We start from the raw sequence: 66,110 nt of genomic DNA, 5'->3' as shown, positions 1-66,110 counted from the left end.
AGGCCTGTATGCTTTGTTTTTAAAAGGCCAAGGGCACCAAGGCATTATACTTCTTGGTAAAGGGCACCCTATGAGGAAATTGAAAATATCTACTGCAGAGCATTTTAAGGGCACCAAGGCAATGACCATGGACATGGAGGCAATTGCCTTCGTTTGCCTCTGTGAAGTATCAGGCCTGCTATTAATTCACAAAAAATTTCAGTCGATTGCCTATGTTGCCACGGGTCGTTGCCTTGGAGCCCCTTGAAATGTTACCACAGATATGGGAGGCACAGAAGGCAATTGCCTCGGGTCTCTGATTCCCTTTGAAATGCAGACCTGTCTGATACTCTACAAAGGCAATTGCCTATGTTGCCACGGGTTGTTGCCTTTGTGCCCCTTGACACACAAATTATTTTTTGGAGACATTGTTATACTCGTTTCTCAAAAACTACAGCACCTCAATAGGTAATATTCTAAAGAGAAGATTTAAACCATCATTATCTTTAAACAGTGTAAGTGCAAAATGAGTATGTGGACATTGTGTTTTGTGTGAATCAAACCCTTTAAATGCAGCAATGTTCTTTGACCCACTGACAAACTTTACATCTGATACAAACAAAAAGAGCGGTACCTGCAAGTAAACATCACCAACAACCTGCAACTAAATTCGCTTCCCCCAAAATGAAATAAATAATCCATTAAAGTATCTAAGGTGTCAATCGATACAAATTGATAACAGACTTAAATACCCGCCCTTAAAAATGAATTTTATGTGGAGCAAAGTAGTGCTGACCCAGTTCTGCGATTTGTGCCGAAGCATGCAGCGCCCCCCAGCATGAAAATTGAACAAACGGTGCATGAAGATGTGTGTAACAGAATGCAAGGATGTATACAGCTGTTGGCAAGACCAGCATGTTCTCCAATGCTACACTGTAGGGAGATTCAATGATATATAAATCCAGTGCACGTCAGGCGTGCCTGTACATCCTTAAGACGTCTCCAGCATCTGGTGTATGAGACAGGTGAGATGGGTCGCCTCCAGGGCTGAACATGGTGTGGTGAAAGAGAGAGAGAGATTGGAAGAGGACATAAAAAAAAGATGTGGTACGAGAAGAAGAAAATTGACATGAAGGAGGAGTGCAAGTGGCTAGGGCCGGGAGACGAGGCAACCCTGATCGGCTCTCGTTTCTCAAGAAGGTCAGGATATGCGCCGACACGGTCAAGGGTGTTGGGATGTTGGAGATCTGGAGCAAGTGGCTACCGGGGTCCTGGGGTAGGATGGAGTTAATTGAGGTGCGCGTGGATACCGATCTAGGCAGGGAAGGTTGGGACGGCGGCGCCTCGGAGAGGTTCCGCTTCCTAGGCCAGGGCTACTTGTCATGTTTTGGATAATGATTAACGTCTTGAGAGACATAATGACCGGGTAAAGTCAATTTATGAGATGGGGTTGTAAACTGTCAGTTCATTATAAGGTGTCGGAACACTGTGATTTACAGCTTTATGGGGCGCATGTGAGTTTGTCGGGAGCAAGGAGGGGGGGGGGGGGGGGGGAGAACCATTCTCATGTTTCTGTGGGTTTGGTAAGACACCTTCCAGTGGATGGGAACAAAATGATGATGCTTAAACTAGATGTTCATGTAGCTGTAAGAAATTTAACCTTAGAGCGTTTACAATCAGTAAGGTACGTTAGCTTTTCGGAGGTAATGCTGTAATCCTTATGGGATGTTTCTATGGGATGAAGGTCGCTTGTTCAATGAACTTTTCTTATAACTCCCTGGTAGTGGTATGGTACAGTTAGTCTACTTAACTACTGCCATGATTAGGTTTACACTTGGTGACATTAGTCATACATTTAGTGTTCGTTCTTGTTGAAGATTGTGTATTATTATTTTTTTACAGCCATCACCTGTTTCAGCCACACCCATGCGAGATTCCAAAATAAAATTTGTTTTAGTAGATAATCACTGTATATAAATTATGTCAATCTTTTGGAACCATTTCAGAATAATAAAGCGTTTAACAATTTCGTTCCTTGTTTGCCAGTTTGCACTGAAGAAACTATTTTAAGTCCTTCTGTATTTTAACCCCCTCCCCTCCCCTAAGGCGTAAATATGTATACTGCTGATGATCTTTCTGGTATAGTATTCTGCAGGTATTTTGGGAGAAGGGTTGACTCCTGACGAAGACCTTTGAATTTGGCAGCAAACAAGACTGATGCAATGCCGAACGGCAGAGGAAGTGGGGGAAATTACTCAATGACTCCATGATGCCACAAGGTGTGCCTAGCACACATTAAAAACACATGCTTTGACGTACGTGTGGAAGAAGGGGAGGGAGGGGGGGGTGAGGGGTATATCTTTAGGGTGCCCTGTCAGTCTGCGTCTCCGTGATTGGTTGACGTTGGGACTTGTAGGTGGCACGTCTGGATAGCCCCTGCTTCAGGCACTGACTCATGTCACGCCATGTTGAAGAAAACAGGAAATCAGCACCGAACGTAAATTGGCCCTATTTGCCGATCTGAGAGAGTGTGGCTGGTGCTGATAACGACAAGTCTGCCCTCGCTTGGCAGCAGACAGGGCCATGTGGGAGGGGTGCGCGGGGAACTGCACTTTTGCACCCAGGGGTTCAACCAGAGTCCTTGGAGGGAATCGGGTATTGATTAATAACATCACATTTCATTACTGATGAAATTCACTTGGCTTCTGTATCCTTTACTTCTCAGTGGCATCTATCTTTTGTTGGTGACAAAATTTCGTATGAAAAAGTCTGTCTCCGAAACATTTGACACAGATGACAGCAGATGACACAGCCGAAAAGAGAAATACACCATTAATTATAATAATGTAAAAAAATCCAAGTTGACATTAATTACAATGATTTATTGCATTTCTTTTGTGCCATCTCCTTCTGAGGATGTTCAAGGGCACATATTACATAACAATTTCATAAAAATTACAGCAAATTACCAAAAAAAAACCAAAAAAAAAACAACCAACTAATTGAAGAGTTGCGGGTTGACTCACCTCGTCTCATTAAATATATTCTCAAACCCCCAAAAAGGAACTTTAAATAGATGTTCAACATAAGGCGGGCCTACAGGGTCAACCAGTGAGTGACGCACATTTTATGTCATTAATGTTTGGTTAACGTCATCTTCACCCTCAAACAGGTGGTCTCTAATAAGGCAATTATGTTTATTCAGCAAAAGTGTGCAACATATCACGTTCTTGACGGTTATCCTCATCCGCTAAGCTAAATTCTGCTGCTCTAAACAAAATTTACACCCTTAACATAAAACTGACTGAAAGATGGAAACAGAATTTTGATCCTGAATAAATTTTCTAATTGTGGCAAAGAGTCGTATAGTATTACACTCCCAAGTCTACACAGCAGGTGTGTGAGAGAGAGAGAGAGGGGGGGGGGAGAAAATCAAATATATCACAGAGTTACCACGGCAACTGCATCGAAGATTACATCTCTACTGCACTCCATCCAGTGGTTTTTGTCAACCAGGTTAACCTATATCCATAGCTGTGTGTAATCGCATTAGCTTCACAAAGTATGAGCCGATCGTTTTATCCCATGATACCATACGTACACAAAATAAGTGTATTGTGTGGGTGAACAAGAAAAAAAAAAAAAAGAAGGAGAAGAAAAAAAAGAAGATAAAAAAAAAATTCAAAAAGCCTTGAGGTTTTTATGGGTATAACTTCATTGCGTCTATGCAACAGGGTATTGTAATGTGCTTTGCTCCTCTGTGAAATCACTGTTTTTTATTACAGCTTTCCTAAAAAATCCTGAGGGTACCACACACAAATTTGATACCTTTTTCCCACTAAACCAATCTGTCTTATAAATCCATCCCCGTAAAGGTCTCTTTTTACGGGGTCTCAGATAACCTGCATTCCTCCCAATTGGCTGTATTTTTGAACACATGAGGGCGCTTCCAACGGTGAATTTCCTTGCATCACAATTACAGTTTTATCTGATTTTGACTGCCTGTATGGTGTTTCTGCAACCAATTTCAAGGAGCTGCTTAATGGCTGATTTTGTGCTTACTGCTTGATTTCCATTTGATAGTGCTGCTTACCGTATACACACAAAAATGGCATGCTAACCTTCTGGTACTTACTGCACGAAGAAGAATGATGTACGTAACAATACCAATCCATGGTGAACGCACAAGATGGCCGCCTAATTTTCTTGCTAGCCTGAGAAATACACCTTAGCACATTTGTCTTCACGAAAATTTGATTACCACTAAGTAGCTCTATAAAACTGGGCCCTGGTATCAATGGCCAAATAAATTATATATTAAAAAAAAAATTATATAAAAAAAAACAGTCTGTTTTACTTGGTTTTAATCACCAGGGATGACAGCCATTGCTGACAAAAAAAGTCCGAAACTAGGATCCAGATCGTAGGAGGTAGGCCTACACTACATTGAAATCATGACATTTCCACCTTTTGATCACCCCTGAAAATATAGTGTTTTAAAAACAGCTTCTATGAATAGTATTCTCAGAGCAACATTGTTACAAAGAAGATAAAAGAGCATCAGACTTCAGAGAAACTGACAGCATTTTTTTGTTCAACAGGCAGACATTAACAATTCTGAATTCAGAACAAAATCTGTCATTTCTCATACCTGAAATTACGTCAATTTGGTTCACACACGCCCTCACACGATTACAAAAAAAACTACCAATGAGACGACACACCTCAGCGCACTACCCAATGGACAGACATCAGCTGTCATGCGTGAAACATTCCGTTCTTGCCCTAACTTTGGAACCCTCCGGAAGTGAGCTTAATCTGATATGCCTTGAACTTCGCTCTTGAAGGGGCAAAGTACTAATTTACCTCTGATCAAAAGGTCAGGGGCACTTCTATGAGGAAAATGTAAATTTGTCTTGGAATCTTGCAGAGGGCACTGCTGCAAAAAGCATAGGGCACCATCGCAATTGCTCTGGGTAACGTGGTGGGCTATTTTGACCAGTATTGACATCTTGTTACAGGCCTGTATGCTTCATTTTCAAAAGGGCAAGGGCACCAAGGCATTTTCCCTTTGGTAAAGGGCACCCTATGAGGAAATTGTAAATTTCTACAAGAGCATTTGAAGGGCACCAAGGCAAGGACCAGGGGGTGTTGCCTGCGTGAGATATCAGGCCTGTTTATACTTCTCCCAACCAAAGTAAGGCAGGAAGGCTGGTGCATTTTTTGTATAGATTTGAAACGGCATGCAATATTAATAATTAACACAAGGGGACTCAGTCAGACTTTATGTCCCGGTCAGACTTCAAAATGAAACTTTCAAAAATTGGATCAGGCGGGGATAACACATCCCGATGAAATAGTAATCCAAGTATTTTTTTTTTAAATTCATGTCCTAATTACACTTCAGTACTTTTTAGATTCACCACAACTTATTGATAGATTTCACATACCGGTACATGGCGTTACTTGACGACTATCCAATGCAAATTGTTGTCATTATTTTAAAACTTATTTATTTCAGATCTGACACCGTTTCTCTAACCTTCTCTTGGTTAGTTCCTTTAACTGTGGTTGTCCTTGTGTGCTGTGAACAAAGTTCAGTCTTAAGGGTTCTACTAAAGAGTGCGTGTCACAGCAGGGAGAACCGTGCCGCCCTGGTGTTTGATGTAATCAGGATCTCATTCCACTTTCAAGCCGCCGTCGTTGAATTAATTTGCCTTCAAGGCATCATACATGATTTGAAAGGATTTTTCTTTTTTTAAATGAGCTGTAAAAAAAAAAATTGAGATTACTTTCAATCTGAAATCTTACTGTTATAAAATTTATCCCAGTTGTGGTGATATTCCACATGAAATACAATCTTAATGATTTTCATTTTAATATTTCTTTTTATTACCACATTTCACTGGAGTGAGAGTGAAGGAAGTTGTTCTTGCATTTTAAACAAACTGAAACTCTTTCCTTGAATACAATTACCTCAAACCTGGGCCCCATTAAAGCCATTATACACTTTCGGTACAGATTTAGAGAAGAAAAAAAGTTCACAGATTTACAAATAATTCACAGGGTTTACAGAAGGTAATGGTGAAAGACTTCTCTTGAAATAATATTGTTCCATGACATGCTTTACTTTTTGAGAAAACATTAAAACAATATCAATTCTTGTTAGCGAGAATTACAGATTTATTTGAAACACATGTCATGGCACGGCGAAACGCGCGGAAACAAGAGTGGGTTTTCCCGTTATTTTCTCCCGACTCCGATGACCGATTGAGCCTAAATTTTCACAGGTTTGTTATTTTTATGTATAAGTTGTTATACACAAAGTGTGGGACTTGGACAATACTGTTTACCGAAAGTGTATAATGGCTTTAAAGCTGGTTAAGAGCAGAAAATATAGCTGAACAATTATTTTCTGTTAATAAAAAACTAAGTAGGATCCATACCAGTAAGATGTAGTACCAGTACGATAGACTGTACGTTATTTTGGCTTGCAACATTATTCTGCATAGAAAAGTTGTTTTGTGCTTTGAAATCGGGCCCATAGACCTTACCGCAAATACTCAGTACCTCGCTTTAAGCGTGGAATGAGGTGCATGCTGGTCTAGCTAGAGTCCAAATTTGATGCTAGACCAGCATGCACCTCATCCAACAGTAAGCATTTGCGCAATAGGAATTTGCGAAAGGGTCTAGAGATGCTCAGGTACAGACATTTTCTCAGCACTAACAAATTGTGGTTAGCAGATACGGGTTATCAGCTAATACAGCGGATGTGTGTATCACACTATACATACATGCATGTACTGGTGCCCTGCAAGGCTTTTGATATAAAACTGCCATTGCTACATGTGTACATATGCATAATTTTCTGAAATTGGATTCTACATTTGTAGCTTGAACATGTCCTGTAGTTTCATAGATGTTGAATTTGCATCGGGATAGGGGGACTATTAACTTGAATTTACCCATTAACTTGGTTTTACCCTTACACCGATGATATACTCATTACTTTTTTTCCCTCATAACTCAGGAAGAATACAGTGGTTAATCCAGCAGCAGAATACGACTTCTCACATATATTCATAGTTCATCTTTCCATTCAGGTTGGAAAGGTCATTCTTGCCGATCCGAGAATCGGACATCAATGGCTTCTAATTCCCCTTAGACTCAGCTCTGCCTTTGCTTCTGAAGTTTACTGTCCCCCCCCCCCATGCTTCATCCTTTGAGCTAGAAATGCTTCATTTCTGACAGTATGGTTAAAGGCGCTGGTGTGAATTTCACAAAAAGTTGGTCTAATCTTGAGTTAGGATAGCCTTTAGTTTTTAATATTTCCTCAGACTACATGTTCTTTGTGAAATCGCCCCTGAACCAATAATAGGGACTTTTCGTTTTCGATGGCGGATGGTTCTGCGGCGGTAAAGATGACATTTGGCGTCATCTGCGCATGCGTCGGCTTTGAGGACGGTCGTCCCTCAATTTCTACGACAGTACTTGGGATGAATCTTCGATGTGCTGAAAACGACAACATGTAGCTGAACAACCGTCGCAGAACCATCCGTCGTCGAAAACGAAAAGTCCCTATTGTTTATTGTCAAAAACCAGTGTTCTCGCTTGGATTATTCCCAACATAATGCATAAAAAAGTGTGAAAAATTTGGGCCCAATTCGTCATCAAAGTTATTAGAAAATAATGAAACAAAAAACACCCTTGTTGCACACATTTCCTCATAGGGTGCCCTTTGCTCAAGTAGAATATGCCTTGGTGCCCTTGCCCTTTTAAAAATGAAGCATACAGACCTGAATATATCTGTTGTAATTACCCAACGTGTTCAGTGCCTTTAAAATTATGTCTCTTTGGCATTTACTCAGAGCAGAGACCTGATAAAGTTTGCAGACATTGTCATGGCTGAATTTCTAATCATCCCCCAGTCATATTAGCTGATAATCAGGATGCTACCAAAGCCCACTGAATAGTGAGAAGGGACAAGTGTTCTTTTGAGAGAACGAAACACCCACGCAAGGAGAGAGAACCGATGTAAAATCTGTCTTAGTTTCTCGTCCTGTGGTCATCAAAGTTTAGGATTTAAACAATCAGATGGAGGCAATGGGAATGGAATCCCATGTCTGATTCCCTTCCACAAGTAATGGTTAATCAATTGGGGGAGTGTTAGGGGCCATAGTCTCTGCCGTATTTTGTTCACATACTGGTATATATATGAATGAAGGGGAAAGAAGTAAAATAATTTTCGAACAAAAACTCTCGCCCAGGCTTTTTGTAAAAAGGCAAGGAAGAAACATGTTCTTTAAAAATCAAAGATTGAGGATTCCAACCCCCCCCCCCCCCGACTGGAATAGTTGAAACTGCCTCCAACTAAACCACTCGCTACAGACAACATACAAAGGCTATCAACAAGAAAGACTTAAACAATGTCTTCCGCAGTACTTCACCAAATTCGATATATATGGATGTGCGATATTTCTCATTTTGAATACTGTACATAACAGAAGTTAATAAAAAAAAAAATATGAAAACACTTTAGCCAGTCGTGAAAAAGAAAGCTATGGGGAACAACAAACTAGTTATTTTTAATTTGGCCTAATTGAGGCCTACATAATACGGAGTGCTTGCATGTGTAAGTTACATCAGAAAAATGCAAAAATTATTCACTGTTTAAACAGAATTTTTTTTAAAGCCTGAAAATCACAGCGTGACTCGTCACAAGTCTTTGACAAACAACTTGAATTACAGTCATTATATCACTCCTCTACCCTCACCCCCACTCAAAACGCACCATTAAACACATTACAACGCTATCATTTTAATCAATTGTCATAAATGGCCATCACAATCAAGTGTTTTGTGGGTTTGACTTGTAGCACACACTAGACTTTTTTTACTACACCACGCAGCAGAGTTGAGTGTTAAGATTTTCAAGGGCACACTGAACGCCCACGAGTGGTCAAAGGTCAAATGCAGATTATTTTTAACATAATCTATGCACCCAGTGGAATAAGCTCATAGATTAGTGATGGAAAAGTTTTAGATCCGCAGGCTCGCTCAATGCAATAATCAGGCACGGCTGCTTCTTAAAGGCACTGGGGTGAACACTATTGGAAACTACTCAAAATAATTGTTAGCATGGAAACTTACTTGGTATAATGAGCAAGGGAGAGCTGTTGATTGTATAAAACATTATTAGAAGTGGCTCCGAAGTAACATAGTAATTGAAAAGAAAAAAAAGGTATTTTCTCACTCAGAAATTTCTGGAGTGAACACTATTGGAAACTACTCAAAATAATTGTTAGCATAGAAACTTGCTTGGTATAATGGGCAATGGAGAGCTGTTGATTAAAACATTGTGAGAAATGGCTCCCTCTGAACATAGAGAAAGGTCTAAGCTCTGAAGTAACATAGTTATTTATAAATAAATAAAAATAAAAAAAATAAAAAAATTCTCACTCAGAAATTTCTTTCCTTATTTTATTGCAACTTCGATGACCAAGTGAACCCAAATTTTCACAGGTTTGCTATTTTTGGATACACCAAGTGAGAACACTGGTCTTTGACACTTACCAAAGGTGTCCAGTGCCTGTGAAGGTTTCTGTAGACCTTTGGTAATGACTCGGGCAATACAAACTTTTACTTATGTCGTAGGAAGTACAGAAACTTTGGATAGTATAATGCATTTTGAGATACATTTCACTTTGAAGTATGGTGGTTTAAAGGGTCTATGTACTTTTTCCTAACACAAAACACAATGTCCACAGATAAACTTACACAGTTTGAAGATCATGATAGTAGGCAGCTTCCCTTGAAATTTTACCTACTGAGGTGCTGCAGTTTTTGAGAAATGAGTAAAACAAATAATTTTCGTCTCAGTTTTAGCATGTAAAAACGTATTAACCATTTATGCTATGGTTTTGGTATAATATCATAACTGGTTAATGGGATTATACATGCTAAAATAATTTTCGTCTTCCTGAGACGAAAATTATTTGTTACTTGTTTTACTCATTTCTCAAAAACTACACAACCTCAGTTAGTAATATTTGAAGGGAAGCTTTCCACTATCATTATCTTCAAACCCTGTAAGTTTAATGTAAATCTATGGACATTTTGAAAAAGTACCCGAATCCTTTAATAAATGGAATTATACATCACTTTTTATTACTAGGTTGTGTTTTCCTACCTGAAAATTTGAATCTGAGAAGCGTTACAGATTGTGTAATGAATTTCAATTCGGGATATTCTTCCTACGTGAACATATTCGCTCCGGATTTTCTTTGAAATTCAATTTTCATGGGTTTTTAGTTTTGTTTAATGTATATCTTCATTTACAGCATTGAAACATTTTATTGTTTCCAAAAATCAAAGGTTTAATTTGCCTTTAACTTGTGACAGAGTTGGGTGGTTTTCTTGTCAGAAGTTTGGGGTATTTTCCCCTTTTAAAATTGATAATTGACAATTGAAAAAATTAATTTTATGAAGAAAAAAATAATTTGTAAATAGTTTACGCATCAATGAGAACTACTAAAAAAAAAAAGGTTGAATAGTTCACTCACTACTTTCAAATACTAGGTTTTTTTTTCTTTCTTTCGATTTCTATTTTACGCATTTGTCTGACTATGTACAAAGTAAACCAGGGCCACATTTCATAGAGCTGCTCAAGCAGAAATAATTGAATTCAGGATACCAATTACCAGTCACAGATTGTGCTAAGTTTTTTACTATTTTTTCCTGACTCGCATACGGATTAAGCCCAATTGTTCACAGGTTTGTTATTCCATTAATGGTTGATCACACAAAAACGTGAACATTGTCTGTGACTATTGCATCAGCTCTACCAGTCTGTATAATAAGTTTAAACAAAAATTACATTGTGCACTCACAGTTAGTTCATTCAGGTTGATAACTTCAAAAATAATCTCAAGTAATTCTGAACTTTAAAAAGTACAACTGAACTGTTCAAACAGTATTGTACGTATATAATTCCCCCCACCAACCCAAAAGAAAATTTCTGCTTACAAAGTCTTTCATAGCAGCCCCACCCCCTCTGAACCCTTGCCATTTTCCCCCTGATATTATATAAATATAATATCAGGGAAAAAATGCATAAAAGACTAGTTACATGTACATACAGCATCATAAGTAACCCACCCAATTATATCTCGATCCATCCCCCCTCCCCCCCCATGAACATGTCTGGTAACGCCTATTGCACTACCACACTACTACCAACCAAACCCACTGATGTTGTTTACTACATTACATGTACTTGTACATCAGCCCAGACTTGTTTGTTACATTCCCTGCAGGCATTTCTTTCCCCTCTTTTTTTCCCTCTCTCCCTGTCCCATAGATGGAGGGGTTCAGTGGTCAACTACAGTTGCTTGATTCTATTCAACTCCTGCCACGTCATTGTGATTGCCCTGGTTGACTCAGCCCTGTTTTTGAATGGGGGGGTATTAGCTATTGTTACCAGTGGTGGGGGTATTGTACGCAAACCGAAACTGCACTCTGCGCAAACCCAAACCGAACTGCACTCTGTTGATCACACCACTGAGACTGGAATAATACATGGCAATGGGCTAACTATGCCCTCATTAGTACACATAATTATTCCTACTCTCCATTTTTCTGATGAAAACTTGAAAATGTCAAGTAAACACTCACAAACATACTCCGAACCCCCCACCCCACCCCCAGAAAAAAAAGAGAGGGGGGGGGGGGACAAAGTGGTTGTTTGCCAAGAAAGGGAATGTCGCCAAGATTGTATTCCTTCACAACCTTCTTGGAGAAGAACAAATTGACATAATCAACAACTTTCCAGATTAAAAACTTATTATTTGTGTAAAAAAAAACAAGAAGAAAAAAACAACAAGTAGGATTAGAAACTTAGGATTGCAGTAACGCAATGTAATCATAATCTCCTAATGAGTTGGGGTGGTTCTGAAAAATTAAAAAACGTTGGTTTCAACTCGACGTTTCGATCAGTTTGCTCTGATTGTCTTCTGGAGAACAGTTCTTTTCAGAACCCCCCCCCCCCCACTCATCTAGAGATTATCATTACATGGTGTTACCACAAATGTTACTACCGGTTTATCAAATCGTACCAATGGTGCGCACAAACACTTCAACTGGCCCAGCAGTAACCCCATTGTCAACGCTATCAGCGAACGGTGCTCACAAATACCTCCGTTGTGTTTACGACTATTTCACCAGACAGGTTCGCCGAATGTTCTTTTGTTCAGGGCAAGTTCGATAAAAATCTTGAGTGCGTTGGTGTGCTTCTATACGGCGTCCAAAAGGACAACAACTTCAGTTCATCGGGTTTTGAACTTGATTACATCATCATCGCACACAACTCTCAAAATTAATCTCCAGTGATGTTAAGTGGTTGAAGAAAATACACTATACTATCTTTTTTTGTTTTACATCAAATAAAAACTGTTCTCAGAATTCGACCACACATAAAGCTAACACTTTACTAGCTTTAGAATGTTAGATAGTGGTTTTGATAAAATGGAATTTTCAACAACAAAAAAAGACTGTGATATTGATTGATAATTCTAGAATCTGTTTTCGGTAAACACCAATGTACTTTTAAACCCTCTCTCAATTCACTTCTGTATGGACTCCCCGATAAAGATCTTGCTAAAATTCAACATGTACAGAACACTGCTGCTCGCCTCGTTTCTTGTCTGCCTCGTTCTCACCATATTACACCTGTACTAATGCAATTGCATTGGCTCCCAGTTAAGTTTCGAACAGTTTACAAAATTCTTCTGTTAACTTTCAAGGCTCAAACATGTCAATCTCCTGCTTATTTATCTGAACTTGTTCATCATTATTCCCCTACTCGGACTTTACGATCATCTCAACAGTCATTGCTTTCTGCTACTAGAGCTTCTTCCATTTTTTATGGCCACAGATCTTTTTCTTACGCCGCACCGTTTCTTTGGAATAGTCTTCCTGTGCATATTCGCCAAGCTAATACTTTACAATGTTTTAAGTCCTTGTTGAAAACTCATTTGTTTAAAGCTTCTTTTTTGTAATTTGCCTATTTGTATCTTGTATCTTTCTCTAATTGTTTATTTTATTGTTTCTTTAATGCGCTTAGAGGCTTTTGCATTAGGCGCTTTACAAATGTCTTATTGTTATTAATATTTGTGGTGGTTCTGAAAAGGACTGGTGGCATAACAACAAAACATTTCTATTTATTTTGTTTTCCACAACATTTATTAAGCCATTTAATACCCAAAGTTAGTGACAAAAACAAAAGCTACATTTGTGTAAAACTTGTGTACAATTTCCAGACAGCCCCCATATTTACTTAAAGGCCCATACCACCATACAACAGTCATATTTGAATTGCTAACACACACACCTGGGTGTTCAAGATAAAGGAAGCCTTTCCACGAATTTGCTGTATACTTGTGAATAATAAGCACGCAACAGCCCCCCCCCCTCTCCAAAAAAAAAGGGCAACAAAAGACAAGAGGGTACACATTCACCAGGCTGAAACCACAAGGTCAGGCTAGGGTTGCTCCATTTTGGAGTGTCTTTGTGGGGCGACTCCTGGGGACCTCAAAGACAGAGAAGTAAAAATGGGATGATGAGCGACAAAAGTGAGGAGAGTCTTTTATTTTGAAGCGACCTTGAGTTTGGGGAATTTCTCTTTCATTTGGTTTTGTTTGTACCTTGGGTGAAACTGTTTGTTAGGTGCTGAAGATAAATCTTATCTCTATTTTATAAATGTAACCTGGTTCATCTCTCCATAAGGTTTATCGCAAGTAGCAAAATATCAAAAGAGGGCGCTGTTGAACCCACACAAATATATAGGCGATGCATGCGCGAGTCATGCATGACAACATACATCGCATAGCAAACTGCCCCATATGCCTTCCCACAAAGCAATGCGATTCAAATATATCTTAGTGAGAAATTACTTCTTTCTCAAAAAGACTACTTTACTTCGGAGGGAGTTATTTCTCACAATGTGTTATAGTATCAACAGCTCTACGTTGCTCATTTACTAGTAAGTTTTTATGCTACGTTATGTTTTGAGTAATTACCAATAGTATCTTTAAAAGGGATCTGAGTGGCATGACAGACTGAAGACTTTTTCCTTTTGTCATCACGTGCGAATCAAATGGTGGGAGGTGGGGGGGGGGGCACACACAACAAAACTCCATACATAAAAATATCCTTGATTTACCAGGTTGACAAATTTTAACACACAAGTAGTCCTTCACATCAGAACACAGTCTTCTCTACAGGTATTTTTTGCTACGGCCAAGTCGACTGATTTGTGCTGTGATATTCCGCACAGCAATAAAACAAATATTATTTTGTCAGAAAATCTCACTCACACACTCGAAAAAAAAGAAGAAAGAAATGACTTAATACAAATATTGACTTAAGGGGTTTCGGAATCACTTCTTTTCATCCGGGTGAATAAACAAACACAATAACCAGGCAATTTTGTATTGCCGTTTTTTTTTCTTTCTCGGAGCCACTACCTTACCACCTGTCTATATCTGTACTCAGTCTCATAATTAGGGACTTCCCCCTGTTAAGTCATCAGCTGTCATGCTAGCTTTAGTTATCGGTTAGCGACAATCCACAGGAAGCGTATTCAGATTGGACTTTCCAGTCAGTCTATTTCCGAAAAAAGGAAACCGAACAGAAGAGATTTCATTTTGTATTGGATGCATTCCTTTAGACTTTAATCATGCTGCCCCCATTTTGGTCATGTTCCATGTATCCCATTATGGCGATGGATGCTGTACAAAAATGGAACCAGACTATTTCTTCTTCGTACAGCCTCGGTTTGGTGATATTCATTTGAATGGGAGAAAAATCAAGATGGCCACTCCATGATAAAGGTCTTATATACACATCAGATGGGACATAAAGGCGTTGGTCCTGGGTGCTGTGTAATGCGCGTATAAGATCCCAGTAACACTTATCACTAAAAAATAAGGTGTTCGCCCCAGTGTTTCCTGGCAGTGGCTGCTGAATGCGTCGTAGCACCTTGTTAACCCTTATAAAGTACTACATATGGGTCTCAGAATTCATAACTTCAATAATCTATCTTTCTAGAGAAATGCATACTAAGCACCTTGAGTACCTTGTTGTGAGTTACAGGCGCTATACAAAACTTCGACAATATTATTTATTATTTTTAAACCCATGACTCAACAGTGCAGTGCCAAGTCCATTGATAATGATCGCAAATTTGTACCCATTTCTCCCCAGACACGAAGTACATGTATTTCCACATCAAGATAAAACTGAAACCAAAATAAAGTTGGCGTCTATGTAAAGCTTGTCCGGATTAGTCTTGGTTTTCATTTCCGGCAGAGTAGATTATTTCACTTCAAACTGTCTAGTCTAAAATACAATTACAGACATCCCCCCAAAAAGTGGGGGTAGGGGGGTCAGGATGCAAAAAACTAGATTTTTTTTGAAGAGAAAAGGTTAGGCCAGAATGTCTAAGAAAATTGAATTTGAAACTAATCTGTGAAAATTTGAAATGTGTATCAATGATTTGTTTAGAGTTAGTGGAACCTTTTGGAGTAAATGTAATGATGAGCCCGATTTACAGCCAAGATTCTCAAGAACTACTATTGTAAAATTATGTAAAATGTCCTTCAATATTAAATTTTATGCCCTTTAAATGTATTCTTCGTGGCTTATTTAACATGGCAAGTATAAAGTTTTGTTCAGAATATCTGGCAGTCTGTCTCTAAATGATTGTTTCACAAAATAACTCAAAAACAGACCTTATTTGAAGACATCAGGATTCATTAGCAATTTGTCCAGAAATTGTTAGGAAATTTATTATAATTTGAGAGCTCACTGATTATAAAAAAATAATACCCACTCCATTCCCCCCAAGAAAATATTTCTGTCTGAAATTCTTTAAAAGTCAAAGAAATAAACATTTAAAGACCTGTCAATGATCATCGCTTGTTTTGATTTGCCACTAAAGAAATAAACCTGATTATAAATGATGACAAAAATCACCATCAAAATAAATTTCACTTTGACTTGACAACTGAGTTTAATGGAATTTTTGCAGGATGAATGCATGATGTTAATTGAAGGATAACAATCAATTCATTAAAAAAAACTAAAATAAATAAATAATTTAATTCCACATTAAACAACCAAGGATGTACATTTTAAAACATTAAATTTTCACGATTCAAAGATAATGACGGTAGAAAGCTTCCCTAAAAACATTACTTGCTGAGATGCTAGTTTTTGAGAAAATGAGTAAACCAATTTCAGAAAAATAATTTTCATCCCAGTGAGATGAAAATTATCTTAGCATGTACATCATATTTACCCGACTCTCATTGCTCTGTGATTTTCACCATTTTTTTCTTCTCAAAGACTTGACGACTAATGAAGCTGAAACTTCTACAGGTAAAATATACTACATACATCTTCATTCACAGTGAAAACGGATTCATGTCATGGTCAAAAACTTGATGTACAAAAGGTTTAAAAACCCTTTAACTGAGCCTCATATCATACCGTCACATTTCCTTCAAACTTGTCTCAGTGTCACCTTTATCTTGAAGAGAGAAAAAAAAAGAGAAGAAAAAAAAGGTCGTTGGCTGACGGTTGAGCGTTAGTGGATACCTGTATCTCGCTGTCATAGCGATGATGCGATTATGCTCCCCACTTGAAGGAGCACTCCGACTGACGTATTAAGTTTGATCATAGCCTTGGGTCTGGGGGCCGCCACTGACGGAGATCGAGCCACAATTCATGCCGCATAATTTCACACTCGCCCGCACAGACGGGGGCATGACAACACAGCGCTTTCAAACTATCAAGGAGACGGTTGCTATGGGATATTCCTTCGATCAGCTGATGGCTGACGCAATGTTTATCGCTCCATACGGTGTGTCCCCCCCCCCCCCCCCCCTTCAGTAATTACTTCTAACCATGGCTGCACAATGATCAAAGTGAACCCTGGTATTTTAACATGACTCTGTTTCAATAATAATGAGGAAGAGAAATATTATTGAACACTGTGTCTATTATTGCCACGCATAGTAATAGTATGCAGCAACGGTGGCCATGACCTCTGTTGCCCCTGGTCTTGGCCTTGGTGCCCCTTCAAAAGTTTCCCATTGACTTTAAGATTTTACAATCATAAAGCAAGGATAATTTTAATAGCAACCATAAATGGGTTGGATTCATTATAAACCACATCAAAAACACAAAAATACTTTAACTACAAACCATGAACTTAATGAGGGGCCCTTTTAAAAATGAAAATGGCCAAGTTGCCCTCTCAATGATGAAAATCTTGGCATGCTTTTCCCATGAAACATGTCAATTACACAAACTTGTGGGCACTAACATTACTTGTTGGCAAAATTGCGGATACATCAGACCTTTTTGTACAGGACTAATGATGGTGGCGCGAGGTGTATGTGTTTGTGCGGTTCCCTAGTGCACAACTCTTCCTCTATGGTGTTTGCTAACCAATAATGTCTGTAAGTAGGCATGAATGTAATTAGCATATATTTCACATGAAGGGCTAATTGTTCTAGGAAAGGCACTGAGTGTAACCATGGGTCCTTGCTCTATGGTGTACCGTACATTACCTTTAATCAAATTTGTAACACATCATCGGTTTTTGAAAGAGTGGTCCATCCTTCTGCGTTTAATCATGGTTTAATAAACCCAACCACGCATGTACACTATCCAAACTGAATGTTTGTGATCATCACATTTGAGTCAAAGCAACTCCTTCCATTTTCAGGACATTGTTTTTGAGCACGTTCCTACAGTGTATAGCCTAAGTGCTTTAAAACAAGCATGATGTTTGTTTTGCAAAAATGTAGGACTATACATAATGAGTTCAAGGGCTGACCTACATTACGCATGACGTTGGCTTTAATATGCATTTCAGGAGCAATTTTTTCCCCTGATTTTTCCCAAGGGCAAACAAATCGTAAATCAGACTTATATGTAGGAAGAATACTCACATGAACAAAACATCCACGTACCAAAATACATTCAGGCCAGATACTTTCCGGAGGCAACAAAGGCAATTAATTGCCTTCGAGCCCTTGGTGCCCTTAAAATGCTTATAGTAGAAATTACAAATTCCTCATCTTTATAGGGTGCCTTTCACAAAGGAAAAATGCCTTGTTGCCCCTGGCCTTTCCAAAACGAAGCGTACAAGTCTGCATGTGCATGAGAATTCCAGGCCTGATACGTCACAGCGGCAACAGAGGCAGTTGCCTCCCTGCCACCTTGGTGCCCTTGCCGTTTCAAACACGAAGCATAGGCCCCTACAGGCCAACATGTGCATGAGAGTTCATCATGTTGGTTTATAACACACGCTAGCTGCATACCGGTTTAACTATCAGGCATGATACGTCACAGAGGAGGCAACGAGGGCGATTGCCTCCATGCGCCCTAAGCAATGCCTTGGTGCACTTGCCATTTTAAAAGCAAGGCATACATGTACAGGCCTGAAACATACAGACCCTGAAACATGTGCATGTACATGAGAATTCATCATGTAGGGTTTAGGGGCCTATAACACATGCATACGGGTTTAGCGATTCACCAGCTCAATCAGTATGCTCCGATGATTGCCTTGAGGGGTTCAGGAACGAAAACCAAGCAGACTCAGACTGAAATGTCATGCTACTAAGAATTACTAAACCAACTCCTGACAATAAACAATTCTAAAAATCTGATAGGTCTGTATGGTGTAACTGCTCACATGTAAATGCTCGGCAAGCGTTGTTCCTATTCGTAATTAATAATATAATAATAATATTGGCTTCAAGCACTCATCCGTCCCTTAGTGATGCTCAAGGCGCTCCAACATTCAAATACAGTTCTACGCACATCAGTGTACAAAGGGGGAAATTAATATTCTTTCAAATCTTTCATAAAAAAAAAAGTAACTTCTTAAAATAACAAGTACTACACAAATATCACAAACTATCGTCATGAACTTGATATAATATGCCCTACAGATAATAGGAGTTTAAGTGAGCGAGTGTTTTTCCCCCGCACACACACACACACACACCGTTGATGTTAAGATTGAATAGGCCATAGAGATCTGATCGAGGTTGCCTACGTCATACGGCTTTCATCAGAACATGAGCGTGAGAGAAGAAAAGAAGACTCAGAGAGAGAGTGAGAGAGCGGACGGAGAGTTGAGCAGACGGCTTCAAGCCCGCTGACGTCATCGTTTTACACACGCTATGATGGTTCTCTAGATCGTAGAGAATTAGTCTATTCAACGCAGGAAATATCCTGCCTATTGTGCATGGGGCTGGGAGGATCCATCGCGAAATCACCCCATCTCGCTCAAGCCGGTAGGGTCGACGTGTTCGTACACTCCATCCTCGTACGTTTGTGGATCACTAACGTTCCTAGGGGCTATGAGGGCCGTGTTTTTTCTTTCGTTTGAGGAGAGATAGGAAAGAATTCTAAACAAGCTCTGACGTGAAAAAAATAAAAATTCGACTTCAAAACAAGTGCCACCCTAAGATTTGGGGTGGGGGGGGGGGAGTTGATGTCAGGTGATAAACACCTAGGGGGGATATGATTTTTAGTGACGATGCTGATATCATTGTATGGTGTTTTTGTTGTTTCAAACTGGGATGGAATATGACAGACCTTTCCAATGTGTGTAACCAGAGACGACAAGGTTGTTGAAAAAGAGCATAAAATGTCAAAGGGAATCAAAGAGTATCTTGGCAAAAAGGGGGAAAACAAACCAGCCTGGTACCCATAAAACTGTGGTTAACGTAGTATACACCCGCCCGGTAACCGACAAACTGTGGTTAGTTCACATGGAGGGAATCTTGGAAACCACAAAATTTAAGCATAACTTTATATACATTTATTTTTTTACAATAAATAATGACTGAATGCAGGGCTGGAACCTAACCCATGACACCCACAGGAATTGCTGCGGTGTCCTGTGCTTTGAATGTGGTGCCCTTTGAAAGCTTCCGACACAAATTTCCATTTTCCTCATAGAAGTGACCCTTACCAGAGGAAAATCGCTGCGGGATACTTGTGTGAACCATTGACTTTTAAAATATCTTCACAACCATATTCATTTCTTGACAACATGCTTTTATAGCTCAAAGCACCCAATCCAAAGGCAATGTTTCTCTTCAAGAACGAATAGTTGATTCTTCAAAATTTTCTAAACATTGACTGCTACAACTGAAGGGGAGATGAAAAAAAAAACACATGAAGCGGCAGACAGACTGATAAAATATTGCAGTCTAGTGATTCTTTCCTTATTCTAACCGCAACATACCCCTTCAATTAAAACCCATCAAAGCATTCCCCTCCTGCTCATTAAGCATGAATATAAAATAAGCCTTGGCTAATTACAATGTAGTGAGGCAGTTTCTAATTCTGGTTAGAGTGCGGGGGGCCCCCATCCATCCATCCATCAATCAAGCAGTCCTTAATACTACCAGCAGACTCTTTCTAATTTGTGATGATACAACGAGTAATTAATGACCCGGCAACTTGGACAAAAATGTAGTCCTGTGCAACCAGCATGAAGACTGAATGTGGCTGACTGCTGGTAGGAATTATCATGCAGGGCTGTATGCTTCGTTTTTGAGAGGGCAAGGGCACCAAGGCATTTTCCTCTTGTTATAGGGCACCCTATGATGAAATTGCAAATTTGTACTGGAGCATTTTAAGGGCACCAAGGCAGTGACCAGGGGACACAGAGGCAATCGCCTTCGTTGCCTCCGTGAAATATCAGGCCCGATTATGTGTAGGCAAGGAAAAAAAGAATTACCAGGTAATCTTTACCTTTTAGGACCTGGGTTTCCGCTTATTCTAAACCTGGGACCTACTGTACATCATCTAAGATATCTTACAATTCAGGCCATTACCACTATTATATACACAAGTACAGGTTTAGACACAATGTGGACAGTTTCACTTTTCATTGGTAGGAGCACAACTGACTGCGCATTATTGTTTTTGGTTCAAGTTCCCTTGATTTACGCATGACTTCATTGTTTTCAAGTGGTGTTAATTTAAAGAGTAAACAAGGAATTAAAGTTAAATTGGATTAGCTTTTTGGGTGGATTGTCAAACACAGAGATGAGTAGCTCCCAAGCCTACAATGTTTACAGAGGCCTTGTCCTTTAATTGCCCTCAACTTGCCCACCAGATCTGGCACTTGCCAGGAAAAAAAAAAGCCAAATAATGTGAAAAATACTGAAAAAAAGCTTTTTATGCAAATGTCTGTGTTCTTTTGAGCAGTTTCATTGTTTCAACCCTACATAAATGCAGATTGAATAAAACTAGCATGTGCATTTGCATTTTAAAGGGTGGCATATTTGAGATACATGTACATGTACATATCCGACTTGCTCGCTAATTAATATAATACGTTCATATAATGTTATTCTTAAATCCACAAAAGGTTTTCATAATACAATCAAAGACATAATAGGAGTGGGGGTACACAATGCCACAAATCAAACACAAAATGACTTCAAAATCCTGTACTATTTGTAACTGCACAATAATATACAGTTACTACAAGTGTGTACTATACTACTAGGCCTACACAGCCTACACTGTTTTTGTTTGTAAACATCTCAGTATGATATTGATACGTTGTATTACAACCCCAGCATAATTATACAAAGTAATACATTGCATACAAAAATAGTTATGATTTATGTATTGTGTATTACGATTACTATTATAAACCAAGCTGTGTTTTGGATGTAGGTCAATCCAATAACCTCATAAATTATTAATTTTGTTTTTATAATAATAAATGCAATGAATCTTGAGTTATTAAGAACAGTACACTCATATACTTTCCTAATAATCCCCATCTCTTATAAAATCATGGGCATATTGTTGTATTATTATGGGTTGTATTCAAACCCATGACCTTTGCCATTATGTCTTACCACTAGACCACTGAGCTTGCCTGTGGTAGCTAGAGGCAGTTCAAATTCAAATTGGTTAGCTGCGGGTGTACCGAACGTACAGCACTACACATCAGTGTGTGTAAAAACACATACTCTATTCATTACAAAACCTCATTTTCACCAATTGCTGGAAAAGTGAAAATACTTATGAGTTTTTTCAATGAAGAAAACAGTTTTGAAAGTAGTTGTTCGTAGCCTACATGTACAAATATATTCAGTGAAAAATACGGTTAGGCTACTTATTTTATCTTCTACGTTGACAAAAAAGTCACAAGGTTTCAACAAAGTCACAAGAGTATTAAAAAGGTCCGACAAGATCTTCACCAACACGTGTATTCTGACTTGCATTTAAAAAATAACAAATCTAAACAAGAAAAATTTCTCATTTGGTCAAACTGAAGCTGCAAAAAAAATAATGAAAGAAAAAAACCCTCTTGTTGCACAAATTTGTGTGCTTTCAGATGCCTAATAAGAGGCTTCATTATATTTGCATATTTGATTATGGCATATTACAAAACATCCACACATGTGGGCGTTAGGCTACAAATGTATGGTTTTTTTATATCGTACTTCAACATGAAATTAAGACCAGAATAGAATGAGCAGTGTTTTTAAATTCACCAGAGTTATTATAATATCATTTATTCATAAGTGATCGCTTGAACACAATTTCGAATAATCATGATGATAATTTCTTGCTTTATGTTGCAACCTTAACAGACTAGTGGATATTTTGCGATGCGATCATCAAATAACTTTATGCAAATAAGTTTTGTTTATACATGTAGTACCCTCAATTTTTCATAACTTGTCACAATAAATGTCAACAGACATTTATAGGTAGGACGTGCCATTAAAGTACAGTTAAGGCACTAGTTAATCAAATTTGTTGTACACATCTATATGGAAGATCATCTGAGATACAGCTTTTGTTAAAAACACCATTTAAAGGGGCTATAGATGTAACTTTTATAGGACAAAAACCACAATGTCCACAGATTTACACAGTTTGAAGATAATGATATTGATATTGATTGCTGCCCCACGCCTATGGAACAAATTGCCAGCACTAGTAAAATCATCTGTTTCTTTAACACAATTTAAGAAAAACCTTAAGACACATCTTTTCAACCAAGTATTTGAGAAAATGGTTTGATTTCTACCCTTCGATGTTTTCTTTGACATTGCATTTGTATTGTATTTCTCTTCAACATGTTCTGGATTTCTTCTTAGCTCAGGCTTACGTTTCAATTCCGGTTATTGTACATGTAAATATTATTCTTTGTATTTAGCGCCATGAGCACTTTGATGGATTTGTGCGCTTTATAAGTTCTCATTATTATTTATTATTATTATAGTAGAAAGCTTCCCTGAAAATATTATGTGCTGAGGTGCTGTAGTTTTTGGGAAATGAGTAAAACAATGTCATGAAAATAATTTTCATCTCTTGAGACGAAAATTATTTTAATCATTTACAAACGTATTTTCATGACATTGTTTTACTCATTTCTCAAAAACTACAGCACCTCAGTAAGTAACATTTGAAGGGAAGCTTTCCACCATTATCTTCAAACCTTGTAAGTTAAGGTAAATCTATGGACATTTTGAAAAGGTACCCAAATCCTTTAACAAAACAGATCCTTTCAGAGTGCCTTCCTGACATTTCATGTTGTTGTCTCCAAAACCAAAGACAAAAACAACGTTGTTGTTAACAGTTTGCAGATAAAATGCCAAAACAACATATTGAACTTTACGGTTCCCCTTAAACAAGCATGTTGTCTACTATATCAAATGTCTTCTCAAAACACCCACAAGCGGAAGGGGGAAACAAGAACCTAAAGTTCAGGGCTTTTGTTGGGAAAAAATGCAAGATAAATGCAACATCCTCAGAATCAAATCTTTGTACAACAATGTCCAATGCAATGTCTAGCAGAGCGGGCACAATGTTTTTCTTCTGATAGTTGTAGGGGGGGGGGGGGTAAGGAACCTTTATAAAGTGTTTACGTCACCATACTGTCATAATAGAGGTGAAATTATTATGAAACAGAGGGGAAGCGCACAGCAATGTAACAGCCTTAAAACTTAACTGTGGTTGACATGCCGAAATGCTGGCTCAGACACCTGGGGCCCATTTCATAGAGCTGCTTAAGCAAAGAAAATTGCTTAAGCACGAAAATAGCTCGCTTATTTTACTCATGTTACTGGCCAAATTTTGCTTGTGACTGGTATTTAGCTGTTGTTTACTTAGCATAACATTGAGTGGAGTCTTGGCCGGTAATCTGACACAGTTGGTGTCTCAACATAATGTACATGTATATGCATAAAATAACAAACCTGTGAAAATTTGAGCTCAATCGGTCGTCGAACTTGCGAGATAATAATGAAAGAAAAAACACCCTGGTCACACGTGGTTGTGTGCGTTTAGATGGTTGATTTCGAGACCTCAAGTTCTAAATCTGAGGTCTCGAAATCAAATTCGTGGAAAATTACTTCTTTCTCAAAAACTATGGCACTTCTCACAATGTTTTATACCATCAACCTCTCCCCATTACTCGTCACCAAAAAGGTTTTATGCCAATAATTATTTTGAGTAGGAATTACCAATAGTGTCCACTGCCTTTAAAAGCAAAACTTTGTGCTAAAGCAGCTCTATGAAGTTGGGCCATGGGGACCAGTCAAGATTCACACCAAGTGGTCCAGCTGGCTAGTTCATAGTGCTGAAAAGCACCATCATGAAGGCAACAGGGGCAATCAAGTCCAATAATTACCTTGGTGCCCCTTTTGTACATCGTACATGTTTTGTTTGTATACATAATACATACAGGTACCCTTTATACCATTTACATGTCAAAGCACAACTTTGTCTTGGTAATAACATTCTCGTAAAAAAAATCATAAAAAAAAGGATCAAGGAAAACTGTTTTATATATGTTGATGATGGTTTTAAAGGTTTTAACTCCCTTTTTAGTTACAAATTGCATATCATCACTGTAAGTTAATAATATACATTGTTTGTCTTTGGTGTAGGCCCTATAATAATAATTTATGATTGGAGGATCAAGGAATAGCTTACTGTTTTATAAATTTTGATGATTTTAAGGGTTTTAACTTCCTTTTATGTTATTGCATATATCCGGTCTAACAATCCTTCAGTGTATAATTGTTTCTATGAAACTAAAGAATGCAATCAATTCCACTTGATAACGAGAAACTGAAAAATTAATGACTTTTCGAGAAAGCGCGCCATGCATATTCCCAAATAATCATCCAAAATGAAGTCACAAAGCCTGCCCGCTGGACAACTGAATTGTTAAAAAGTAGAACTGCTGCCTGATGAAGGCCCATGGTCTAGAGGGATGCAGAAAAAGATCTAGATTTTCAATTCATATGCATTGGACGATTACAAGTAATCTACATGTATTCTCTCCTTCTGCCTCTCTACCCCCCCCCCTTTCCTCCTTATCAAGTGAACAAACAGAGCTCCACGAGTTTCAGAGCGGATAATATTCTATAGTCCAGATGAAATCCAAGGCACTGGTCCAGGATGAAATAAAAAAGAAATCACATCGCAAATGAGATCTGACGGAAGTCGTACAAGTTGATCCCTATGCATTCTTTGATTTCTTTTAATTGGTTGGGGATTTGCGTGCCCCAGTGTTTCTTGAAATATTTACATTTTTTTTCTTTTTGTAAAATGACTTATTCGAACAACGATGTACAGGGTCAATGACTCAACGATGATGAAGCCACAGAGTCAAGTGCCAGGTTGCATTATTATACTAAATCTTGTCTGTTTTTAAGTAGAAACTAATTGCATTTTAGAAACTTTGCTCTCTAGGTACGGTTTAGTGGAATGCCAGTCACAAGCAAGGCATTCATTTATCAAGTGCTAAAGCATTGTTAATTCGGGTACTCATAGCAGAATTACAGTGTTCCTGCTTACAGTTCTTGTAAACGAAGGAAAGCCTAACAGTAAATCTCGATCTTGACACTGCTAAAAATGCTCACCCAGGTGGCACTCTTATATTTACGTGACCGCCTCTAAAATATTTTCATGGAGCCACAAACAGATCTGGATTCTCACCAAAATCTCATCGATTGATCCTTGATCAATGGTTAATCTGCTTACCTACATGTGTACTGGCATACCGACATGTTTAGTACGGCGACATTAAAGCCATTGGACCCTTTCGGTTCAGAAAACAAACAAAAAGTTCACAGATTTACAAATAACTTACAGGGTTTACAGAAGGCAATGGTGAAAGACTTCTCTTGAAATATTATTCCATGAAATGCTTTACTTTTTGAGAAAACAGCAAAACAATATAAATTCTCGTTAACCAGAATTACGGATTTATTTTAAACACATGTCATGACACGGCGAAAAGCGCGGAAACAAGGGTGGGATTTTCCGTTGTTTTCTCCCGACTCCGATGACCGATTGAGCCTAAATTTTCACAGGTTTGTTATTTGATATAGAAGTTGTGGTACACAAAGTGTGGGCCTTGGACAACACTGTTTACCGAAAGGGTCCAATGGCTTTAAGGGTCCCTTTCTTTAACCCTTTCATGCACCATATATTTAAGTGATAAATTGATCTTATGGGTATTAAAATTGTTTTAAATCGTTCGTTGCAAATGGAGACCCCCCCCCCCCATAAAACAGGCCACCACCCTCAAGAGTCCTCTTTCTCATTCTGAAAACAGTGCGGTCACACAATCTATTTTTCTGAAGGGATTTAAATCGGCACCTAACCATCTGTCTTGTCATAAAACCAACAAATACAATTTCTAACTAAAAAGAACCCCTCAGTCACTATCTTCTAAAGGCACACAAACAAACAAACAAATCTCTGTGGCAGAGGTACATGTGTATTAAGATGAAAACTAAGTGAGTTTTGACTTACCTGCCATTAATGAACCCAGTTTGGGGCGACCGTCTGGTTGTTGATTGGCCCATCAAAATTGAAGTCCAGGTTCCCGTCGTCCATCTTAAGTTCATCATGAATCACAGACTCTATGTCGCAGTGCATATCCTTAAACATGTCCACGTTAAGACTCTGAAGATCAGTGGGTACCCTGTCACTGGTGTTGGTAGTCATCGGACTGCTCTGAAGGAGTTGGTTCATGGACTGCGCGTAGTGGGCGTTGAGGGATACGTGGGTGGGGCTGGACATGTGGTTGGTCTGGGACGCCGTGACAGCATTCGGTAGCAGCAGCCCCGACAGCGGGTTGCTCGGGCTGGTCTGCGGACTGAACCCTTGCAGCGACCGGCCCTGCGAGATAGAGGTCTGAACGCGGCACGTCGGCAGGTTGGTGGGGCGTTGGTGCATCATGCTGCCCGGCCCAAGCGTCGAGTGGGACAGCATCGGGTCGCGCTTGGACAGGATGACGCTGGGATCCTGATGTGGCATCATGGTGAAGGCTGAGGGTGTTTGCTGCTGCTGTTGTTGTGGAACATTCATGGTGAAAGGCTGTGACATGTCGGTGACACTCATCGACGGGGAGCAGCGCTGCTGAGCCATAGGACTCATGGCAGAATTCTGGCCGTAGGGACTATACGCTGGACTCTGCACATTACTATGTACAGGGGATATATCGGACCCACTGAAGCTAGGGGAGGGGGAAAACATGTAGCCATTGGAGTTGTTTGAAACACCATTCTGGAAAAGAGGTCCGCGACTTGTGTGCTGTGGAGAGGGCCTTCTGGGTGCCGGCACTCTCAGCTGTTCAACTGAACTGTTCAGATCCGAACTCACTGAGCCGTTCAGCGAGGCGTTAAGACTCATGGCCTGGGCGAGTGATGTTAGTTGGTCTGTATGGAGGTGATCTGGACTCTCATAAGGTTGTGTATGGTGGCCGATATCGTAGGCACCGGGTGACATGGGTGGGGCCTCGTTGTCATGCATATCCGTCAGTTCAACCATCTGATTGATGGGGGATAGACGCCCGCAACTGCTGGCGTTGGAACTGGCTCGCGAGCGGAATTCAGAACTCAGTGCGAGCGACAGCGACGTCTCAGGTTCCCCACCCTCAAACTTGGGCGTTGGGCTGGTGTTCCACTTGGCGTGCTCCTCCAGGACCTTCTTCTTGGCTCGGCCACGTTTCTTTTCCCACTTGGGGTTGCTGGTGTCCATGCTGGAGGCTCGCCGGCGGGACGACTTACCGGGCTTAGCGTCGGGGTTAATCATCCACCAGGAGCTCTTTCCCGTTCCTTCATTTTGGACCCGTACGAAGCGACTATGCAGGGAGAGGTTGTGTCGAATAGAATTCTGAAGTGGAATAAAAGAAACAGGAACAAAAGTTTGTTTTAATTATTGAAATAATAGCATGCGGATTGATATTTGTGACAGCATTTGACATCTTGTTTCAAGTTATTTCTAACCATTAAAAAAAGGTCATTTCAAACTTGAACAATTTGGCAATAATTGTTTAGTTATTTAATTATTTGGCTATTTAGTGTATTTTTAATCAATATTCTTTTGGTAAACATGAGATATGTGGTTTGCCAAGATGGCGACCGGGATTTAGTTGTATTCATTTTCCATTTAATATATTTGTAACTATTGTTAAACTATTATTATTTAACTGTTATTGTTTAACTATTTTGCTTAATGTCATTCTGAAATTGGCCGAACTGTCATCAACATCTCTGTTCACCCAATTTACAGATTCCGACAATAAACGATTCATTCAAGAGATCTTCAAATCCAGTTTCCCCGTGCCTTCTTAAACAGTGACTTCACAACATCTCTATGGTCACATCGACGATACTGCTCTCGGCAATTATCAACAGTCCAAATGTTGATATCGTCCAGCATTAGTGTGGAGTGACATAAGAGATGAGCACCGAAGGGATGTGGACCTCACTCCTACATGTACATAATGTACATGTACAAGGCCTGTATGCTTCTTTTTTTAAAGGGCAAGGGCACCGAGGCATTTTCTCTTTGGTAAAGGGCACCCTATGAAGAAAGTGTACATTTCTACTAGAGCAATTCAAGGGCACCAAGGCAAGTAGGCAATCGCCGTTGTTGCCTTCGTGAAGAATCAAGCCTTAGTCTCTGTCAGGGTTCAAAGGAAAAGCTACCTTGCCTTTACAACTAAGTACCTGGGCCCAATTTCATAGAGCTGCTTAAGCACAAAATTTTGCTTTTAAAGCGAAGACCTTGCTTAGTAAAATCAGATTACCGGCCAAGAGTCCACTCAATTGTTATGCTAAGTAAACAACAGCTAAACACCAGTCACAAGCAATGTACACGTATATGGCATAAAAGTTTGGCAAGTAACAATGTAAAATAAGCGAGCTATTTTCGTGCTTAAGCAAATTTTTTGCTTAAGCAGCTCTATGAAATTGGCCCCTGGTATGTTGGTCCACTCGTAAAGCATTTATAGGTCTAAGAAATTTAACGATCAAGCTGAGTTCCATTGGAGACACACAGTTCAGGAGAAAGAAGTACAGGTACAGTACATGTACATGTATGCATGTATAATGCACAGCGACTATTAACATTCTGTACTCTCAAACATTTCACCCCTGGGACCATTCATCTGTCTGGGTTGACATTAATGGTGATATTCGTGACATGAAATGCTTTACTAATGGTCCAGTCTCAATACCATCATGGAGTACAGTGTACATTGTACAAAAATTAACACACACACAGTAGATGCCAAGGACTTAATGCCATTGGACACTTTCGGGCAGAAAATAAATAAAAAAGTTCACAGATTTATAAATAACTTACAGGGTTTACGGATACGGAAGGTAATGGTGAAAGACTTCTCTTGAAATATTATTCCATGAAATGCTTTACTTTTTGAGAAAACATTAAAACAGTTATCAATTCTCGATATCGAGAATTACAGATTTATTTTAAACACATGTCATGACACGGCGAAACTTGCGGCCACAAGGGTGGGTTTTCCCGTTATTTTCTCCCGATTCTGATGACTGATTGAGCCTGAATATTCAGTTTGTTATTTTTTATATAGATTGTGATACACGAAATGTGGGCCTTGGATAATACTGTTTACCGTAAGTGTCCAATGGCTTTAAGCTTACACATTTAAGGGTTTTGATTTATACCCTTTGTAGATAAATCTTTTGGCCCTGACATGAATCCCTAATCACTGTGAATGAAGATGTATTTTATAGTCTACCCGTATAATTTTCAGCTTCATTAGTTGTCAAGTTTTTTAGGGGGATAAAAGAGAAAATCACAGAGCAATGTTTTCAGGAGTTGCGTATATAATAATAATAATAATAATAATAATAATAATACAGCATTTTTACAGCGCACTAAATCTGTAGAACATTCAAAGGCACCGGTCAAAAAACAAGACGAAAATTTCACTCTATATCTGCAAAGGCTAATCTGAAGAGATGGGTTTTGAGAGAATGTTGGAATCAAGAGATGTCATGTGTGTCCTTAAGATGTTGAGGCAGAGAGTTCCAGAGGCGGGGTGAAATGTTACTGAATGCCCTGTCCCCATAGCTGGATAAACGGGTCAGAGGAACATAGAGCATGCTGCCCGATGACCTCAGACCCGGCCTGACACTACGGGGCTGAAGCATGCTCTGTATGTACATTGTGTAGGTAGGGGATAGTCCATGGAGAGCCTTGAATGTCAGAAGGATGATCTTGTATTGGAATCTGCTGTAAATGCTAAAATAATTTTTGTAAAAATGGTTTATTCATTTCTCTAAATTGACCTGTGAAGTCGTTTACACCATAGCGATTTTTCAACTACAGTAAGCGCAAAAATTTTGCTTGTCATTAAGCAGCGTTATGAAACCGGGCCAAAGCTAGTGTAAAAGTGCTAAGGGTGAGCCCTGCAACACACATGAGATATAAATTTGTTTATATTGTAAACATGTCTTACCAAGTCTGATCTATGATCAGTTGCACAGTTGAGGTAAATCTTCTCTTAGTATTTGTTAAAATGAGAACAGTTTTTTATGTTTCAAGCTGTGTATAATGTTTAATTATTATTTTTATTCCAGTTTTGCAAATTTCTTGTCCAGTCAAAAAAATTAAGCTGCATGCCCTTTGGTCTTGTGGATTTCCCCCCGCAAAATCTGAGCTCTGGATTTGAATTGTGTACTTGTTCACGCAGTATGTGAAGTTGTTGTGCCCCAAGTGTGCATCACAATATCAAGGGGTTCATGCACTTTAAATGAGGAGACCATCTACATGTATGGACTCTGCTCATGACTATTCCATATGGGCCAGTCAAGCATCCATCGAATTATCCATCAATGGCTTCGGTCATCAACCATCCCCCCCCCCCCCCCCCCCCTCCTCCCCCGTCTCATTTTTATCCTCTTGTTCTGAGGGCATTTCTAAAACGTAAAGTGCAAGAAAATAGACTGTTCTTAAAGGAACACGTTGCCTTGGATCGGACGAGTTGCTCTTTGAAAAGCGTTTGAAACCGTTTGTTATAAAATGCATATGGTTAGAAAGATATTTTAAACGTAGAATATAATGATCCACACAAGTATCACTCGAAATTGAACGGTTTTCCTTCTACGCCGCGAACTAACACAGTCGGCCATTTTATGGAGTCTAAATTTTGACTCCACAAAACTGCTGACCTTGTTTCTTCGAGGCGTAAAAAGACGTGCAATCTCGAGGCATGTTTGTGTGTTTCATTATATTCTACTTTTAAATTATCTACCTAACCATACATACTTTTCAAAGCACAACTCGACCGATCCAAAGCAACGTGTTCCTTTAATGGCACTGGACACAGGAAATGAACTCATCCAGCAATTTTGCATAGCAAAAAACAAAGACTGAAGTTATTTTGTGCACACTGAAGGCTTATACTGAGTTGCGAATGATGATGTTTGAGTAGCAACTGATACATTTTGAATTGCATTTTGCTCTGCTATACAAGGTAAATCGTTGCCCGAGACACCTTTGATAATTGTTAAAGACCAGTAATCTCACCTGGTGTATCCCAACATTAAGCAGAAAATAACAAATATGTGAACATTTGGGCTCAATTTGTCATTCGAATTGCTAGTGAATATAATGTAAGAAGAAACACCCTTGTTATACAAATTTGTGTGCTTTCAGATGCCTGAAAGGCTTCAGGCAAGCAGGCATGATATTGAATTGAGTCCTTGGAAAAAAGTAAGAATATTTTACGTAGTAAGGACTGACCTACATGGTGCACATTGTGTAGGCTCTAGTATACATTTCACTTCAGGCTATTCAATAAGAATTTTTCAGATTTTTCCAAGGGCAAAAAAAATCAGAAAACAAACTAAAATATGAAAAAATATCATGCCTGGCAGGGCCTAAAGTCTCAGATTCAAATATTTTTTTGTGAGAAGTTACCTCTTTCTCTGAAACTGCGTTACTTCAGAGGGAGCCGTTTCTCACAATGTTTTACTATCCATTTTATAGCTACATGTATCCATTTAAGTAGTTACCAAGTAAGTTGTTATGCTATGTTTTCAGTAGTAACCAAACGTGTCCAGTGCCTTTAACTGCACTGAAGATCATCACTGGTAGTATGGTTCTCGCAGTGCATTATGCTGATGCACGCAAAATGTCAAGCCACTGGTCGATAGTACATGTATACGCCCACGCGATTGTCATGAAATGAGATCATGGGAACAGAAACTATAAAATTATCAAAACAGAGCAAATCCATCCATAATGACCTGTGTATCATTGGAAAGAGTCACTTGGGACAAATTTAATAAAACCTAAGATTTATGAAATTGTACACCATTAGAGCACCAGGCCCAAGGTATTAAAGACTTGGGCAGTTTGGCTAGAGTGTGGCCAAAATCCATCATTTTTATCTTTAAGTGTGTTTCTTTAAAGGCAGTGGACACTATTGGTAATTTCACAAAATAGTTATTAGCATATTGTGACAAGTAATGGGGAGAGGTTGATGGTATAAAACATTGTGAGAAACGGCTCCATCTGAAGTGACGTAGTTTTCGAGAAAGAAGTAATTTTCCACGAATTTGATTTCGAGACCTCAAGTATAGAATTTGAGGTCTCGAAATCAACCATCTAAACGCACACAACTTCATGTGACAAGGGTGTTTTTTTTCTTTCATCATTATCTCGCAAGTTCGATGACCGATTGAGCTCAAATTTTCACAGGTTTATTTCATACATGTTGAGATACACCAACTGTGAAGGCTAGTCTTTGACAATTACCAATAGTGTCCACTGTCTTTAAAAAGAAGCAACTGGCAGATGTTTCCATTTCAAATTCATACCCCTCTTTTAGGCGCCCTTTACTATGGATGGAACAACTGTCTTGTCCCTTTACAAGATTGAAGTTTGGGCAGTTCGGCTGCCAGGGTGCGGCCTAAATCCTTTTATTTATTCTTCTCCGACAGGTACGTCACTCCACACCAAGTTGTTTGGACTTTGGATAAAATTGGATTGACTGGTTATATGGGCCTGTAATTGACTATCCTTCTAAACGCTACAATTGGACAATTGGTTTGAGAAGGAACTAGATTTGTAATTGTCAAATTAAATGCAAACGCATAAACCAAACGCAAACATGAATTGCAACATTCAACGAAATATCACAGATTGAAGGGATTTGGGGAAACTAGGCTGTGCACTTGAACGAATCCGTCTGGCTCAGACACTACTGAAAAGCCAATTCAATTCAACAGGAATTGCACTTTTAGCCGACCGATTCTACCATGGGTTTCCTTGACGTAGTAGGTTTAAAGGGAAGGTACACGTTTGGTAGTTACTCAAAACAAATATTAACTTAAAAACTTACTTGGTAACGAGCATTGGATAGCTGTTGGTAGTATAAAACATTGTGGGAAACGGCTCCCTCTGAAGTAATGTAGTTTTTGAGAAAGAAGTAATTTCTCACTAAAATAATAAAAGACTTCTAGCTAGAAGTCTTTATTCTTATCTGAAAGCACACAAACTCGTACAACAAGGGTGTTTTTTCTTTCATCATTTTCTCGCAACTTCGATGACCAATTGAGCCAAAAATTTCACAGGCTTGTTATTTTATGGTTATGATGGGATGCACCAAGTGAGAAGATTGGTCTTTAACAATTACCAAACGTGTACCTTCCCTTTAACATGTACAGGATGGGACCAAACCAAAAGTTCATTCAGCCTCATCTCCACAGGTTACAGCATAATTTAAATCTCAGGTTTCCTCGTAAAAAAAAAAACCTCATTGATTCCCAGATTGTAGACTCGGGCTTCCGACTCGTGCATCACCGTGGGAGGAATTCTCGTCTCAACAGGGGGGCCGGTTCAACTTCCCCCGATAATGCACAACGGAGCAGTGTGCGACACCAGTGCCCAACCAGTCGGCCGCCATTAGCTGCCGGAACTAATGACAAGCACTAGATAATTGGGTTTGGGCCACAGTGTTAGATTGCCTGTGATGGTGGGTAATTAAATGAGCAGGGAATTTAGACGGCAATCCCATATGAAACCGAGATATGTTTGTGGAACGAAATAGGATCGAAGGAAATTAAGCATGGCTAGGTTTGGTTGCACATAACATATAACAGGCAAGCTCGGCGTATTCAAACACACAGAATACTTATTTCAGTCAGCATTAAGTTAAACTTCTGAGTGTACCAAAGTTGTGTGTATAAATTACTGCGAAATACTTTTTTAAAGGAATCTGAAGGTTTTTCAGCACTTTTTTTTTCTCAGTCCTTTTGGGAAATTTCAAAATTATTTGTTGGCACTATGTATTTTAGGCCACATAAAGTAAAGAAAAACATCTTTAGCGTCCCACCTATTGAAAGGAAGAAGGGGGGGGCCTTTTTTCAAAATTGCTGCCTGACACATTTTTTAAGACAACCGGCAGATCGTTAAAATTTAAAGAGAACAAAAAGGAGGCGGCCTTTAAAAGGAAGTGGGTGGGGACTCTCAATCATGTTTTTATTTTATTTTGCCTGATAGGCCTAAATACTGTCCATCAATTCTGGATTCAACTGAAATGTCAGCTGACTCCCCTTCAGCCCAGACAGAGACAAGTTCCTTTATTACTAGTTCGCAAACTAATAAGAATTTTATTATTAATTGACCCGCCTACACAAGTCTTATGTATGATGTACATGTAGCAACTACATGTCAATGAACTGTTGCATTGCAATTTTCTAGAAGAATCGGTATTTGACAAGAAGCACAATAAAGTTTTCTCCCTGCCCCCTGGTGCCCTTAAAATGCTCACAGTAGAAATTTACAACTTCCTCACTCTAGGGTGCCCTTTACAACTTGGAGAAAATGCCTTAGTGCCCTTGCCATTTCAAAAACGATGCATACAGGCCCGTACCAGACTTAAACTCAAAGTCAACATTTGAACATGACATGATCACTTCTCCAAAACTACAATGGAGGTAGTATACAACATGTACTATTATTATTCAATTGAATAACACAAGACATCCGGCTGAGTTTACTGGCCCGTCGCAAAATTCACTGGCTGTGGTCCAGTGTTAAAATTCAAGCCCTGCCAAAGATCCACAACTTTAGACCATGGTTCTTTACCTCTAATCTCTGTTTAAAACACACACCAACCCCAGATTGCTGTGGCAATGTGTCCTCTAGATCTAAAGCACATATTTATTCAATGACAGTTATATGTTAAAGTGCACACTCTATCTTTATAGACATAGGGGAGTGTGTAATCACTAGATGATGTCATAGGCCTAACACTTTGTACACAATGCACTTTAAAACAAGCCAGTCTCCTGGTTATGTCCATATACTATTTTCATAGAGCTGCTTAATCAAAACATACTTCTTAGCAATTTTCTGCTCAGCGGAAAGTAGACTGGGCCCCTGTCTTTATCCGCAAGGAGAGCGGATAAAGACAGATCCCTGCTGGCAGATCCAGTGATTCCATTGGATACAATGATATTGGATAAACGTGCACCTATTATGCCCAAACAGTACACTGACTGTCACGTCCACAATGGAATTTCGGATCTCTATGTGAAATGACTGAGGTCAAAGGTTAAACTACGTTTTTTACTATCAACCTCTCCCCATTACTCGTTACCAGGCAAGGTTTTATGCTAAAAATTATTTTGAGTAATTACCAATAGTGTCCACTGCCTTTAATCAGCTGCATAAAACCCGGACCAAGGTATGGATTTTCCTTATTTTAAAATATGTGTTACATGTGTAACGAGTGAGTATTGATGTTTCCAGAAAATACTCTGTGTATACAGTGTTTTCCAGGAAACAATGTACGTATATTAGGCCCTACACTGTAGCATGCATTACAATTATAAACCAATGTACTGTAACTGAGCATACAAACTACAATGAGTACATATTAAATGTCGCAAACCGTATTGATTTTTCAATTTTTCACAAGTAAAGTTACAATTTAATTATGTACTAGCAGTAAATAAAATGTATTGTGTATGGATAATAGTACATAGTACAAGTATAGTACATGTACTACATTGTGTGAGTACATACAAACATGTTCGTGCACATTATTAGACATCCACAGTGTGACATCGTGTACCAACTAACTACATACATGTACGTATGTACCAGAGCTGCCAACATTAACATCTAGATTGTAATCAGGAAGATTTTGTACACAAATCTTTGACATTCAACATTACAAATGAAAAGAGGGACAAAAACTCCATTTTCAATCAGGCAGGTCTTCAAATTTGTTCATCAGACCTTGAAAAGATTGGTTTATTTTTAGGGAGCCAGGGAGAGTTGGCAGAATACACACATGACATGCAGGCATTTACAGGCTATGGGATACTAGTACTTCAGTCCATTGCCATTGATGTAACCAAACTTGAAGCTGAGAGGGGAAAATGGTCTGGTACCTTGTAAAGACATACATGTAAAGAAACTTATTAGCAAGCTTTTGCTTGTGGGGTGGGAGGTGGCACATGAAAAAACGGCTAGAAATCGAAAGAGGCCATGGCCTCAGATGACCTGGACAAGGTCGTGGTGCCCTCTCAACCCTCAATGTTCAAGATTGACTTTCTTTTGTTTCCTTGAAAATAGAAGTGAGCTTTTTATAATGAAAATGGGCAGACTACATGCATACGTACAGGGAGGTTCTACCTTCATACTCTGAGATAAAGTAAGTTGATAAAAATCAGCTGCAATGAGGGGATTAGGATTGGCCATGGGTTTTATCTTCTGATAAAAGTCATTGGATTATTACGGTCACTGGATTATTATGATCATATACCTGGCAGGCCTGTACGTGTATGCTTCATTTTTGAAAGGGCAAGGGCAAAGGCATTTTCTCCTTGGTAACCGGCACGTATGAGGAAATTGTAAATTTATACTCCAGAGCACTTCAAGGGCACCAAGTTGCCTCAGTGAAGTCTCACAGACCTGGGCACCTGTACGTAGATACATTGCAGCACAGTGTACCATGGTACATGTAAGGGTCAGGCTTTACATACGAAACTGGATTGTATTAATCAGGAGCAAGTCAGGACATGTTTACCAGTGTGTGACCTTACAGGCTAACATCAATTGTCATGCAACCATCAATGCTTTTTCTCAACTTTAGTACATGCTGGGCAGCATAACAAACATTAGTTAGTGTGTACATGCATTCACAATGTTCAACTTGATACTGTACTGTACATAGTATTGCGTGTGCACCGGCTACCAATTACTTAAATGGCCTGGTGCTTCATGTTGAAAGAGCAAGGGCACCAAGGCATTTCCTTTGTGGTACATTTGTAAATGGTAACCTTTGAGGAAACTCAAATTGTATTGGAAAATGTCAAGGGACACCAAGGCAATGACCAGGGGCAACTTTAGTGAAGTACATAAAGAGAAGGGCGAGTTTAATTTCTATTTGCTTGACAGTCTTTGACAGAATTTGGTTTCTGATTTAAATATTTCTCTAAGGAGGATCGTAATGGGACATGGGAGCATTAATCAGTCACTTCATGCACAGTAATGACAGTGTATGAAGTTGTAGTTTAGCCTACTTGTATGGCGCACCATCGTCCATAGAGCAAAGAAGTGCTTGCTCTATGGGCATAGGCCTATAGGCATTGTGTACATTACAAAATGCATACATAAACCTACATGTACGTAATGTAGCATACATTACACACAGGGTTTGCGCTCATCTTTTTCTGTAGCTAGCCAGCAGGATCAGTAAGCAAAACTCATGTGGCAAGCCAGACCACTCACAATCACATGAACATTTTGACTGGTCCTCTGACTGATGTAGGTAGCATCACAGACTACTGAGGGGGAACATGTTATCATTATTTTTGTTTAGGTCTATACATTGTACATACTGTGTATGCATGCTGTGTATGTTACAATATAGTACAACAAAATACACAGGTGTAGGCCTACATGCACATGTTCACATGTGGATGTGATGGAGTTTGTTGCAGTGCAGCACATTACTGAGCACTGTATAATGTGCATACATAACCCTACATTGATGCCTAGCCCCCACCCCCCCTCCCCTCACCCCCAAACAAACAAACCCACAAGCAGAAGAAACAAGCACAATGTATTGTACAGTTGTACCTGGCAAGTACATGTTGTAAATTACAAGTAGGCCCACATCAGGGTACCTTTTCTTGTACACAACTCACCCACAGGGCTCCAGAGTGCACCAACCACAACTCCCCAAATGCCTTCACATGCAAATTGCATCGGGTGACCTCAGTTGACCCTGACATCTGGCTAACTGCCAAAGGAAATACCCACTGCTGCCTGCCTACACTATTGACAGTGCATGCAGTATGGTAGTGTGTGTGATAATAAAGGTATTTAACTGATGGGTTTTCTGCTGTGGATGGGCAGAGTTCACTGAGGAGGCATTTTGTGTAATATGGAATGTCCTCAAGAATGGATACCCCATTATAATCAAGGCCTGTGTGGATTGGTCCCTTAAAGGCAGGGTATACTTTTGGTAGTTGTCCAAACGAATATTATTACATTCTCACATTATCCCAAACACTATTAAATAAAATAACAAACCAGTAAAAATTTGGGATCTACTCGAAAGTACATGTACCCTCCGCCTTTAAAGGCAGTTGGACACTATTGGTACTCAAAATAATTAGCATCAATAATTATTGAAAACTTACTTGGTAACGAATAATGGGGAGAGGTTGATTGTATTTAAAACACAATGTGATTTTGAGGTCCTGAAATCAAGCATCTGAAAGCACGCAACTTCATGTGACAAGGGTGGTTTTTTCTTCCATTGTTATCTCCCAACTTTGACGATCAATTAGGCCTACTTGCTCAAAGTTTTCACAAGTTTATTATTTTGTGCATGTTGAGATACACCAAGTGAGAAGAATGGTCTTTGACAATTACCAAAGGTATCCAGTGTCTTTATTAAAGGCAGGGTATACCTTTGGTGGTAAAAGACCAGTATCCTTACTTGATTTATCTCCTATACATTAAAGGAACACGCTGCCTTGGATCGGACGAGTTGGTCTATTAAAAGCGTTTGAAACCGTTTGTTATGAAATGCATATGGTTAGAAAGATGTTTTAAAAGTAGAATATAATGATCCACACAAGTATCACTCGAAACTGCACGGTTTTCCTTTTACGTCGCGAACTATCACGGTCGGCCATTTATGGGAGTCAAAATTTTGACTCCCATAAATGGCCGACCGTGTTAGTCGACAGGGTAAAAAGAAACCACGCAATTTCGAGGCATATTTGTGTAGATCATTATATTCTACTTTTATAAGATCTTTCTAACCATACACATTTTACAACAAACGGTTACAGAATGATTTTCAAATACCAACTCGACCGATCCAAGGCAACGTGTTCCTTTAAACAAGGTGGAAATTACAGCTCTGGAGAGTACCCTCTGACTTTATAAGGGAGGGTACTCGTCTGCCTTCAAAGGGAAAGTATTGTGTTGGGGTTTTTTTTTTCTGGGGTAGCAATTAATTTCCATCCTCTACATTTACAAATAACACACCATCAACCAACCTTTTAAAAAAAATGTCCTCAAACTCAGTGGTCATGTTAAGAGGAAAATCAAGGACAACTTCATTTTTACCAGGAATTTTATAATCAAGTGAGGTCTTTCGTGAGTAAATCTGAGAAGAACGGTTGTTTGACCACTCAGCGTATGGATCGATGCTCTTATCGTGGTCATATGCTCTGATTGCTCCACTCTTCATACTGTATGCTCTAATTGTCTTCTAATTGTCTTCTTCTGAAGATGATCAGAGCATACTGTCTGATCAAAACATTACGTAGTCAAACCATGGTCAAACCAATGGTTCTTCTCTACTAATGTACTCACAAAAGAGACCACATGTACATGTACATTGTACAATTTTGTAAGTTGTATGGGGTCACCTTTAGAATGTCACCTAAAACCTCACTTGATTGTACTCACACCATGCAAAGTTTCAAATCATACATTAAAAGTCACCTTGAAGTGGTATTTTTTCAAAATAAAACTTTTGTCACTAAAATATGTGTGTTAATTCTATTTCCAAGTGACTTTAATAATTCCATAGACCTAATTCTTATTTTGATTGCAGTAATTTAAATTAAGTGATTTGAGAGGTCTTTTTGTTATTTTCTTGAAGTTGACAAGATTTCAGATAGAAATACTTCTCTGGACCATTTACACCCTCCTTTCAGCAGTAAGCAAAAAAAAAAAGAAGCTACATGTATTTATAAGCTTTCAGATTACATAATACATAGTACATAGGGCATATTTTGTATGACTGTATAGCGCCACTACATCAAGAACCAGCATTAGATAGGCTACAGATAATGTTGGATACACTTCTTAAACTCAAATTTTCACAGGTTTGTTATTATGTGCATGTTGAGATTGCACCAAGTGAGACGAATGGTCTTTGACAAACCAAAGGTATCCAGTGTCTTTATTACTTATCAATTGTCTTCGGCTTCCAACAATTACCGCTGGACAGTTGGGCAGGCAAAGGGGAGCCGGGAGACAATTAACGGACAGCCTGAGCTTGGTTGAAGCGGTTTCGTTTACAACAAATAAAAGTTCTACATGGATTCAGAAAAGCACAGTGGTTGGCTTTGGAATGTGTCAAGGTCAAAATGGTGCAAAGCTTCCTGCATAATTTAATTACAGTTTTACACGCTATTCATCAAAACGGAACTTCACCATTGAGTTGTGACCCCAACAAACTTTGTGAAGCTAACTTTGTTAAAATGAATTCTTGTCTTCAACGAAAGAATACATATTTTTATGTCAGATGGACCCTGTCAAAATCAGTCACTTCACAGACAAACTTATTTTGTTGGCATGATGTGTCATAACACACAAATTATACATTACAAACAATCAAAAACATCACTAACTAAGTGACACTGACACTTCCATGTAGTGACATGAACGAAACAAGTGAACTAAATCATTGCGACCCTCAGGCATTTTAGCTCCCTGTAAATTCAAGCTAATAAAATTAGGCACTAGTTCTAAATAGAACGTATTGAATAACCCCTTTTTTGCTATGAAAGTCGCCATCTTGTAGGTCAAACTGTATGCGCGTCTACACGAGTACTCAACTTGGATTCTGGAATATTCAATGCACACTATTATTTGATAACAATTGTTTGGCTTTTCTATCAAATGCTAAGAAAAGACTCAAATGCCCAAAGCCACGTCTAATCTTTAAAATATAGATTATTTAAAGCTATAAAAAGCTATTTTCGACAAGTCAAAAACAACCCTGGCATCATAACAAAAAAGTGTAAACAATCACCTAAACATAGAATATATTTGATCAGGTGGTAAGGAACGTCATTCCATCACCTTTCCTTTGGCGAGTTTCCCTCTGCCTCACACCAGCTGACGTCAGTCACGTCACTGCCCCAGCCAGCTTCGCAACGAACATGAGTTGAACAAACTGTGCGTTTTCCTCTTCCGTCGCCCACTATCCACAGAAAACAAAACGGCGAGCGAAGACAGAGTGACATCAAGCACAGCCCCTTTGTAATCAGATTTGCCTCCTCTTATTCGCAATTTCCTCCTGGGCAAACTATTCAAAGGAATCTCTCCTCCAAGAAAAAAAAAACCTGAGCGTGTTTGGGGCGGCTGCCGCTGTCCTTGCTGAAGCCCATCTAGTATTTCTCGTGGTGCCTGGTCTGGTCTCTCCGTCTCATGACATTGAAACGTGTGAAAGACAGTTCAACCTGTGCAATGAGACCTTTTTCAGTTCTTAAGTATCTTTGAATGAACTGTTAGACTTCCCACATGATATGCACTGTACGCTGGCTACACAATACTTTGAAGAAACATTAGATTATGACACACAGTGTTTCTTACACATACTGTACATCTTAGAACTGTATAAATCTTGGCATCAAAAGACAAAGTACATTTTTAAAGTCCCTACACACATTTGGTAATTGTCAAAGACCAATATTCTCACTTGGTGTATCCCAACAAAAATTAATCTGTGAAAAATTTGAAAGAAAAAACACCCTTGTTATGCAAACTTGAGTGCTCTCAGATGCATGTAATAAAAGTGACAAAATAAACCCCTTCCTCAAAAACTACACTACTTCAGAAGGAGCTGTGTCTCACAACCTTCTATACTATCAACAGCCCGCAACTGCTTGTTACCATGTAAGTTTTTATGCTAAGTTGTATTTTTACAAATAATGGACTTTTTCATTCTACTTTATAACACCCTTTGCTGGTTATAAACTGCATGAGCAAGAAGTAGCACTTAGCAAATGAATTATGGCAAATAAATGAATGTCAGATCTTTTGCTATCGAGGGACTAGGTAGTGTCAGGTCTCCAATTTCAACTTTTACAAATTTCAAATGGCAGATGTGGTGCTTAAAAATAAATACTTTTTTGATTACAGGTGAGACGTGTAGACTAATTTCCAGCCCAACCTTTAAATGACATTTGTAAACAGTAAACAGGACATTAAACTTTGATTAATGGAAAGGAGAACATTTGCAGTAAGTTCAGTAAATATAAATTCGGGAATAACAGAGATGAGTTTTGCCAAATGTTAACATTCCTAAAAATGGTTTGTGAGTATGGGTTCCCTTTACCTCTCCATCGTTTGAGAAATTTCACATTGGATTGTTAAAGGAACGCGTTGCCTTGGATCGGTCGAGTTGGTCTTTGAAAAGCGTTCTGTAACCGTTTGTTATAAAATCGATATGGTTAGAAAGATCTTGTAAAAGTAGAATACAATGATCTACACAAATATGCCTTGAAATTGGGTGGTTTTCTTTTTACCTCGTCAACTAATTTGGTCGGCCATTTATTGGAGTCAAATTTTTGACTGCCATAAATGGCCGACCGTGTTAGTTCGCGACGTAAAATGAAAACCGTGCAATTTTGAGTGATACTTGTGTGGATCATTGTGTTCTACTTTTAAAACATCTTTCTAACCATATGCATTTCATAACAAACGGTTTCAAAACGCTTTTTATTGACCAACTCGTCCAATCTAAGGCAACGTCTTCCTTTAACAGTAAAACATATCACTCAACATTCAACATTTGAACCTAATTTTGTTTTCTTCAAGATATTTACAGAGTGAGGTTTTACTCAAATAGCAAAACTTAAGACAGCCGGACTAACCAGTCATGAGTCTAGTAATTGTTAATTTCGAGCCCTGGACCAGTTTCATACTGCTTCAAACGCACAAAAATTATGCTTACCAGAATAAGGTTACCAGGGAACCAAACAACCATGCCACATGTAAACTTTGTGACTGGTATCCTGCTCATTTCTGCTAAGCAGACAATTGTTTAAAGCAGTATTTTCTGCATCTTTTAAAAGCAGCTCTATGAAATTGGGACCTAGTGCTGTACAAGAAGATCAGGGCTCGAATTTTGGGAAAAAATCCACAAGACCGCAGGGCTTGTTGCTCAGAATTTTTACTGGACCGGAAGATTTTTTACGATTGACCAACATTTTATTAGAAAAAAAAAAGTTAACACGATAGAACAGCAGGCCTTTTTCATCCCTTAGGAGGCTTTTTTTGATGGCTTCAACCCATTGTACATACATGTACATTACACTGAAAATGTATTTTGAGGCCTACATATAATGTGATGTAGTGCATACTACATGTACATTGTACTGTGCAGGGGTACAGGATCCATAAGATTACGTACAGTGGAATACACAGTGAAGGTATCCTACATGTAGATCCTACCCTTTCAACATGATTGCTTGACCTCAGAGGTCAAACGAAAGTAAGGACATAGTATATGTAGCCCCTGTCCCTGTGTGAAAGTAAAGGGCATTGCCTATAGATGTAGTCAGGAAGAATAGCTTACGGTGTGGATACATGAATAATGTATGGTATATGTACAGTATGTTCTTACTGAAGTCAGATTCTGCTAGATCCTGCAGTCAGATACTTCAGATGAATTGTTTCGTGCAGGTTTTCTCTGAAAGCCAGGGAGGTCTGTTCATGAATGCCATCTTGGGGAAGAAGGTCATACCAAAAAGCATGGCACAGGAGTCAAACTCAGCTCTTCCAAACCAAACTCTTCCTAATCTTAGGACTTGGGACGAGTTCAGTTCCGTATCCAAAGATGTTAGGGCACATTGAACCCATCCTAAGGTAGGACAAGTTACTTGTCTCAACTCGAGATGGGATTAGTCAGCTGCAGTGCCCATGTAAAGAATGATAGTACACTACTGGGCATAAAATATGTAATGCCAATCCCAGGCCTGATACATACAAATATATACTTCACAGAGGCAACACAGGCGATTGCCTCCATGGCCCCTGGTAATTGCCTTGGTGCCCTTAAAATGTGCTATTTAGAGTTTGGTGCCCTTTACCAATGAAAAAAGCATTAGTGCCCTTGCCCTGAAACATACTTAATGGCCTGCAATCACAGTGTTATAATCTGGTAATCTGGGACTAATTTGTATTCCCAGAAATTGTAACCACAGCACAGTAACCCTCTATATCGGAGACTTTTGGGACACTATGTACATGTAGGTGGCAGTTAAAACCGTTTTTCTCTCAATTGTGCGCATTGTACGTAAACAATGGAAATTCCCTCTGGTTAAGTCTGCTGCCACCTAGCATTCCAAAGTATCCCAAGTAGCCTAATTGGCTAACTCCTCCCATACAGACCTGTGAATACATTGTACATATTATAGGCTATGTACATGGGGGCAATTGTCTACATACTGTACTGTATGTTGCCCCAGTGGTCTTGGCCTTGGTGCCTCTTCAAAAGTTTCCCACAGACTTAAAAAGATTTTACAATTGAAGTGCCCTTCGTTAAAAAAAAAGAAAATGACAGGCCTGGAATTTCATCTTTGAGAGGGCAAGGCCATTTTCATTTTGAAAAGGGCACTTCCATTGGAAAATCTTAAAGTCTGGGAATTTTTGAAAGGGCACCAAGGCCAAGACAAGGGCAACAGAGGCCATGGCCACCGTGCAATTCCAGGCCTGAAATGACCTTGCCCTCTCAAAGATGTTTGATATAACTAATGTGGATAGTAATCCAAAAAACCTTGCCCGATAACAGGAAACTGTTAGGCCCTATATTTAGCAATGTGGTTCCAACCGCTCCAAAACAAGGTCAGACAATAAGATTTTGGAGGATTTGGGAAGTTTAGGGTCAAACAGAGAATTTGCCTGCTCCAACTCAAAACTAAAAGGTTTCCAAACAGAAATATTTTTTTTAATGAGGCTGTTTACATGTATACTCAAAATGTTTTGTGGAAGCACGATAAGAAACCATAAACTGACAGACGACCGTGGTGCAAAAGCCTAACTCATTCTTTGGTTCGAATCCCAATTCTTTAATCAACCCCAAAACTCATTTCAAAATTTACCCAGTCAGTTTCCCTTGTGGTCTATGATATAATCATTGCCAGAAAATACAAACTCATTTTCATAAGTTTCCAGCACAATCATGACAATTATATATCTATGTCATGACAAATTTACATTCACCAAATGCTGTTGAATGGCTGCTACTGCATTGTGCATGTTTCAATATTCAGGCCTTCTATGAACACCATGTATTCCACCTGACTGGGGCTGGAATTTCATTCCTGCAGGGGCCAAGGGCTCTGTCTTCTTGCAAGAAGGACACTGCTTTAAAGGGAAAGCACATTGGTTTTTGTTTTTGAAAAAGATAAAATTAGTTTAATCCTCCGTTTTAAAACACACACTATACACCATACAACTACAACTAAACCTGCAAAAGTGTCATCAGTTCAATTCTATAATGGTCATACGTCTAAAAATACAACAGAAAATCGTTGAAAACATTTTCAATTTGAAGGAACACATGTAGCCCAATGACTAGTTGCAACTGACTTGATTTTTACATTAAAAAAAAACATAACGTACTAAACTCTAGCTGGACAAATTTCTTTGAAATTAAAGCTTGGGGTTTTGCAAAAACAATGAATGAGCATGTCAAGTCTGCTGCCACCATTCTGCAACCCTAGCACCACCCATTTAGGCTACCAGCCAGTAAACAAGGGTACCCGCTACATGCACCAAAGCAGGTGAGGGTAGCTTGTTGTCCAGTGTTTGTATGATGAACCCTGGTGGAGTTGAGTAGGTGAAACCTCCATTGAAATCTTAGATAATCGAGCCTTTGTAGGGTTGGCCCCATTGTAAAACACTGTCAACAATGGCAGCAAGAGTTCTGTCACTGTTTGTTTGAGTTGGGACCTTTGCCTTGTTATTCACCAAACCAGGAGTGCTTAAAGTAGGCCCATATCTTGTGACTGAATGTTCAAGTATTTTTGGCATTGGCTTTTTTTTTTGGGGGGGGGGGGGGGGGGGAGGGGGGGGGGGGGTAATGGAAAATGGCGAGAAAAACAAGTTACCCATTCCTGATAGAAAGATGCCCAAAGGTCAGTTAGGACTGGAATTTTTTTTTAGTCTTATGTGTTTATTTGTAATGACTCACTTATTTGTATAATTTTGTTTTATGACAGGGGAATGTAGAGCATTCATTCCACAGTAACGCAATGTGGAAAATACCTGACATCCAAGTACTTCACTCATCTTTTTGGACTCTGGGTCAAATCGTACAATGGGTTGGAGTGGTCGCTTAGATTAAAAGAGATTTTTCAGTTTACAACTAAACCCCCAAAAATGTCAGTATCTGATGATGAATGTAACATACAATGTACTAACAAACTTCAAAACAATCCTGATAGTGAAACCATAGTTTTAAACTAAATTAGTTTGGCTTGAGTAGTCAGTTAGATTAGACTTTTACGGAAGCTCATTCAGGTATAATTCAGGACAAGGCAGTTTTTCATTTCCAGGGCACCAAGGCAATGATCAGGGGCACTGACAGGGGCACTGAGACAATGGCCAGGGGCACCAAGGCAATGACAAGGGGCACCAAGGCAATAACACAGGGACACCAAGGCAATGACAAGGGGCACCAACGCAATGACAAGGGGCACCAACGCAATGACAAGGGGCACCAAGGCAATGACAAGGGGCACCAAGGCAATGACAAGGGGGAACCAAGGCAATGACAAGGGACACCAAGGCAATGACAAGGGGCACCAAGGCAATGACAAGGGGCACCAAGGCAATGACGAGGGGCAATAAGGTAACGACGAGGGGCACCAAGGCAATGACAAGGGGTACCAAGGCAATGACAAGGGGCACCAAGGCAATGACATGGGGCACCAAGGCAATGACAGGGGCACCAAGGCAATGACAAGGTGCATTAAGGCAATGACCAGGGGCACCAAGGCAATGACAAGGGGCACCAAGGCAATGACAAGGGGCACCAAGGCAATAACACAGGGGCAATGAGGCAATGACAAGGGGCACCAAGGAAATGACCATGCAGGCACTCAGGCAATTGTCTCTGTCATGAAATAATGTACATGTACATTGTAACCAGGCCCAAGTGTAGTAATTATAATGTGCTATAATTGCTAGACTTCAAATAATGAACAACAGACTAAAAGAACTATCATTAAAGACAGCAGGAACCACGGCATCCTCTGCCATTGCCTTGGCCTTCAAACTGTCCCCATGTTAAATTGTATGCATTACAACCATTCTATTGGCAAGAAAAGTGGCCCTTGACCGAATGATATTCCAGGAAGTTTTATGAACACTGGGAAAATTGTTCAGAGTAATATAGCCTGGTACGGGTTTGAAGGGGGAAACAAACCAAAATAGCCAGATGGATTCCACTTACAGTAAATTATAAATTTCTAGCTACATGTACATGTAGCTCTTTCTAAAAATGACATTGTACATAATGTAGTTAGGCCTTTAAAGGTTTAGTTACACAGTGTCACTTCGCAGGAAGCTATCTGCGGAAATTGCGTGCATCATTAACTGTAACCACTATGCTGTGGTTGGGTACATTTGTTCACTGTTCAGAACTAGAGTTCTAGCGAAAAGTGAATAAAACATTGCTTCGTGCTTCGACGATGTGATGAAAAAGCAGTCTTATAAGACTTCTAGTCATTCGTGTCAAACAATCTTGAATCAATTAACCAAATCCTGATACTACATGTACAGCAATGTTTAAGTTTGAAACTCTTACCAACACTGGTATAAGAAACAGGGACTTGTTCAAAAATCATCTTAAGCATTCTTAAATGTCTCACTAAAAACAAGTTGTTTTAACATATTGTAATGTTGGGATGCAGTCCTACACATAGTCAATTGATTTACATTTGTAGTCTACCACGTAATCAGCCAGTGACTGTAAATAGATTGGTACATAATTCTCTTGACTTAGTTTAGTCATGACTTCCCTTTTGAATTTTTTGCCGATCAGCCAGAGTTTTGGCTTTCAATAAAATTAATAATTGTTCTTTTTTTTTCTTTCCACTGATATGTGACGTGAGGTGCTAGCTTGTACATGGAGCCAACCGACTGATAATATATTATGATAAAACACTACTGATAGAGAACGACCGCTATGATTAAATATCTACAAGTACACAACAGCTGACGGACAATTATTTCAATGGATTCCACTTACAGTAAACGGACAATTATTGCAAAGTGTCAAATATTAGAAACAACAAGTGTCCAGGCACTGTCCAGATTCATTGCTTAGCTGTTCTCATCTACAACTTTAAAGGGACTTAGTGGGACGATCGACTTCATGTATACGTAGGTGTAATGGAAAGAAGGGGGCACAATACAAGTTCTTCTGGGCCTTGCACTCAGGTCCTGAAGGGGCACAGCAGTATTTTGATACGATGTAGTCTTACAAAGTCAATTCACATCATTCTCTTAAATTAGTTTAGTCTTGCCCTTTTAAATATTTTGCCGATCAGCCCCAGTTTTGGCTTTCAATAAAATTAATTATTAAGCCTATTGCAAGACATGAGCGCTACATTGTGGCTTGTACAGGAAAATGAAAGAATGTAAATTTGTATTGAAACCATGCAATTATGCAAAGCAAAACCTTGCACCACAGCAAGAGTACAGCAGGGCAATGCGGCAATTGCTAGGGTGCTCTGGGGGTAATTCAAGGCTCGTGCTTCACAGGGTTTGCGCACTAAACAGGACAAAATATTTGTTAGTAGCCCTTCATTTCAGTCAGTTTTAGTCCATAATTAAAAAAATCCAGGCAAACTCAACTGACTTTGAGATTACTGCTAAAAACTACCCTCTATATGTAAGTTGTTACACGACATACCAATCCACAACATTTACTAGCTCTCCAAACTTAGCATACCAAATACATCATAATTTCCATGCATAAAAAATAATATTATACAATGTAGGTCACGACCTTCCACTTCCAAAGCCTCCACCACATCATCAAACCGCCTCTAATAAAAGGCCATCCAAACCTCGTCATTTCCTACATACGTAAAGGATTTTGGCAAGGAATGATCGTGTTTAGTTCACCTGGTAGCAGGCCTACCAGCACAGAGGAAGTTGAACCGCCTCTGGACAATGGTTCAGGGAAAAAGATTAATATCTGGAGACAATGAGTTGAACGGAAATCACAGGAAGGAAGACTTGCATCAAAGCCTGTCTTGGGAAGAAACAAAACCCACTGGAATCGACTAAAAGTCTTAAAAAGCTTTTAGGCTAAAGATCAAACAATAACAAGAACTGCACAACCAGAGCATGGTGACGAGTCTAGGAAAACAAAAAAGTTGTCCTCAGCCTACAATCCCTAAAGGTCTTTCCATTATTGCCTTCAAGATAAACATTTTCAAGATAAATTCGGCAACAAGTTTGACTTTAATGCACGTTCATGTGCAATACATTTCCTCCAGTTAATGATTTCTGTAAATTTAATGTTTTTTAAAGCTACCATGACAATATTTACCCATAAAAGGTTGTCTCAACATCAGGTATTAAAAACAACAGAAGTTAACAGGAAAATTGATTTCACTGTTAAGTTCTGTCAAATTTCTGCGAACATACATGTACCGTGAAGACGAATTCAGTCACATCTCTAGTCTAAGTTAACTTTGCAGGTTTTTTAATGCCTTGCAAACGATAGTAGTGTATTTGTAAAATAACTTGGAGCTGCTGTCACATACTTTTATTTTGGCTCTGAGGTGTTATTCTGGCACATTCATAGTGACCTTTGACCTTCGTACACTAGAAATAGACTGAATGAATGAAGAGCTCTGCAAAATACAGTGCATAGAGTTGTACATGCTAGACGTGCACTTCTTTAGCTGTGGCTTCGACGCTTCCTGCCACATGCATGCCAAAGGTTAGAATTAAATTTAATTCTTTATTGAAAGCGGAAGCAGACAGCACCTTCAAAGACTGTTCAAGTTTGAAGACTGTTGAGAAATGTCTTGTGACCTTAAGTCTACGTTAAATTTGTGAAAGTCTTCGATGGAATGGGTTTTTTGGTTTGAGGTTACACAGTGAACAATTTCCCTTTTCCTTGTATAGCAGAGCAAAATATTACGCAAAATGTGTCAGTTGCTACTCAAAAATCATCACTTGCTACTCAAAATTAGCTTTTATTGTGCACAAAATCTGTTCTGTCAAAATACTTTGCTATACAAAATTGCTGAATGAAGTCAGTCCCTGTTACAATATCGCTCCCCTACAATGTCTCATAAAAACTGCAACCATAGCTACACTACCATAGCTACACTATCTATAGGCCTACAATGCAACACTTCCCTTTCATTATGGAGTGAGTTACTCTAGCTTTTCTACTTACAAGGGGAAATAAATTCAGGAAACTCAGTATTAACTTCTTGTCTACACACAAAGTTGGAAAGCACTCAAGTGACGACACACTGGGGAAACACTTCTACTTGTCATTCCATTCTACATGCTCAAAAGCACTCGGCGCATTATTTATTCACAATCAAGGCACAAGTGTCATGGTAGAGTGGTTTTGATTCAAGACATGCTGTTGCTAAGATGGTGGGTTTTGAATTTTGATCACTTGAGGCTATCTGCACACCATCTCGTCTCCTGAGTGAGAGTTTGATGTTGAATCACTTCATGTTTCACTCGGTTTTTAAAATAAAGAATGGAGGGAAGACCAGTTTGAATCTGACCAATCAATAATCAAATAAATATAAGCTTAACTGCCTGGCATTGCAGGTAAGAATAAAAATACAGTATGGGCTACATTGTGTAATTATCAAAGTTTGTTACTGGAAAATGTGTTCATAATCATAGTTGGGACTATTTCTTAACCCTATAAAATGAGGATAACACTAAGATCACAACAGCGTATGTTGTACAGTATCCGTAACGGGGCTGAAAAATAAATGAGTTACAAACAAGTTGTAAAACCCGAAACATTTTGACAAATGCAGAAGTATACAATCAGAGAATAGTTTTAAAATATCCAAATGTGTAAGAATTCAAAGTCAATGAATTCTAAAACTTCAAGACATTTTACACACACATAACACAAATGGTAACCATTGTCAGGGGGTTGGGCTTACAACAACAAGTGGTTTTAAGTAGTGTCTTGACGCTTGTGAATTGCGATGTCAATTTTTTTTTTTTCGGCGTACTTATAGGATTACACCATTCCACTTTTCTTCTAAAGATTTGGTTTGGTTTTTGCTTATTTAAAAAAACAACTCCATAACAAAGTGCTTAAGTCACTAAACAAAACCTGTCAAACAAGTGTTAATAGTTCATGTTGTTTTATAAGTTGTGTAAACAAATAAATTGTTTACACATCGAAGACCTGCAAATAGTAAATAATACAATTTTAAATACATGTTGATGCATTTAGGATGGAGCTCACTCCAAATGCTGTTTCTCTTTAGAAACCCAGGCACTTCTGAAAACACTCTTCCTGAAACCAAACCAAATTGGTTGAATTAATTGTAAAAACCAAATTATGAAATAGGGGATTAAATAACACTTGTTTGAAGAAAGGGTACTCGACTAATTTGCTTGTGATAAGTTATCATACCAATAACGCCGTCTTAATCTTATCTTTAATTAGCCCTGGTTGCTAATGTGGCAATTAAGCCCCCCATACGAGGATTAAGTACACCGCAGTCAACTGCTAAAGAATGTCCTGCGGTGTACTGTTGCATGACAAACTTACTTTCCAGCCTGCCGAACTGTTGCTGTCTCCTTTATCTTTGAAGAAAGGAACGTTTTTAACCATCCAGTCATAGATTTGAGACAATGTCAAGCGCTGCTCCGGTGCACTTTGAATGGCTTTAGTTATTAAATCTGCGTACGACAAATTTCCCCATGCATTTCTCCGTGAACAGTTCTTTCTGTTGGTTGCAACGGCCGCTAAATCTTGCTTGATGTCCGGGCTTTCGACCTGTTGAGAGAGCACCGGGTCCTGAATTTCATCGGGTGCTCCGGTGCCGGTCGACGGCGCGCCTTCTCCCGGCGATGGCTGGGACGGCTTCTCTAAAAAGTCCGGTCTCCGTAGCGGCCAAGTGCAGGAGCGAGGCCGGGATTGAGGCTCGAAATCGGGGTCTATTTCTGCCATGCTTATATTATCCAAGGTTTAGATCATCCAGATGTGTTCCGTGGTTGGTACCGAGTGCAGATCATTAGATGACAATTGAAAACTAAGAGGGAATTTGACAAGTTAGTTCGGTGCGTTTAGCAACGTCTTGCCACCATTTTTGCGTGTGCTATTACAATCACACATGGTCTTATACTACTACACTATGCATGCTGCTGCTCTACACACAGTGTACACAACAACACACAGTAGAGCCATTCGATGGTTTACCACGCATAGCGTGCACCATCTACAGCTCATTTACATACAATGATGACGTCAACGATCAGGAGGCAACCACAACGAACAGGCAGCTTTGATTGGTCGACAGATAATCTATTTAACTAGCCGTGCATAATTTTTTGTGAAGTGTGCAGTAAATAATTATAAACTTCAACTCAGATTAATACTAACAAAAAGTTGCAAAAAATAAACAAAATTAAGATAATCCCGTGTTTTTCAAATTACGTTCATTCTGTGGTACATAAAGAGCTAAACACTTTTTGTTAAACAAATCTGCTCAGCGGCCTAAAGGTTTAAACAAATTCCAACTCGTCAGCATCTGAAATTATAAAATTGTAAATGATGATTTCGAATTCTGACGAGCTCTGCTTAAGACAAATTTCAAGTAACTTCCAATCACGCAAGTCAGAGCAAATAGAAGACTTGTTTCAATAATTTTTACATTGTTAAAATCACCACTTGGTCAATCAATCGGATATCAACATACCCTTTTCCGATCCCACCAAACAAGATCTAGCCCCCCCCCCCCCCCCCCCCCCCCCCCCCACCACCGACCTATCGATAATATTACACTGAACGACAGACAGTTTGTATTGAATTACTTTTCTTACGGTACTTGATCATGTTTTCTGAACTGCTTTTGCTTCTTTTGCTGGTTGTCTTTGATTCTGATGGTGATCAAAGTTCTCAATTAGTGGGCATGCCGTGTCTAATATACGGGTTCCCTTGAGCACCACGCTGTACTTTGATATTACTTTGCACACTCAACAATCATACACTCAATCAATCAACAATCAAGCATAAAGATTTTTTTTGCCGTTTTCTAACACAGGTATGTAACCTGAAGTACCCACTTGTGAAAACACATGCACTGTGTATAAGTTCCATAGTGTTGCCTCAAGTATAAGCTGCCATTAATGTCACTTTACTGAGAATGTTTCATCTAGTTCTAATGTGTTGTCCATCCATCCGAGCTGTTCGGAAATCTTCATTGACTATAGGTGGCTCAGTAGGTGGCGCCCTTCAAGCTTAAAAACTCATCTAAAAGCGGTTTACTAGCTCTGTACAGCTGTATGACCTATAGACCCATGGTGAGACAATGATACTCAGGGCAAACTGTGTACAAAGTTCTAATGAGAGCCCCTAGGCCTCCATGGCAAATTTTGAGAGCTGGTCCCAGGTTTTGAGCCATTACTAAAGCATACTGCAATCATTTGAGCTAATAAAATATTATAGGCCTAGGCTAGGCCTAACAGAAAGCACGTGCGTACCTGCCGCGACCAAGATGCAACCAGGCGGTCCTCAGGTCCTAAAACAGCTCAGTGGACCTTTCTCGTCATTGTATAAGGGTGAGTGCGGACCCCTCCGGGCAAAAGAAAAAATCCCCAACCTGTCTGCACGGCGCATTACAGGGGCGGCTTTGAGAAAAGGTAGACCCACAGGTTCAAAGATACACTCAATCTGACCTTGGAGGTAGAAATTTCCAAAATGGCAGAAATTTCTACCCGTCATTTGACGGTGGAGTGTAAATTCCATGAAATTCAACACATTGAAACAAAACACCTGATTCAATTACCGTTTATCGTGGGTTGTTGGAAATTGAAAAAATATTACAAGTTAGGCATGCAAAAATGAAACTGTTCTTCTAAAAAAAAATACACAATTATCTATTTATGACGTCATTCTTAGCGTGTTTCATATGAAGTGGTGGTGTTAGGGGGTAGGGGGGGGGGGGGGGGGCGTAGATCCACAGCGCATTGTTTGTTTCCCCGTCACTTATTGATCTACGCCTACTACCAGCCAGTGCGTTCAATACATTAAATGCCATATTGGGGACGTAACAATCATACAATGGGGGAACTGAAACTTCCATGGTTTTACAATACGGCTGTAATTACAATTATTTAGTTTCTTAAAGGAACGTTAAAGAATTGGTTTTTGGTTAAAAAAAAACAGTTGCTGAGTGTAAGCCCTTTATGTAATCCACCATACACATAAACCGACCTAAAACCTATAGTTTGAGATCGACCGGCCATCTGGATCAAGACAGAATAGTGAAACGATCACCGGTAGGCCTACACATGTCTTTGCACGACATCGATTAACAAAGAAATGAATATAACGATCACCGAGTAATACACTGAAAACGGGAAATTATTTTTTATTTTTGTCATCAAATATGACATTTCAGACGGAAATATTTCAAGAGATGATTTCTAATACCTTCACCATAGACCGTTTAAGTTTTATGTAAATCTGTAGACGAGGTTTTTTTCTTACCAATTCTGTAAGGTCCCTTTAATTTCTTCCATTCCGGGAAATTGAAACATGCATGTCAATCCTTCGTTCACAAGGACAATTAGCAACAAAAGAGGGAACAGTAATAATTAAGTTAAGGGATTCGTCCCAAGAACGAGCGTGGCTAAATAATAGAATTTACAATTTAATTCTAAAGCCGAGAACACACAATTCGTTGAATTAATAATGAAGTCAGTTCCCCCCCCCCAAAAAAAAAAAAAACGTTGAATGGAAATCTGAAGAAAAAAACCTTCGGCAGTATTAAGATGCATTTATGTACCCCCCTCCCAATGGGGATACAACAGGGGAAACGCTGTTGGCACCTTTGGTAACTGTCAAAGGCTATAGTATTCTCACATTGTGTATCCATAACATAACAAACCTGTGAAAATTTTGACTCAATTTGTCATCGAATTTGCAAGAGAATATGAAAGAAAAAACACTTTTGTTGTCAGAAATAATGTGTGTGCTTTCAGAACGTGGAAATAGACTGGAGCTTCCATATTTGCTTTTGTTTTATTGGTGTGCGTGTGGGCTGTAAATTTTATTTTCAATGCTTTAGTATGCCCTCATAAATGAGGGTCTCCCACATCCTTTAACTGTTTGTTAATCTTTTCTGTTTTATCAAATTTGTTTTCCCTGTTTTGCTATCATTGTTTTTGTCATATGTTCAGTTTTTAACTGCTAGGGTTTCTCTTTTTTAGCTGGTTTATTCCATAGTGGAGTTTCAATGTATAAGAGGGTTCCCCCAACACACTGTGCATTTTTTTAAGTGTCTTTTAGTGGTTTATCTAATATTTATGTTTACTTATTGTCGTCTTCTTATATAATGTTTCTTTGTACCCCGCGGTGGTGCAATTTTTGTTTTTTTATCTATGCTATTTTTATCAATATTGTTATCTTGTAATGCCACATTATTCAGCTTCGTGCTGCCAGTTGGTTTTTTAATAAAAATGAATGAATGAATGAATAAATAATTGAGTGAGAAAATACCTCTTTCTCAAAAAACTACGTAACTTCAGAGGGAGCCGTTTCTCACAATGTTTTATACTAACACTAACAGCTCTCCATTGCTCGTTATCAAATAAGTTGTTGTGCTACCAATATTTATAATAATTTACCTATGGTGCACAGGTGCCTTCAAGAGTCAGGATCAGCACCTATTGACAAGAACAAACACTTGCCTTCATTCTCTCAAGTATGACTAATATTGAATTCAAAGAAAATGCCAATCCTCCTATACGAACTTTTCCTTTTGAATTTTTTTAAGTCAAGTATATTGAGTATGTTTTTTTTTATCTATCTGTGTTTATTTTTGAAGTTGTGTATACAATCTTTGATCTATCTTGTTAGTTATTGTATGGAATTAAAAAAAGAAAAACAAGAAAAAAGTAAGACCTTCCAAATTACCGTTGATTGCTGCCATTTAAAGCAAAAGCTTGGTATAAATGTGTACAAAATCTCTGATAAAACGTATACGATTTGGGAGTAAATTTACTCTTAACTTCCAAAAAAGATGCATATATTATTCACACCGTTTTCATTTATTTTTTTTATAAATAAATACATTTTTGTTTGTGCCTGTGAAGAAGGTTTGGTCTGGATCAAAAGCTAGAAGGACATCTCCCCTTCCATTTTCATATTATATAAACATTTTATAATTAAGATGTTATGTAAATTCATCATCCTTGAATTTCAACTTTAATCAGTTGTTTGATTGGAATTTGGGCAGAATCTCTATATATCTTTTGTGAAGAGAATAACATCACTTTAAAAAAAAAAAAAATAAAAAAAACCTTTTTAACCTAAATAAAGAAACAAACAAAACTTCCTCAAAAAAAATAAAAATAAAAAATAAATAAATACCAGAACAAAAAAGTTCAGAAGCATCATACTTAAAAGTATGTTTAATATTTAATTTTCAACATAGGGTAAAATTACATAATTGCACATGTATTAATAATATTAAGCTGTGAATTGGCGGCTTGGTGACTATGGCTAAGGCTATGGTTACGACTGTTGCCAAGGACCAAGCTGTGAATTGGTGGCTTGGTGACTATGGCTAAGGCTATGGTTACGACTGTTGCCAAGGACCAAGCTGTTAATTGGTGGCTTGGTGACTATGGCTAAGGCTATGGTTACGACTGTTGCCAAGGACCAAGCTGTGAATTGGTGGCTTGGTGACTATGGATAAGGCTATGGTTACGACTGTTGCCAAGGACCAAGCTGTGAATTGGTGGCTTGGTGACTATGGCTAAGGATATGGTTACGACTGTTGCCAAGGACCTGAGCCCAATTTCATAAAGCTGTTGAGCAGTAAAAACTGCTTAGTAACTTTAATTGCTAAGCAAAAAATGCGGAGGGCACCAGTTGCACAAATGTTATACTTGTAGATTTCTGGATGGTAACCAGTTTCGGTTAAACAAGCTTTTTTTATTGTGCTTAGCAAGTTTTTTGGTGCTTACATGCTCTATGAAATTCAGCCATGCTGTACTTCAACGCATGATGCCACAGATATCTAGCCGCAGCTGAAGACAGCAAGTGAACATGACCATAATATACTCATTTAAAATTTCAATAGTTCTCTATTGATGTGAATTATTTAAAAACTATTTACAAATCATTTCTTATTTGTGGTATGGCAGGCCGGTGATTTTATGTGGAAGTATCTACAAAATTCAGGGCAATGTCACACGAGGCAATTAAAGATGCTATGTCAGATTTTTGGCCCCAAACATAAAATATAGATTTTTTTGAGTGAATGGTATTTCAAAGAGTATCACCCGCTCTAACGAAAAAAGTTTAACTTTTACTTTTAATGGTCAGGAACCATGACAAAAATTTAAAACATTTCTTATAAAACACATAAGAATTGGTCACGTGATATAATTATTGTCGGGATCCCGACAAAAACTAATCCTGACAAAAACTAATTTTGAGCACTTTATTTCACTGCTACTAATAATTGGCAAACTTTTTCGAGCAATGGCTCAAATGAAAGCTTGTAACTTTCTCTACCCCCATCAAAATACCTATTGAATTTTAAATCAAAATTTGGAGTCAAATCAGCAAAAAATCTGACATAGCATCTTAAAAGACAGTGGACACTATTGGTAATTGTCAAAGACCAGTCTTCTCACTTGGTGTATCTAAACATATGCATAAAAGAACAAACCTGTGAAAATTTGAGCTCAAATGGTCGTCAAAGTTGCGAGATATGAATGAAGTAAACAAACACCCTTGTCGCGCGAAGTTGTGTGCTTTTATATGGTTGATTTCGAGACCTCAAATTCTAAACTTGAGGTCTCGAAATCAAATTCATTAAAAATTACTTCTTTCTCGAAAACTACGTCACTTCAGAGGGAGCCGTTTCCCACAATGTTTTATACTATCAACCTCTCCCCATTACTCTTTACCAAGAAAGGTTTTGTGCCAATAATTATTTTGAGTAATTACCAATAGTGTCCACTGCCTTTAAAGGCAACAAGGTTTAAGGCAATCTCAAAAAAGAAAAGGCATTCACATTTTAAAGTTCACATAATTTTTTCTTGGGAATTGTAGACATTGTTTGAAAAATTGCTCATGAGCTACCAAAGTGGTAGCACGCACGTAGCACGCACTGCAGTTGTTTTGCCTCCAAGTTGCCTGTAAAAGTTGCCTCGTGTGTAAAGGCCCTTAGACCAATCAAACATCCTTTGACAACATCACTGTAGACCGTGGTCATAGTGCAACTACTCACTATAATTATCACTTTGCTAACAAAAAGCGGTGACCTTGTACATTCCAGGGAATTTCTTGGCAGGCAAAAGATGCCTCATTGCTTATGATATGCTAACTTTTCCTTTCTGCTATCGTAATTACCACATACATTCAGAATTTGTAAACACAAAACAGCTGAACACAGGTTTTAAGCAATGACCCCTTTCTTCATATCATTAGTTGATAAAACCAAGACGCTGCATTTTCCATGAAATGTAAAGTTTATATTTCCTTGACTTTGAGCTGTGTACCAATTATGCCTTCAGGAAGACCAAGGCTATGCGGTTCCTTTTGTAAACATGTGATGTCACAGGTTACAAAGTTACAGGGCATATACATTGAATTTCCTCTCATAGATGAATATGGGTGAAAGGTACACCCCAAAATGGTCCAGTGCCCCTCCCCCACTGAACAGCAATTCAAGAAATAACATCAGTTTATATTCAATATTTATTTATAGATTCTTCCTAATGCTTGCCTGTTTAAAGCCATTGGACACTTTCGGTACAGAATTCTTTTTTAAAGTTCACAGAGTATAATGATAATGGTGATGGTAATGGTGAAAGACTTCTCTTGAAATATTATTCCATGAAATGCTTTACTTTTTGAGAAAAACATTAAAATAATATCAATTCCCGATATCGTGAGTACGGATTTATTTTAAACACATGTCATTACACGGCGAAACGTGCGGAAACAAGGGTGGGTTTTCCCGTTATTTTCAACCGACTCCGATGACCGATTGAGCCTAAATTTTTACAGGTTTGTTATTTTATATATAAGTTGAGCCTAAATTTTTACAGGTTTGTTATTTGATATATAAGTTGTGATACACGAAGTGTGGGCCTTGGACAGTACTGTTTACCGAAAGTGTCCAATGGCTCTAAGTGATAATTGCATCCTCAAAATGATGGTTTCATAACAAATCTATTTGTTCAAATTTACTCAAATTTTTGTTGAAACAAACAAAAAAAGGAACAAACAGTGGAGAACAAAAAATATTCTTCAGCCCAAACCGATCATTTTCCAACCGAAGTCATGAATGGATTCAGTTGCACCATGTGAGACTGAATCTCAGCACAGACCTACCCCACTCTGCATGGGGGCCAAGCGTACCAACTACTCTTATCAACTGTCTACAGATACAAGAGCCTCAGCACAGATTCAAGTGAATAAACCCATGAAGTTATCTCGGACCATATCAACCAACCGCAATGTAGTTTTCCTGGAAAGAAGGTTCGAAGGTCACTGCAACAGGTGGTGAATCAATGAGTGCAATCAACCCGCCCCCAGTTTCTCTATGGGACAAAGGTCAAATGAAAGAAATTGACCTTTGACACTGGGGTCATGAGGCATATTCCCGTCTGCGGAGAGCATGGCTAATTATACTTGCTGAGGTCATCAGTTGAATCAGGACACCATCGATGTCATCATCACCACTGGACAAAGAAAAGTAGATTTTTGAAATACTATTTTTTTATTTTTCACATGGAATTCAAATGCTGCAGGAAATTTGGTGGAAGACTTGGCTTCAAACCAACACCTCCATTTATTTTTTTGTCTCATTTTAATAACAAAATATTGCATTTTTTTCATTTTGTGGACTTTTTCACATTTAGCTTGTGCATAAATGTGACTTTTAATTGAAACTTGAGACATTGCATGGCGAGGTATCAATGTATATTTGGTTTGCGGTAACACTATGTCATGTATGTGTGTATCTACTTAGATTTTGTTCTTTTGAGAACTTGTCTCGCTTTATATTCTTCTACCGCATAGTAGATTTTCAAAGTTTGGGAGACTTCTCAGTTCTGATAAGAACGGTCCTGCTTCTAAAGAACTACCATGGCGGAAGGTTGGAAATCGGCCAGTACTACTACTTGAATTAGCTTGGTGGATCGAGGGGAATTCTCGTTATAAACTTCACTACCTGCCAATCCAGCTAGGATCACCGGGGAAAACCCCTTCTCTTTTCGATAAGTGCAGTGAGTTGTTTTTTGTGCGTTACACAACACACAGGACCAAACAGCTTTACGTCCAATCCGAAGGACGAAGCATCATAGTAAAGTGTCTTGCTTTAGGCCACAGGTGTTGTGACTGCGACTCGGCCCACACTCTGCTGATCAGAGACACGTGATCTTGAGTCCGATGCTCTAAACCGCTAGGCCACGGAAATTCTTCTTTACTTCTGTACTTATCACTTATTGTTTAACAAACCTTTTGTTTGGTTGATAGATTTGAGAAGCTTCTTCATCCTGCATGCTGTAACTCGAGCTGGAAGATTCCTCACTAAAAAAAGACAAGAAAATTATATCTTTTGGGATATTGTTTAATGAATAGGGTAGATGGCCTTAGCTTTCGATCCAATCCGGACCTTCTTCAGAGGCATAAAACAAGTACAAACAAATACATATCCATTTATAGAAAAAGAGAGGGGGAAAGGGATTAAGGAAAGGATCCAGAATGAAGCGAGAAAATAACAGCCAATCAAAGTTTCTATTTCAGAAACAATATTGGTGGCTATGAACCAATAGGAGTGAAGTGGCGAGGACAAAGGATGTTTAGTATGAAAGGATGGGTTACTGGACCATAAAAGTGGTAAATGTATTGTTCGACAACAATGCAGGGAGACATGAAAGGGTAGGATTAGAGAGCAAGTTGCATCAGTTGTTTTGGGGATATTGTTTGATACAAAATGTAACAGTTTAAAAGAAATTTTAGGGATACCACCAACATAGGGCTTGATAACTAAGTTGGTAGAGCAACCGAACTTTAAAACAGAGGCGGTTGGTTCATCACAGTCACTTTGTCTTTGTTTAACCCCAAAATCATTTAACATTTACCCAGTAAGTTTCTATTGTGGTTTTTCATTTGGTATCTGAAATAAAAAGCTGCCTCCCCTTAAGGTGATCCGCTTGCTGAAACTTTCCACGGTTTTATTGTAAACTTTGGAGTGATCCTTAGCTTCATGGCAGTTAACAGTTGTATGGCTTCTGACTGGCACCCCTGTCAAGATATTGACACATTATGGAGACCGTCATCATAGGACTAGCGACAGCACATTATTCCAGATGTCATTGGTTCAAATTCCTCTTTACTAAATGTTTCTTTCTTAAAGACACTGGACACTATTGGTAATTGTCAAAGACCAGTCTTCTCACTTGGTGTATCTCAACATATGCATAACATAACAAACCTGGGAAAATTTGAGCTCAATCAATTGTCGAAGTTGCGAGATATGAATGAAAGAAAAAAACACCCTGGTCACACAAAGTTGTGTGCTTTCAGATGCTTGATTTCGTGACCTCAAATTCTAAACTTGAGGCCTCGAAATCAAATTCGTGGAAAATTACCTCATTCACGAAAACTGTTTTCCTTCAGAGGGAGCCATTTCTCACAATGATTTATACTATCAAACTCTCCCCATTACTTGTTATCAAGAGAGGTTTTATGCTAATAATTATTTTGAGTAATTACCAATAGTGTCCACTGCCTTTAAAGACAGTGGACACTATTGGTAATTGTCAAAGACCAGTCTTCTCACTTAGTGTATCTCAACATATGCATAAAATAAAAAACCTGTGAAAATTTGAGCTCAATCGGTTGTCGAAGTTGCGAGATATGAATGAAAGAAAAAAACACCCTGGTCACACAAAGTTGTGTGCTTTCAGATGCTTGATTTCTTGACCTCAAATTCTAAACTTGAGGTCTCGAAATCAAATTCGTGGAAAATTACTTCTTTTTTGAAAACTACGTCACTTCAGAGGGAGCTGTTTCTCACAATGTTTTATACCATCAACCTCTACCCATTACTCGTAATCAAGAAAGGTTTTATGATGATAATTATTTTGAGTAATTACCAATAATGTCCACCCCAAATATTTTAGAAGAACAATACAATGTTCTCCTTTTCCATTTTTTCACTCACATTTGGGGCTGATCTGATCCATTCATTGGTGACCAGGCAAAGTTCACATCTTTGCTCGAAGACGTTTCAAAAAACACTTCCTGAAACAAGATAAAGTAATCAATTCAAAGAGACTTTTTGTGGTTTTGAGAATTCTAATTACTTTTTGAGAGTGAGACTTAGGTACTTGCAGGGATATTATACAGTCCTTCATACATGTAAAGATACAGGGCGAGTCAAAATGAAGTTGACCAAGATTTATGATTTAAGAACAAAACAATAACTGACTCAGATTGGATTACAAACATCCAGTCAGAACTACACATTCTGACTTCTTCTTCTGTTAGGAAAAAGTACATAGACCCTTTAATGACAACGAATGAAATCAGTAGATCAGCTGAAAACAACTTTGCTGACTTTAAGCATTTTTTTAATTGTAAAGGTGATATGTTCATCAGGCAAGCAAGACTGGTCACCAGGCCAGTGCTCAAACCACAGTATGGGGATACGTCTGTCCAGCAAACAGAAAACTAGTCTTGGCCCAAGATGCCAGTGATTGATAGAGAAAAAATGTGTACTATCCTGTCCCTAAATGGGATAAATTATCCCACTTTGCACCTAAATGGGTTATGTTCAATTTCTACAAAGTCCCTGATTTGACTGTTTTCCACTCCTATCCTGTCCCTAGTAGGGCCACTGATTTTCCGTTTCAGAAAAGTGCAAATTCCGTTTGGCAAAAACATGAATTCCGTTTCAGGCACAAAAAATTCCGTTTCATGTTTTTTTAATTAGATAAAAGGTTGTTTAGTACCCAGGGACACACTTATAAAAATCAATTTGAGATAAGTTGCATTGTGACTTCGTAAAATGTTCATTTGAACTGACAAATTTCAAAAAAATACTTTTTTTTATAATTGTGGATTATTTTGTATACTGCTGTTCTAAAAAGGTTGCACTGTGACTGCAGTATCAATGCACATGATGTGATAGACTCGATTCCAAGTCTAAAACTGCAGTTGATTCTCTGCATCAGCCACATTGTAGGCTAATGACAGGAGTGTATCCACAAGAGGGCGCTGTTTCAGCATGATCAAAGACTTGGGAACAAGTCTATGGACGTGACCATTCTCCATCCACAAACAAAATGTCAGCCATTTTGTTTTCGCTTTGGCGACAGAATGTTGACAGTTTACGGTTTTATTTTAGACCTTTCCGAGATGAAAAAACATTGTATGTGTTCTTATAGATCATAGGTAAGCTAGTTTGTGTATTATTGTTGGTAAAAGAGAGGGAGAAAATGCAATTTGGGTGAACAAAAAATGTTTAAAACGTGCCGCGAATAATGCCCTTCGCTTAACCATGTTAACGTGTGTACATCATGTGTGTAAACATTGAGGATGGTGTGAAGTAGAACAGAATGATCCACGGTTACGATCTCGTACTTTTTAATGGTCTGATTTCTGATGCCTTTTTAGTTTAACAAAAAGAATCTTAATAAAGAGTGCAATTTCAATAGTTTTGGCGTCCAGAAAAAAAAAAAAAAAAATCAAATTTTCTGAAATCCCGTTTTCCGTTTCAAAGGGCGGATTCCGCGAATTCCGTCCGTTTTCCGCGATCGCGGAAAATCAGTGGCCCTACCCTAGTTAGTATAATTTATCCCTTTTGGTCCCTAAATGGATTATGTTCAATTTCTACAAAGTCCCTGATTTGACTGCTATCCACTCCTATCCTGTCCCTAATTGGGATACATTATCCCACTTTGCACCTAAATGGGTTATGTTCAATTTCTACCAAGTTCCTGATTTGACTGTTTTCCACTAATCCACTATCCTTTCCCTAATTGGGATTTATAGTTTGTCCCTAATTGGGATAATTTATCCCTCTTGGCCCCTAAATGTGTTTTTTTTCCAATTCCTACCTGGTCCCTGATTTGGCTTCATTATTTGGTACCAAATTGGGCTAATTTACCCCACATGGCCCCTAGTTGGGATTAGTTCAATTCCTAACTGGTCCCATATTTGCCAGTTATCAATTCCTATCCTGTCCCTGATTGGGCTAATTTACCCTGCATGGCCTATAAATGAGATATATTCAATTCCTACCTGGTCCCTTAATGGCTGTTATTCATTCCTACCTGGTCCCTTATTTGGCAGTTATCCATTCCTAGCTGGTCCCTGATTGGGCTAATTTACCCTGCATGGCCTATAAATGAGATATATTCAATTCCTACCTGGTCCCTTAATTAGCTGTTATCCATTCCTAACTGGTCCCTTATTTGGCAGTTATCCATTCCTAGCTGGTCCCTGATTGGGCTAATTTACCCTGCATGGCCTATAAATGAGATATATTCAATTCCTACCTGGTCCCTTAATGGCTGTTATTCATTCCTACCTGGTCCTTTAATTGGCTGTTATCCATTCCTATCTGGTCCCTGACTAGTGTATTTTCCGGTGTGAGTATTTGTCGATATTGTTGATGTTGCTCTTCAAGCATATTGTGTAGACTAGCTCGGAATGCCTCTATCTCTCTATCAACCCGTTGCCTCAAACTGAAATCTAAGCACAACCAAATTGGACATAATCACTATACAGTGGCCTGCCAGTTTAACACAATCATGGGTATTTCAGACAACGACTAAGTTAGATTGAAACCGATTTACATTTACGAGCAGCAGGAAGGCGCTCATACAAATGTGTTCCCCTTGCGTTCATACATCACTGAGTTATCACTCATGGAAAATTCACGCAAACATACCAACAGCAACTCTCTGATGACCACCTATTAAATCGTTGCGGTAACCGCTGCTAAAATCAAGGACTCGAACTGCCTCTAGCTACCGGGCAATCTCGTGGTCTAGTTGGTAAGACACTGCTCTAGAATTGCTAAGGTCGTGGGTTCGAATCCCACCCGAGTAATATGCCTGTGATTTTGTTCACTAAGCTCAAGGAAAGTACTAAGTATACAGTGCTAACACTTGGTGTATACAGTTAAAACCAAAATTCAAACCAGGGCTCAATT

General features: G+C 38.8%; 2 protein-coding genes across 2 annotated transcripts in view; both read right to left on the bottom strand.

Moving 5' to 3' along the window:
- Positions 1 to 26,880: 26,880 nt before the first annotated feature.
- Positions 26,881 to 53,068, bottom strand: LOC117296539 (forkhead box protein O3-like). The gene is made up of 2 exons (XM_033779508.1): positions 52,466 to 53,068; positions 26,881 to 28,239 (listed from the first exon to the last, which is right to left on the bottom strand). Exons 1-2 carry the CDS (start codon positions 52,865 to 52,867, stop codon positions 26,881 to 26,883), a joined length of 1,761 nt encoding a protein of 586 aa, XP_033635399.1. The 5' UTR covers positions 52,868 to 53,068.
- Positions 53,069 to 60,023: 6,955 nt separating this feature from the next.
- Positions 60,024 to 66,110, bottom strand: part of LOC117296869 — an 11,015-nt gene continuing 4,928 nt past the window's right edge. The window contains exons 4-7 of the mRNA XM_033779963.1: positions 65,484 to 65,647; positions 63,114 to 63,193; positions 61,403 to 61,474; positions 60,024 to 60,624 (exon numbers count right to left, since the gene is read on the bottom strand). Coding sequence (XP_033635854.1) covers positions 60,531 to 60,624; positions 61,403 to 61,474; positions 63,114 to 63,193; positions 65,484 to 65,647 — 410 coding nt within the window. The 3' untranslated portion in view covers positions 60,024 to 60,530. The remainder of the gene's footprint in view (positions 60,625 to 61,402; positions 61,475 to 63,113; positions 63,194 to 65,483; positions 65,648 to 66,110) is intronic.

The sequence above is a fragment of the Asterias rubens genome, chromosome 11 (assembly GCF_902459465.1).
Source record: "Asterias rubens chromosome 11, eAstRub1.3, whole genome shotgun sequence".
NCBI lineage: Eukaryota > Metazoa > Echinodermata > Asteroidea > Forcipulatida > Asteriidae > Asterias > Asterias rubens.
The sequence above is the reverse complement of the archived record's forward strand: the minus strand, read 5'-3'. Positions and strand labels throughout refer to the sequence as shown.

Excerpts from the sequence above, each read along its gene's own strand:
- LOC117296539 (XM_033779508.1), bottom strand. The coding sequence starts at position 52,867 with ATGGCAGAAATAGACCCCGATTTCGAGCCTCAATCCCGGCCTCGCTCC. Across the intron at positions 28,240-52,465 it reads ACAGTTCGGCAGGCTGGAAA|AATTCTATTCGACACAACCT; the intron begins GTAAGTTTGTCA and ends ATTCCACTTCAG.